The sequence below is a fragment of the Phodopus roborovskii genome, unplaced genomic scaffold (assembly GCF_943737965.1).
Source record: "Phodopus roborovskii unplaced genomic scaffold, PHOROB, whole genome shotgun sequence".
NCBI lineage: Eukaryota > Metazoa > Chordata > Mammalia > Rodentia > Cricetidae > Phodopus > Phodopus roborovskii.
The window spans coordinates 10,182,132-10,254,220 of NW_026126567.1; positions in this window are offsets into that span (position 1 = coordinate 10,182,132).

The window sequence follows — 72,089 nt, forward strand, 5'->3', positions numbered from 1 at the left end:
ATATTCATATCTACATGAACACAAACACATATATAATACATATATGTACAAAGAATGGAAAAACATAGGGCTTAGATGTAGGGAATTGGTTTTTAATGGGTAATCATAGAGAATCTGACAGGGAGACACTTGAACATATAACCAAATGAAACGGGAGAATGGATCCAGTACTATGTCAAGGGTAGTAATTTCCTTGAGAGATTATTGTGCTGGTCATCAGGCTGAAGAAACCCTAACCTCACAAGGTATCTTGGCGGTGCTGTATCCAGGAGCACACATGGCAGTGGAAGAGCCTTGCTTTTATTTCCTTTTATGTTATTTCTTTAAAAACATCTACGGAGCTTATTTATTATACAGCAGCCATCGGCATGCGCTGAGCAGAATTGCTTTTCATAATAAGCCGATTCATCTTCTGGCACATCAGAAACTTCTCAAATTGATACTTGTAATAAATATGATTAATACCATATTGTATTATAGTTGTTGCCATAAAATAATTGAGAACAAATATCATATTGTGATGTTGACAGTGTTGGGTAGGTTGGTGCCAAATGGTGGGAGCAGTTAACTGTATTTCATCAGCAGTCACAGTGCTACAGTGCTGTTAAGGTTCTCATAATCCCTTTAGTGAGGGTTGATCATTCATGCCATTAAACAAATCCCTGCAACAATCCCACTGGAAGTAAATTTGCCCGTGAAAATACCAGTATGATAGGCTCTAAGAGGACACTAGGTTCTCTGCCCGTGAAACACTCAAGGCAGCTGTTGCAATGAGACGGGGGAAGAGCTGGGGATAATCCATGTAAAGGGTGAGTGTGACTTTGGAATGAGGGGAGACACAGGAAAGGCATGCCTCTGAGAAGACTCATACACCTTGCTACTGTTAGTGTTCTTTCAACTTCACCAGCCATTTGCTTTTTCACATGTACTTCTGCTGATGCATGGTTACCATGTTTCTCCAAACACTCGGAGTTATTCCCAGGGTCCACACTTCCCCTCCTTTCAATAGAAGTCCACTGTGGTTCTTTAAAAAATATGCCATGGACTCTTACTCAACCCTACACACCTGCTTCAAGCTACAGTTGGTACTAAGCTCGCATGCTCCTTCTGTCTGGTGACTGTAATACCACAGGTATTTGTTGAGATTCATCTGACACAGTATCACAATTTCATGTACGTTGTCCTATACATACCAAGTTCTCTTCAAAGTCTGGCCTCAGACTGAGTCCCAAGTCTAAGATGCCCTGACTCAGGGAAAGTACTCAGCAAATTCTTGTGGATTAAGCTAGACAGAGAGAACACAGAAACACCCAGTGTATATCAGGGATCAGGTTACTAACTTCTTCAGATCTGAGGGCCTGACACCATTCTAGATAATGAAGAGTTGTTTTGGTTTTGGCTTTTAGTGGATGAACTCACAAAAGTGTATATATGACACATATAAGAATAAAACATTTACATGAAATCATGAGTTCTCAGATTTGAATGAAACTTGTAGATTTCCCCACTTAAAGTTCTAAAAATTAAGGTTGTTGAGCTCAAAGTTAGAATCTCTTAAATGCATGCACAGAATGCCTACTATTTGTGGAAACATTGATTGGATTGAGATATAGGGCTAGACTACTGAAGAAATTTACGAACATAGAGTTTAGGGACTTAGAGTTCAGTAGAAGATGGGCAGTATGCATCCACCAAGGGACTTCACAGTTCATGATATAGTTATGAACTGTGCTGAACACATATTTGAAGCATGGAATAAGATTATCAGTAGCAGAGTCTAACCTTGCCAAGCTGAGTAACAAAGGATGAAAAGAAGCCACATTGGTGACTATAGGTAAGAGAACAGAAAGCATTCCAGAAGGATGAGCAGCCTCTGCCAGGCCCTGCAGCCAGAAGCAGAATGTGGAATTTGAAAAGGAAAAGCCTTACACCTGAGTAACCAGAGCACAGAGGCTGGAACCTAGAGAGACAAGCAGGAATCAGGAAAAGATAAACCTTTATACCACATTATAGGGCTTACGTTTCCATCCTCACTCTGTGTGCTATAGGAACCTCTTAAAATATTTCATCAAGAAGTGGATACTGAGTATATTCCTGTCTTTTACAAACTACTACTGTCTATCAGGGAGAGTGAGCATAGAAGAATCAATCTGCAGAGTAAGGGATCTTGGGCTGGGGTCCATGGGAATATAGTGACAGGAGGTATGAACAAAAGATGACTATTACAGAAAACACGGAGGAGAATATGGTCACAGAGGTGGGCAACAAATAGACACATGAGAGACAGAATTAGTGAAAAGAAATCTGGGGAGCATTTGGCACTTCTGCTCTGTGGAAGCCACCAGGCCCTGAACTTTCAACACATATTGTAGTGACTCTTACCATTCATCCTGGAATAGATACAGACAGCAGCCATTTGGGAATATCTGTTGTGGTGTTACTCAATTGAAGAGCATAAGTTGAAGGGACACAGACTATCAAGCATCCTCACTACTTGCTGTATACAAATCTCTGTGCCTGTTTCTGAGCATTTCCTACTACTTGCATTTTATAGCACTGCCTGACTCTCCAACTCAGCTTTGGAAAGATTCTAGGAGGCCATTAATCCATGCAGAAAGCATTTACAATGTCCCTACTGTGTTAGGTACCATCAGGCCAGAACAAATGTGGCACACACCCTTGAGCAACTAAGAGTCCTTAGGGGAAGACAGATGCAGTATGGAATGTTCTCTTTCTATGCAGTTAAACACCACATGAAATGCAAGAGGAGTCAGTCATGACTTACCAGATGTGAAGATGTGAGCTATAAGTCTTCACGGTGAGCAAGGTTTAACTAGACAATGCTAGAGAGCTGGGGACATATGAGTCAAAGGACAGCATGGGACATGTTCCATAGTGATTAATAGCAGGGAACTGAATATCCCTCTCATCCTGCCTTTTGTCTTTTTTTTTCATGTCCAAATTCCAACCCCATTGTATATCATTCATTAGTGACCATCTTTACCTTTTGCCTCCCTGAAAAGGAACTATTTAGCTCGAGCTCCAATCACTGTCTGCTCATTTATATTAAAACGTATTATATACCTTGGTTTCTGTCTTTGTAAAATTCCCTGATCTACTATGTTCTTCTTAACATTGCTCCTTCTTTTGAGGGTATATATGGTACCATTGTAATTCACTATGTTGATGTGCAGGTCATAGTGTTGCTTTACTTGTTACCAGAAATGGTCTCATGTATCAGCAGCCTCCTGTCTTTGGAAGAGTCGGGGATATGAACCCTAATTTCATCATTTTTCATTATACTAAGAGTGGTTGAGTAAATGGTCCAAGTTCACACAAGCAGGGAAAGGCAGATCCAGTACTATAGTCCAGATCTTGGCTTTTTCAAGTTTGGTTCACTTCTTACTACATCATAATATCATGAATTGTTGTTTACCATATATAAGCAATGTTGAAGCATCTCCAAGAACATTCCTCCCACCACAAAGACCTACACTGGAGCTGAATTGGGGCATGGGATGTTTAGACATGGTTTTAAACCTCGAACTTTGTATCACTTTACATTCTGTTATTTTTATTTTCTGAAGTGGAAACAGCTGGCTTCACTAAACCCTTGGGTCATTTCACTTTCCTGTACTGTCTTCACCAAGTGTGGCTAGTCTCTCTTGAATAAGTGTTGCAAGAATGAGTTATGTGCCTCTGGATGATGTCACCCAGGAGAGAAAATCTTGTGCCTTCATTCAGTTTGCTCTCTTACCAAGTAATTGCATGAAACTCGTAGTCAAATGCATGCCTGGGTCCAAAGGTATCTCCTGAGCACAGGGCTTATTGGCTGCCATTCCTCCATCTGGGTGGCTGTCCTAACCTCTGCATAGAGGGTGGGCTCCACCCCCAGCTGTGTGGGGTAAGGTGTAACTTCTATTTGCAGTGCCTAGGAATTCAGGATTTGCTCCAGCATGCTGGTGTTTACCTGTAGATTCTTCAGGGTGGCTGGGTACACAGAAGACCCTCATAACTGGGCTTCGTCAGAACCTGCAGACATCATGGCTTCAATGTGAGCCCTTTCCACTGGCTCTCTGCCTTTTTCAAAATGATAGCTCATCCTTTTAGTGGTGAAATAGCCTCTCTTACAATATTTCATAGCATTTTGTCTACTCACAGGGCTGTAAAATGGTGGAGATTTGTTTCAAATCAATTCTCATGTCTTATCTCAAAGGCAAGAACAATGGCTAGTGTGAGACAATGCCTCTTCATCTAATGGGGCTCAGAGAAGCCAAACAGTTGGATGACTCTACAGCACATGCTATACTTGCCACTTGATTTTAAGTTGTTATAATAATTGTATATATTTAATGTACTATGCTATGTAGACATACATGAATGCTGAGATACACTTGTATAAAGTCTTATTATCATACCTACCATATCTTATTGCATTTGATAATGAAAGTATTTCAAATCAACTCCTTTAGTAGTTGTGTAATTAATATTATTATCGATTCTGGTGACCATTCTATAAATTATATTATAAGGATAATTTCTCCTGTCCAAATGAAACTTAGTACCCTTCAATTGGCATTTCTACCTTCTTCTTGCACTTCTAACCTCCAATCCTCTGGCAGCCACTGCTGTAATCTCCACATCTCTCTACTGAATTTGCTTTGATTCCATATCTGAAATCACATAGTGTTTGGTACCTGACATAATTTGCTTAGTATGAATCATCCTGGTTCATCTATATTGTTATTAATGTCAAGAGTTTTTACTTAAATGGGGCTAAATACTCTTTCTCACTCTGTGTATGCGAGTGTGTGTGTGTTTATGTTTACGTGTGTGCATAGTGTGTGCTGTATATTCTTCGTCTCTTTTTGAAGAAGTGCTAGCAAATGCCTTGTTGCTCGAAGGAATGGTGTGAAAATCAGAATGACAGGCTGTGGTGTGCAGTCTAGAGTTAATCATCTTCAGCAGCTCTTTCTACTCTTGCTCAGCTACCTCTGCTCTGCTTAGAGGCGACATAAGAATCAAAGAGGAGACAGTCATGCTCAACCTGACCTAATAGCACACAATTAGCATGAGTATCAGTGACCACATGGCAACCTCATAACATGAAGACTTTTCTATTTCCTTACATCAATTTAAAATGCTCAAAGGGACAACAATAGCAGAGAATGAATAGGGAAAAAAATTCCCTGACTTTTGCTTTAGAGATACACTGTCAGGAATCTATCATTCCAGACCAGTAGCTCCACAAACCTATTCTACCTTATATCTTTCTCCATGGAAAACTTGCTACCTGGCCAAGAGTGCTGATTAACACTACTGAATTGGTGTCTTGGGAGATCCTTTTATCTTTTGAAAAGGCAATTTGATGTAGCTGCTGTATCCCACCCATCTTAACCCAAGCTCATATGGTTATACTGGATAAAGCCGACCCTCCTTCCTCTCAAATGTTTGTGAAATATTGGAAGTCAGTGACCTTCTCTCCCTTAGTTCCCTTCTTTCAAAGGCTGCCAATGTAATTGTGTATTTATTTCTAAGGTCTACAGTATTCTAGAAGAAAGTTAGCTGCATCCAACAGTGGGTTTACTGAAGTGGGAACTGGAAAAATTCACTCTAAAAAGAATCAACAGTTTCCAGGGCATGGTATAAGGAGGAATTAGAGGATTTCCAAGGCTACACCTGTTGTTCGAATTTGTGGTGTGTTCTTCTTGGTTTCGACATGTAAGTAGAATCATTGTCCCTTATGTGGCTGCTAGTCTTGGGGCGGGACAGCCTGGAGAGATGGTATTTGTGCTTCATTTCTTCTCCCGATTGCCATTTGAAAGCAAGTTCATTTGTTGCTCCTATTTTGTAGGTGACGATTTAGAAGTAGAAGGCCCCAGAGCTGACTACAATGACTCCAAGAGCTGACTACAATGACTCCACCTTTGCCTCCACCACGCTAAAAGGGCTACATTCATATCTCATTCAGTGATCACAACGCTGTCAGGGTCTGCTTCCTCTGGGGAGTGAGAGATTGGGGTGACTTCATTTCTAATTCACAATTTTCCCTCTTCTCTCTCCTTCCTCCTCCATCTCACCCTTTAGAATAATGTTCTCAATCACATTTCCTCCTCAAATTTCCTCTTGGCTCAGGCACAGCTTCCTCTTCTGTGATGGCTACAAACAACCCTCATCCTACCCGAGGGATGGCAAGAATAAATGGTACTTCACAGGATAACTGTTCATTTTATATTTAGACAAGAATGGGAAGAAGTCCTGGGTTAGCCTATACAGGAATTGCAGCAGTTCCCTTAATTTATCACCTGGCATGTCCCCCAGTTCATGGATGTGTTAAGAGACTTGTCCAAAGTAGTTAGAAGATCCTAATTCTTTGAAATTTAAAAATGTGATATTAAAAACAGTTCCAAGAACTCATTGTAACAGAAATAATAGGTGTCATTTGTGACATACACACACCTTATTTATAGTGTTTATTAGTTATCACTGTATTAAGTTCACATTTGATCGTGTATCTTTTTAAAGTCCCAGGGATGACACCCAACTAAGAATCTAAGCAATAGTGGAGAGTCTGTCTTAAATCTTAAATGTCCTTCCCCTATAATGAGATTGATGACTACCTTAAATGCCATCCTAGATCCTTCATCTGGTAGATGATGAAAGCAGAAGCAGAGATCCACAACTAAGCACTGAGCTGAACTCCTGGAATCCAGTTGTAGAGAGGGAGGAATGATGAGCAAAGGAGTCAAGACCACGGTGTGGGAAAATGCACAGAAACAGCTGAGCTCAGCAAGTGGGAGCCCACAGGCCCCAGCAGACAGCTTGGGAACCAGCATAGGACTGAACCAAGCTCCTTGAACATGGGTGTCAGTTTGGAGGTCTGGGCAGTCTATGGGGCCTCTGGCAGTGGATCAGTATTTATCCCTAGTGCATGAATGGGCTTTGGGAGCCCATTCCCCATAGAGTGATACTCTCTTAGCCTAGACACATAGGGTAGAGCCTAGGCCCTGCCCCAAACGATGTGGCAGACTTTGATGATGCCCCATGGAAGGTCTCACCCTCCCTGGGGAGTGGATGGGGGACTGGGATGGAAGGGTTGGTGAGGGGCATGGGATGATAGGAGGCAGAGGGAATTGATATGTAAAGTAAGATTGTTTCTAAATACATACATACATACATAGGCATTTAAGGCACCAGGCAATCTTCTCTGCTTCAGTTATTGACATGGTTGACTTTTGCGTGTAAATACTGCAGTGACAAAGTCAGTAAGTTCCACTTCCGTGGCACACACACATACTGTGGTATTAAGAGAGAGACCATAATGAAAATACAATTAGTAAAGATAAAATGAAATTTTCACAATGACAGGTAAGATCTATGCAGGAAATGAAAATCGAGCCTGTTGGGAGTGTGGGGACGTGTCCCTTTAGCTTGGTCAATTAGAGAATACCAAATGACATTGAGATTGAAACTGTAAGCACACAGAGGGGCCAATGTCTCAGGACAGAAGTAAACCACATCCATTCATCTTGAAGGAGATGTGTCCAGTTTACAGGTGAACCCAGAGGCGGGGACTGAGGGTGGCTCTGTCTCAATCACAGCACAGCAGCTGCACAGGGGAGATTAGAACAGTCAGAAATCTGCTTCCTGCCTTTGAGGGCTGTGACTCCTCTTGTCAGCCTGTTTCCTGTTTTCTCCATTTTACCATTTTTTTGCTTCTCTCTTTCTCTTGTAGTCATGTCCAGGGTCAAGCTCAATTTTTCCTTTTCCCAACTCTGGACAATATCATCTGAATAAACAGACTGAACACAGCAGCCTTAGACATGTTTATAGGGTGAGCTGGCAAACGTCAAAAGCAAAGCATGAAGGGGGCCCAGGGAGCCTCAGCAGACAGACTTCATATTGTTTCTGGGCAAGAAGGCGGGCCCTGCATCCTCTGGCTTGTGCCTGGTCCTCTAATAATGGAGTGTTATCTAATTGGCGTTTCCTTTACATCAACGGGAATAGGAGTACAAGACATGAAGACAAAGCAACACACCAGGAGTTAAGAATAAGTGGGGGTTCAGACCCGTCATTCCAATGGCTTGGCAGTAATATGTAGAACACATCCTAATGATAAGGCATGATATAAGGCATATATTTCTGGGTGGGACAGCTTCATATGAGAGACATCTGGCATGCATTTTCTGTTCTAAAATTGTAACACTACCCCCTCAAGCAATTTATATTTTTAAGAAGATTGGAGAGCACGGTGATGAGGTACCATCTGACAATTTATTTGTCACTTAAATCTAAAATAAAAATGAAAAGTCCAGAACTGTTATATTGTGTGTGTGTATGTGTGTGTGTGTGTGTGTGTGTGTTTTGGGGGTGGGGGTCTTAACACACACAAGTGAAGGAAGTTTGCCAAAATATTAACTACAAGTGTGTTTTGTTTTTCATACATTCCTGTGAACCTTAGGGGTCATAAGTACACCACTGAAGCTCTGTTTTGGTGAAGTGAGTCTGGAGCCACAGGATGTCATCTGCTACTTGAAAAGCTTGACACTCTTATTCCTCATTAGCCATGTAAACAGCGATCAAGTCAGATATCTCTAAGTCATACATCTCTAAATTCTTAACCGAAACATAACAGAGCCAAAGACAAAGATGACAAGCCAAACAGAGCTTCCTCCAAAAATGTTCTAAGGTTCCCAGAAACTTCCAGTCAAATATGGGCTGTGAACAATTGCCAGAAAGGGATATCACATGATAAATGTCACGAGTGGAAACAGGGTATACCAAACCTCACAGCTGAAGACAAGGAAATGGGTAGATTGTAGTGAGCTTTCTTTGTAAATGTCATAGGAGACACTATTTACCATGGTGGGCCTCATATGTTTCCAGCTGCTGATTAAGGGGAATACTCCTGAGGGGACACTGTCCTTCCCCAAACATGGGTTATCTGTAGTTAGGCTGCTTCAGGGACATCTCCCAGGGAATCCTGTCTTTCTGTATTTTTAGTTTCTATGTATCTGGCCTTAAACCCTTAACCAGAGGGTCTGCACTCCCCTGGGTAAAGCAATGGTTTAATGGTTTTCAAGACACTTTCCCCATCAGAATCCTTCATCCACATATGTCCTGGTGCCTTCCCATCATACAGAACAAAGAGGGAAGGGTTCTGGAGGAACTGTTCAGAGTTCTATCCTACTGGGTTTCCGTCCTTCAGAGGCCCCTGAGACTCACTAGACTACTTGGTGACCTTAAACCAACTGTCTCGCCTCTCTTTGTGGCTAGTTTAATCCAATAAATACTTCCAGCTCATCGTATACCTGTACCATTGAATGAAAATCTTAAGGGCACCGCAGCATACTAAAAACATCTCAAGCCCATTCTTCCCGATTCCATTCTCTTTCCTTTTCTTTCAAGCCAGGCCACTTCATGGATACCATTTGCCCATGGGTGTGCATAGAAACAGGAGGCATTCTCTTGCCTCCCAAATCTCATTTCTAGACATCTACCATGACACCACTGCCCGTATCAGCCTGCTCTGCTTTCCCAGTTCAGTGACATGGGCTTGGGTTCCTGGAAACCTTTGTCCTCATCCTCTCTGGCTGCTTTCTTAGACTCTGCAGACTTTGTACCATTGCTGTCCCTCTCAAGACTTGGTTGTCAGCTTTTCTTTACAGCTGGCCCAGACATCAACAGTAACTGTTTCCATGCACAGTGCTGCCCTCCTCCGCACACACTTCATCCTGAGTTACATTTTTAATCTGTATTCTTGTATTGGAGTGTGGGATAAGATGCCTATTTATATTATTTTTGGTCTGGGTCTCTCAAAACTGTGCTCTTGAACCCAGCATAAACACAGACCGAATCTGTGCATTTTTTTTTTCAGAGAAAAATCACAATATGCAATGGGCAACCTGCCAGTCAAAATTCATAGCCATATTCTTCTGGTACAACAGATGGAGGGAAGGCAGAAAACAGGAATGGAGGGAGGGATGGAAAAGGAGAGGGAAGCATGGGTCAATAAACACCTAGGGCATTAGGGAAGTACTTCTTTGGATATGTCCTTATGGGTGTTTCTGAAGAGGTTTAACTGGGGAGTACTGTCTTGCTCAGAAAGGAATGGCAACATCCCATGGACTTGGGGGTCTGTGGGGGAAAGGATGAATGGGAGGAGCACTGCCATTCACCTCTCTCTTCTTTTGACCTACCTAATTTTAAGCAACCAGTCTCACTTTTCTGCCCCATGCCATCACTACCAGGATGGACTGTAGTCTCTCAAACTCTAAGACAGAGTAAATGTTCCCTCCCTTAGCCTGCCTTCTCTCTGGCATTGCATCATAGCAAGAAGAAAAGTGATAATATGCATATATAAAAATTAGATTAAAAAACAACTAGCAAAGACTCACAGAAGACATTGAGTATCCTATGTAAATTTCAAGATATCACTGAGTGAAGCATAATTATAACCGAAGGACTTGCAGAATGGTCTCTGGAGACAGACTGTCTAAGTTGAAATCTGTTTTACACTTGACAACTGTCCATATTTCAGTGGATTCTCTGGTCTCTTGACACAACTTTCTTTATCTGTAAAATGAGATGATTTTACACAGGTCACCACGGTTAATTCCTTGGCATGGTTTCCGATGACAATACATATAAAGCCTTCGCCCTTGGCCCCCAGGGCCTCCCGGTCAAGGAGGCTCTATTTGTGGTTTTATTAGATGCTGTCCTCCACTGTGTATGAAACTCTGACTCTGCACCTCAGTGTGTCCTTCAAGCTTTGTAAGTGAAAGTCCTCTGAGGGCCAACTGGTTGACCTTACTGTTCCAATCTAGTTTGTATCCTCATTGTGCTGTAGGTACTATGCTTGCTACAAGATGTTTAGAAAACTAAAGGCATGCTTAGTCCCTGCTATCAGTGGGCTTTCGACATTTTTGTGTTTTGGAGTCCTGCCGTATTGCCTTTCAAAGCCCCGCTGAAACTTGTGCAAAATTTCTCTGTGTTCTTAGGATAAACATGAGGTGCAATTAAGCTAAAAAGAAATATTTAACAAGGGAAGCATAAGAAACTGGAAAACAACAAGTTTAAGCAGAGATCAATTTGATCTACCATCATGGAGCAGTTTGCTATATACAAATTTTGAGTCTTTCAATGCCTAAATCATTGGTCTCCTTCCAGGTCTTAATTACCAGTTCATTTCTCAAAGGCTGCCACTCCCAGACACCCTTTAAGACCACTGACCTCCATGTAACCAACAGACTTCCCTACCTTCCAAGGGGTTTTCCCAGAGATGGAGAATGGCGCTTCAGGATGTGCTTTGAGGCCCAGTGCATCTCTGTCTAAATTACTAGTTTCTTCTGCCTTCATAAGCAAGCCATAGTGACCACTTTCTCCATTTACATGCTTCCTACTCATCGATGACATGCACAGACCACTGCTCAGAGGAAACATGGCAGAAGATACACAAGTAAACCATAGATGGACCTTAAACTTTCTAGTCACAAAATTGATATTTTTACCTAAAAGTAAAACTTGAATACACAAATAAATTTAGTTTTCACAACCTTGCATTTAAATTCAATTCATGACTGCTGATAGTAATCTGATACATACGCAGGTGAAAGCCATTGACATAATTTTCATTCTTTGCTTTGCAGCAAGCCTCTGAAAGAAAGTTTGCATTTTGCATTTGTAATCCAGACTAATAATATTTCCAGTACTTGATGAGCGGATGTGACTAGCAGCAACCATGTTGGACTCTTCAGACCCAGGAAGTCCCAAGCCCTTCACCACACAGCAAAGCTAACATACATTTGCAGGAATTCTCCCACCCACCGTAATAGGAGGGTCACTCTCTCATAACCTCTCACTTCCTGTCTCCCATACACCCTTCCAGGACTAATAAATCATTTCTTCATATAAGCACCATGCCCATGGGATGTTTCCCACAATGCTTCAGTGAACTTCGTCTACACTCTGCAACAATCCTACTCTCCCCCCTTACACTACTTTTTCATGTTTCTGCAGTTAATGTCTCAGTTCATCATCTTCAGCGAACAAAACTGGGAGTTTTGCTGTCTGTCATTCTGGGCTAAACGAAATAAGTAAAATGGCGTTATCCCATTTGTGTTAGCCTTGACTGTGTCTCTCATCTCCACTGCATTAACAGCATTGACTGTATCTTTACTGATAGCGTTGTCCTCCTGACTGAGAGCTGGTTTTGTGGAGTCAGAGAGATAGTAAAGCTGAATAAAAGCACAGAATAGTTTTCTTACTTGTTGTGGGAATTGATTCCACCATAGACTTGAGTATAAGCCTTAGGGTGTGGCCTCATGGTTGTGGACTTGACCTCTTATACAGAAGAGGTGAGCAGGCAGTCTCTCTCTCTCTCTCTCTCTCTCTCTCTCTCTCTCTCTCTCTCTCTCTTTCTCTGGAGTTGGAGTAGAAGCAGGCTTTGTGGTTGTTCACATCTCCCATGGCCAGCACGGCAGGACATGGTAGCTGGATTTATGGTAGCTTTCACTTTTCCTATACTCGTTGAGTTTTGAATTCCCATTGAATACCCGTAATAAAGGTGTTTGTAAATCGTTACTTAGTGGAACTAACTGTTCCATAAGTCCAAGAGCTGAGACAAAAAGATCTAGTGAGACCTGAGCTATATGGTAGATTTCAACAGCAGTAGCTATAGATTTTCTCTTGTTCCACCTTATTTTTCTATGGGAAATGCACTAAGCGAGGTCATCTCAATACTTGAAAGGAATTCACTAACTTCTTCGTCAAGCCTCACTTTTTTTTTTTTTTTTTGGTAAGTATGACTTTGAATGCCTAGGACATCACAGATACCGCAAGGGCTCCTGATGTGTGTGAGGAGCTGTGCGTCCCATCCAGTTTACCTTCAACCATAACATAAAGACCAAGAGTGTGGACTCTGCAACCAGACAATTGGATTAAAATTTTCACTCATTCGATGATTAGGAGTAGGTCCTTGTAATATTTTTTTAAACTTATTGGTGACTCAGTTTCTCTATTAGTAGTATCTACTTTTTAATGATGTAATATGAAGAAGGTACTGTGAACAAGTATGGGAAGTACTAAGCATTATCTATTATTACCCTATAATTGCTTTTGGATTTGATTTTCTTGATGGTGACTGTCACCTTCAAATATAATCTTGAAATGTTAGCGAATGCCAAGTATTCAAGCTGTCTCCTATATTCCCCATTTCTTTCAATGTTGTCATTATTATTCTACCGCTACAACCCACTGCATGTAGGAGGATGTCTTGTACGCTCTCACTGCTGTCTTGTTCAGTTGTCAAGATGTGCTGTGCTATCATCGTAATTTCTCCAGGAAGATGGTGAGATTAGGAATCCACTGAAAGATTGCAGCTCTGAAGTTCAAAGTGTTGTAATTAAGAAAAGTGGGACTCGAGAGAAAGATGCCATGCAATAGGGTTCAAAGCAATTAGGGAAAGGGATCATAAATATGGGAAAGAGAAGGGTGGAGATCTGCCTCTGGAGACAGGAGCAGCAGGGGAGAGAAGAAAGGAAAGAGGGAGAGAGAGCAAAGAAAGGAAGAGAGAGGGGCGGGAGAGGCATAATCTCAGGGCAAATTATGTCACTCTGCTGATACCATCTTTCTTTCCACTTAAAACCTAAAATGTTAGTATTTGAAATAATACCCTTACTGTATATAATAGTATTCTTGTCAAATGCATTCCTGTAAGAAAAATCTCCCAATTGATTTGCCCACTGTCTGACTAGCAAGGTCTGTCTAGACTTTGAAGACTGTCCATGGATGGGGAGCTCCCTGTGGAGCAAAAAGGGGATGGGATGAGGGCTGGTGGGAGGGATAGGGGAGGATGGGAGGGAGAGGGAACTGGGATTGACATGTAAAACAAGCTTGTTTCATATTTAAATAAAAAAGAATATCACAAAAGTGAAAAGTCTTTCTAGTTCATTCAGTACCAGTACCACTATTGAAAAGTTGTTTTCAATGAAAATTGTTTTTCTTTTTTTCAATGAAAACTTTTTCAAGAAATCTGTTGCTCATTTATCAGCTGAGCCACATGCCATCAGATGCTTTCCATAGGCTATCTTATGGCCACCTGATGCGCCTTTAAAATTTTTAGACATTTGTCTTTATTTATGTGTATGAGCGTTTTTCTTACACACACACACACACACACACACACACACACACACACACACACACACGTTCATCACTTATGTTGCAGTGCCCTCTGAGGCTGCTAGAGGGTGTTGGATCTCCTGAGATTGAAGTTAACAGGTGGTTGTGAGCTACAATATGGGTAGTGGGAACCGAGCTTCCGCCCATCCTTTGCAAGCACACTATGAGCTCTTAACTGATGAGCCATCTCTTCAGTCCCCATCTTCTGTCATCCTAAGACAGCATGAGGCCAGTGCTCTGTGTGAAGTAAGCATTATGTGCACTGAGTGATGTGAGCCATGTTGCTCAGCATGAGGTGCCCGGAGATCAGCATTTGGGGACAAAAACACGAACACTGAGCAGTCATATGGAAGTGAAGTGGCTAATGTATTAGACTGCAATTTCTTTGGTGCCCAATCAAGATATTTGTTCTTGTGAATTTATGAAAATATTTTACCAAATGTAGCATAGCTGAGTGAGCATTAGAAGTGTTGATGAGTTATTTCTACTGCCTGGAGAGCATTAAAATACAGAAATTTCTTTCACCCAAATCTCATTAAGCTGTCAGACATTTTTCTGCTTTTTCTAGTAACTTATCAAGATTTTTATGTGCATGGGCATGGGTCTATATATCTTGATAATCAACTCTGATGGAGAGGAAATACAGGAAAAGTGTTTGGCAGTTTAATGGGAGTTTTTGACATCTGTTTCCAAGGCTTTTCATGTGTTACAGTAGCAGACTCAAAGTTCTGTTCACATGGGGCATAATCCTTAGGTGTCCTTGGTGTTTTGTACCTTCTAGTCCTAGTAATATGATTCTCAGATTCCCAAATATTCAAGACATTATTAGACCCTTCAACAGAGGCATTTATGTTTTGATGTGAATGTTATCTTTTAACTATGATCTCCATTCTCAAGCTAAAGTACAGAACTGAGATAGTAGAATCTCAGGCATGTGGGCTCATCATGTTTTCTTGTGATTCTGCCATGGTTCCATTCAGTTCCCTGGCCCTGGCTACTTATTCAGCTTCTTGGGATCTCCCTCAAGCCCACGGCTTTCTGGGAATTTTCTACACCTCCTAAAATTACTTGATTTGAGTTTCTGGAAATGAGGACTTCAAGATAATTTTTTGGGGGTTTGGTATGGAACGGGAGGACCAGAGAGAATGCTGCTGGGGGAGGGGGGGTGTGTGATGGTAGACAACCAGGAAGCACAGAAACAAGCAGGAAGAGACTTGATTTTTCAGGGTCCCTTGTAGACACAACAGGTGCTTAATTGCTTGTTGTGTCACTCAATTGCTCTGCATTCTTGGCAGGTGAGCTTTATCACTTCCCCATCCCATAAAGGAGAAGAATTAAATGCTTGTCTGAGTGTGAGAACTGTAATTTGGGAGTGAGCTTTTACGTCTCTGTCTTACTGAGCTTTTGCCTGTTACTCAACTTTGTCTTCTTTGCAAAGGCTCATGGGACTCTTGGTAGGCTCTCCCAGGGCCTTTGTTCCATGACCAGCCCTGCAACCCACAGCGGCCTGCAGCTCAGAAGGAGGAAGACGGTTTCATTTCACCTTCTGTTTGAACTCTCAACTGCACTGGGGCTGCTCCAGGATTTCATATCTGTGAAAACTTTTCTGGGCACTCCTACCCAGAATGTGAGAGGCACCATTTCATGTGCTTGGGTCTGAGACTGAAGAGAATGAAAAGGCAGACAGAGCAGAAGCGTTTGTCTCTTGCCTTGAAACAGATGCCGTGTGATCAACTGCTTCAAACTCCTGTATCCTAAGTTCCCCATCATAATAAACTCTACACTCTAATTATGCACCAAAATAAACCATCCCTTCCTTAAGCTGCTTTTATTGAGTATTTTCTTAATAAGAAAAATAAAGTAATGGATACAAAAAAAAAAATCAAATTAGTTTGGAGGTACCAATAAATGAAAAATGCCATACACCATGTTGCATTGAGTCCAGAACCATTTTCTGTAGTTGTAAACGTACTAATAGCTACAACAGGGATGTAGGGAGGTCTAAAGAAAATATTATGAGTGACATATAGTGAGGGCTCAGTACTCATTGTTGGTGACATGGTTATGGTAAAGCTGACAGTACTTAATAAATATTAAGCCACCAGCCTCTTAAATATCTTATGGGATGATTATTATCATCCTTTTATGGTTGCAGAAACAGCATTCACACTGATCATTTGGATTAAGGATTTATAAACATTGTAAGAGTTATACATACCATGGATTTACTACTGGTCATTATGCAATTGGTGATTAGCACTGATTATACATTATTTGATACCGCACGTGGGTATAAAAATACTCTTCCTCCTCTACCCCACATGATCTTAATTAAAATTAACATGACAGAAAGTGGCTACTCTCTACCTTACTGCCCATATGGAGACTCTGCAACTTCTTGGCAACTGACTGTCTGAACCTCACGGAATGACCTTTGCTCTTTTCCACCACAGCATCTTGAATGTTACTGATCCATTCAGAAAGACCCTTTCCATTTGGCAGCACCAGAAAGTTCTTTCTTCTGCCCATCTAACTAATGAAAGCCATCTCTTTTTCATTTCTAACTCTAGTCTCCTAGGGTTCACTCTCCTCTGAAGCCACATTACTGCTGTTTAATATGTTCTGCCTTTGCTGCCACATTAGCTATTTTAAGGGAAGGATCACATCACTCCAGATCTTTTTCTCCCCAAGCCATGTGCTGTCCGTCTCATCAGCTGTTTGTCATATGATGTGGTTGTTGAACCACTTGTCTTTTAAACCACACTATTCTGGATGCCTTCCAGTTAGGCTTGCCCTTTCCAGGACATAAACAGGACCGAGTAAATATGGATGGGCAGGTGTGGATTTAGAATTGGAAGGGGGCTTTGCCACTCACCAGCTGCATGGCACATGGAAAAAAAAATGGTTAGACTTCTCTGAGGAAGAAGTTGCAGCTAATAGATTTTTGGTGAAAATGCATTGAGATAAAGAGCCATGTAGGATTAGTTAGGCTTAGCATTCATCATGCAGCCATTTATTTTGTAACAACCAAAAGTAACTATATATAGTCTAATAAACTAATCCTATAAGCCATTGGAAACACAAACTGTGAAAAGGTAATCTATGAGCCAGTAGAACGTGAGTTCTTACATACATATAGTAGATTAATTTGTCATATCAATAAAGCATTCTTTATGTATAATTATCTTTATAATATTGATATAATCTATTTATTCCATAAGCCTTGAAAATGGATATTAAACTTTCTGCTTTCCCTACTTTGTAGAAATTGACCTCTGTGAACAGATCATTTGGATTACATGTCAAAATACTAGCTATATGATCTGGGATAAGTTGTTTTACTCTCCTCTATACTAATACTATTGTGTAAATTAAACAAGAAAATGTATCCAGATTATTTTCATCAATGTCTGCTATGGAATAAACACACTCATTTGTTCAAGCATTAGCTACTATATAATTGCCTTTATTGTTACTATTATTTATAGTTATGATTATTTTGGATAGTTAATTCATACTGTTGGCTCACTGTCTTTTAATCTATTGGGTAGGCATTGATAAAACATCTTTTTGCAATACTGTTCTCATTCTTGTCAGACAGTTGCTTTGTTCCTGCCTTAACTTATGTTCTTTTGTAGGAAGTACACATAAACATTACACCAATGCTCTTCCATGTATGAAGACAGTGAAAAAGAAAAAAATTAAGGACAGGGATAATTAACTTACTGGGTAATAAAAATCTAAATGGAGAATATAATACTTGATATGGGTTTTGAGGGATAAATTGGAATTAGTTCAATTGGGCTTTTTGGCAAAATACGTCTTAAAATCTAAATATTTCTAAGTAAGTATTTTCAAAACACTGTCTTAGGAGTCTCATTTTCTCTTGAGAGTGGTTGATGCCTCACTGTGAAAATGCCACTTTTACCTTGTCGGGACAGATCAAGTGAGTTTATATTGACATCTGTAGGCACTGGCTACTACTGGCAGTCACTTCCCATTTATAGAGGAGGTCAGCAAATTTGGAACACCGATGGTGTTATAGAAAAGAAAATCTGAAACACAAATTCTCACACACACATTAAACCCATAAAAACAGAAACAGTAATAGTAATATGTAAACAAAAGTGTTTATTGGTTTGCTTTGTCCTATTCTGTTTGTTTTTATTGTATTGTATTATTGTTTTAGATACCTGCCTACATTCTAATGAGGAAAATAAAGAAAGGGTGTAGATTTGGGTGGATGAGTAAGTGAGGAGTATCTGGAAGCAGTTAGAGGAAGGGAAACCAAAATCTAAACACATTGTATGAAAAAAATCTATTTTCAATAATAAATAAGTAAAAAGTCTCAAAAATAAGGAGAAAAAAGCCATGTGATGTTTCTCTTTAATGTTCTAAGGTTCTTAAAACCAGTACCATAGTATCACCTGCATAAACTGCCTTATAAAAAAACTTCCATGCTCATTACCCAGCTCATGGAAAATACTGCAAATTTTAGTTTGTCTTCCTTATTTTATGTACGCTACAACTGAATGAAATTTATGTAGCAATTTGAATGCTTTCAATTTCTACTTTAGTACAACATCAATAAAAAATTTTCAAGTCTGACACTATAAACTTCGCCCACTTTTTCCTTTAATTCTAAAGAGAAAACCTGCTATAATAGTTATAATTACTCATTTCTTGCATAATATGTTGTGTTTGTTGTTAGCTACTGCTTTCTGGTGTATCATTGGCTTGTAAGCCCATGTCATTAATTGCTCTGCATTTAATCTTATGGCAAATGAAATTGTAAAAAACTTCTAAGACAGATGTGTGTTACATTTATGCTCCCTTAAAATACAAAGATACTTTATAACTAAGTAGTTGTTAAAGCATTTATGTATTTATACATTTTTAGCAATCTTGTCCATGTAAGTAACAATGCAGTCTATGATGATGGAGTAAATATATTTTGGCTTGATGTCGTGTTCTCTAGCCACACAGTTAGCCTTGTACCTGAAATGTACATTGTAGTATATGAGTTTTAGTTGGCTGTGAGTTATAAAACTTAAACATAAGTTTTAAAGGATCATTAAGCTTACTGAAATATAAGGTTTTAGAGTACAAAATACATGATTTTACACATTCTTGAAATAAGACTGGAAAACTCTGTTCCACCTGTGTTCTTCAACCTCCCTCACAAATGGGTTTGCTGACTGCAACAGCTTTGACAGACTGTCCCAGCAATTAGATGCACTCAACTTGAATTCAATAGCTAATGTCAGTGAGTGCAGACCCACACCACAAGAGGAGCTCCTGAGCACTGCAATCTTTGGGGCTAGCTGCTGTCAGGTCTCATCAGATCAACCCCTAACAAAACAAAACAAAACAAACCTTGATGCAATACTCAAGGCACCTGCTTCTTCACTTTTAGAACTTTCTTTGTTCACTGTATTATTGGTGTTTTGTAGTTTCTTTCAGAAATATGTTTTAGCCACTGGTCTGCTTTGTATGGGCTATTTTAGTTAAAAGTTCCCTTAGTAGAGCCCACACAGACTTGGAAAGAACATGGGTTGGGAGGAAGCCCAGCACAAAAGGGCAGGAAAGATACCACAGTGTAGAGTAAAGCATCACCCTACTAGGATGTTTCCTAATGGAAATTTGATTATATGCAAATTATTTTTGTACATGTTTAAGGCAAGAGTGGAAAATTTGGTTCTGCTAAACTCAAGTTTTGAGATGTCGACAATACCTAATTAGGAAAAAGACACCTAGTGTAGGAAACAGGGATAAAATAGTACAAAGAATAGTCAAGGGAATTTTGTTGGAAGCCTTGAAAAAGATGATGAGGAAAAATAGAATCTAATTTTAGATTACCTTCCATGTGGCCTTGAACTTTGTAGGAAGTGTTGTGCAGTAGGTCTTTGAAAGATGGTAGATTTGTTATTTCATATATAGTATAGATTAGTGTCTTCAATTACATTGTCTTATTTATGTAATACAGTTGTTATTGTATATTAGTTAGTTCAGTATTTACCTACGTCTCTCATTTTCTAAAAGCTACTTGAATCCCTTGATTGCTTGGCCTTTGACCCTCTTTCATCTGCTGAGCCAGCATCATCCAACCCTTCATTCTGACACTGTTTTACTGTTTTTCACTCTTAAATTTTTAAGGTCAAGGTTTTAGAGACTTTCACTACACAGCTGTAACTGACCTGGAAGGCAGTACATAGACAGTTAGCCTTGAATGTAGGGCCATCTTCCCTCTTTGTCTCTCAAGTGCCAACACTACAGTTGTGACATTACTTTCAGTTATAATGACTCCTATCACAACATTGAATAATTCTGGACACTTTCTCCAACTTCATTCAAATCTGTATCCTTTTTTTTTTGTCACACACAAATGAAAGGCTTAGGATGTAAACATTTTCTGGGTCATTAAAGAAACCTAGTGGTACTTACCAAACTTCTACTTTACATCAATTCATTCATTCAATATAGTTTACTTAAATCTACTACTTGCAACTCTATATTATAAGCCTTGTAGATATATATCACTGAGAAGACAAATCATAATCTCAATCATTTAAGTATTTACTAGAGTAGCCATAGTTCCCCATATACCAACCTCTCTTCTCATCACTGCTAAGATGAATAAATATATAACGCATCAAGTCTGTTAAGTGAACAACTCATGTGGGTAGAAAATGAAAAAAAAATTAATTAAATATGTGGTGTCAAAGGTTTTAACAATATTGGAAGAGAAATCTACATGGAAGTAGCTACAGGCAAACAGTTGATACAAACTTGTCTTGGGAGAGAATTGCCTTTGCGTTAAAAGAGAAAAAGACAAAATCCTGAAAGTATGATGCAGAGGTAAAGATGGAGTTGCAGCCAGAAACAAAAAGGATCGGAAAGGAAGAACCAAAAAACGTGATTATGCAGTTGCTGAAGAGAAACAAAGACAAAACAAGGGGATGTTGAGAGGTGATAAGGGGACAAAGAAGACAAAAATATGTGGAGAATATTGAAAATCATTATTGTACATTCCTGACAGGGCGAGATAATGATGGACTTCTTTTGTTTTGCTTTCTGTTGTTTTGTTATTTTTGGTATAAGGTCTCATGTATCCCAGACTGGCTTCCAACTCAATATGTATTTGAGTATACCAGATATACATCTACTTCCTGAGTGCTAGGATTATAGGCAAGTGCCACCATGCCGTAGGCTTGAGATCTAACCCAGGACTTAGAATTTTATAGTCAAACATCCAACAAATCTAGCTACTTCTCCAGACCTATTTTGATTTGTCTTAAGAATAAGAATATTTAGATGAAGAAAAATGATGTATATGCTCCAACTTACATTCTCACTTTATGATGTTGCAGGTCCTGAGGCTAGTTCCCTTATTTTGGATTAGTTCTAGTCCTCTGTAACAGTCATTCCTTGCCAACCTCTGTGTTAGAAATTACATCTTGCGATTAATAGATAAAAAATATTTGGAATCTCTATTAACAGAGAACTAGCTTCCACCAGTCCACAACCAAGAATGTCATAAGACAGCATCTTGGACCTCTAGGAATTTTTCCCATCTCAGTGTACCTGCCTCTTGGGTGTTCCCACCAATTATATTAAACTTTTTTGATTTCTGACTTTCTTGGTTCGGTAAAACTATATAAAAAAAAAACTTTATAAAACTACTTCTGCATTCAAACAGGGAATTGGGAGTAAACTAAATCTGTGATCCTAGGTTGTGATCACTCAAACTGGAATCAGAAAAAAACTATCTTTTTACTCCCTTAAAAAAAAAAAGAATTCATCTATTGCCCAGCAATTGATGCCCAACAGAAAATTAACTCAATGGCATAACTGGAGATTCTGTGTCTCATTATGTTGTCTCAGGGATTTTTTCTTCTTTAGATTGTTTCTTGTTTTTATATTTTATCTTACTGTATTCATATTTTCTGTCTTTTTTTAAGCTTACAACTCATTTTGGAATATATCATGGCTTCCAAGTTTAGCATTGCTTTAGGATTCCTGAGTATGGGCATGGCTAGGTCTCTCCATCTCTATCTGGGTTTCTTGTGTCTTTTCTTGGGCTCCTTTCCTTCAGTCTGTGTGTTTTGTCCTATTCTGGTATGTTAGTTTTTATTTTTTTTTTATTGTCCCTTAGAAGCATGCTTGTTTGTTTTATAATGAGAGACAGAAATGAAACGGAGGAACTGAAAAAAGTAGAAGGATATATACTGGAAGGAGTAGAGTAATATGTATTTCTGAGAAAAAACTACCTTTATGACAGGAGACATAAACAAGAATTCTTGGTTGAAACAGAGCTTAATAAGATTGAGAACATACTAGAGTTTTACTTTCACATCAAGGAATTTCAATACAGTTGTGATAGTAGGAGAAAATGCGATTGTGCTATACAATATCCAAAACTAGCAAACATCTTAAGAAAAGATTGTTTCTAAATGGATGGAAACAGCTGGTTTTCTTTTAACCCAGACTATGAGGACAAGGCTGACACCAAGATGACAAGAATGCAATAGAAGAGTATAGACTTTCATTGCCTGTATGTAGACTTCCATGGCTGGTAGGTAACCTGAAACTAAGGGCCACAAAAGTAACATCTAATGTCTCAAGATACACATGGCTGGAAATCCAATAAGAAAGCAAAAGGAGAGCCACGTTAAGAACCGTACCCTCTACTAGGTGACCTATCCAGGATCCTCTGCAGAGTCTCATTATGGCACACTGATGTAGAAACACCATCCTCTATCACTAGGTCATCAATGTATCTATTCATTTGGCACACATTTCCTGACCACAGTGAAGGTCAGTTTTATTAGTCAGTGCAGTTGTTTTATATGTAGCTTCTCCATATTTATCAAACACCATACTCCTGCAGTGAATACATTTTTGTGGACATATTACAGTACATTAGCACATTGTAAGTAGGGACATTGTTTTAGATAATGTGGGCAGGCCTGACTCACACTGTTGGAAGCCATTCAGAGGAGAGCAGAGCTTTCCCAGAGAAACAGGAACTTCCTGTGCATTAGTTTTGGCCATATTCATTTTGTAATTAATCTACTGAGCTATTTATTTGAATAATTATATTTTATGACCAAAAAGGGAAATCTTTTCTCTTAACATCTCATTCTTGTTTTGTGTCAAATTTTCTTTTGTCCTTCGAGGACATTTATTGTGATTATTACAGTATTTAGACATTGTTTTATTGACTTTCATCATCACTGGGATGAATTATTTGCCAAAGATGACTTAAAGGAGTAAAGGCAGCTCTTAGTTTTAGCAGAATTTCAGGGAATTTTTCATGGAATTATGTGAGGATATGGCAGCAATAGAGTACAATAGAGGCTCATTTAACATGGCTGACCAGGAACCAAAGGAGGCAGGTGGGAACAAGATCTGGGGAATGCCTTCAACAGCCCACTCCGTGAGTCACTTCCCCCACTAGGTTTCCATGGCTCATAATATAGGAAACAAAATGAAGACCATATATCTCAACCATGAGCTTATTGGAGACATTTCAGAATCAAAACATATTAAACATTCTATTTTAAGGTATTGGAGGTTGTATTTCCAATGTTTACACATAAACTTTTATAAATCAATACTTTTATAAGCCAATATAATGTTCGATACACAACCAGTACTTTAAAATAATGTATAAGATAGTGGAGTGTTCATTTCTGGGTGAAATTATTTTCTCTCTAGCAAAACCATTAATTATTTGACATATCTATGCCATGCACCTCTGTGTGTACTTCATGATCTCACATGGTTGCAGAACATGTATGGCTGGACAGAAAATCCCTCATGTTCAGTGACAGCAGGTACACCCAGATGTGGGAGCTACACCTGTCTAAATTCTGACTTTGATCTAGAATGACTCAGAGGCTGGTGTGAGAGCTGTATCTATATTTGCGAGTCTAGAGACCAAGTATGAAGAACAAGAAGGGAAAATATGATGAAGTAAAGATAGCTTCTTTAGAGATAATGTCAGCAACTCTCAAGTATGAGATATATAAGCTGGAGAATATCTTAAGCATCAAAATCATCTATTTTTAACACAATTAGTGCTTAAAATAATGATGATGTACATTTATGGAGATTTATCTATCAGTAATACATGTCATGATTGTAGGATGGACTTGTTTTCTCTTAGCAACTATATGGGAACTTTGATAACAGATGGATAAGGGAGAAATTTGATAAAAATGTCATTGGGAGGGACTGCAACACCCAAAATGAAGCACTCCTGCCTGCCAGATTTAATCCATAATAAATCTGAAGATCTGGTAGAATTCCAAATAAATATACCCATGCTGCCAAGTGGGGTTCCCAGCCCACTCCTGGCTGCAGGCAAGAGTGTGTATATATTTCTCTCCCCACATATCCAGGAGCTTCCAGAACTTAATGATAGGCTTGACAACTGACATGCAGGTGGAGAGGAAAGACAACTTTATCAAACCAGCTGTTTAGAATATACAACGCTGAGCATCCAGATGTTTGTGAACACCTGGTTTTGAGGTGAAACATTTTCCACTTCTACTGGCTGCCTGAAAATGAGTGACCTAGCAGTGGGACACCAATCTCCTATCAGGAATCTGCATCTGGAATCTGGGCATGTACATGGGTGACACGCAGAAGGGTGCTGAGCCTTGGCCTTTGCAAAGGATGCTCTTACACACAGACACTTTTTCATAGCATTGTGGCTCAATCTTACATGTGCTCTTAAATCTCTGATGCCTCCTTGAAGAAAGGCTTCTAGTGTGACCTCTGCACTTAACCATAGACTGTCATAGGTCACTTTTGGATATCTGCCATGACTTCTATAGTGGTACTCTCTCCATATATACATGATTTCCATTAGTAAATGCTTTCATTTATATTTTTCTAGTGTCATTATATTCTGATATTATATCTTGAAAAAAAAACCTGATCCTACAACTCATGTGTATGTGTGAGTACCACAATTCTTGAGGGATATATATTTGTTGGCCTCATATAACATTTTTATAATTTAATTTTGTTCTGAATGTATATGTTCCTGTTTAAAAACCAGTACAAATCTCAATAGAAAGGAAAATTTTCATGGTCATTTCCCCAATACAGATGCTTAATCATTATTCAATCAATTACTAGAATGTCTTTATTTTCTCTGAAACACAAATCTATACTAATTTTATTGATTATTGCAACTTGGCAATACCTATTGCCTTAGCATGTTTGAGCTGCTATGACATATATTTGGCAATTTTGAAATTTATTTTCCTAGTGCTGGAAAGTCCAGATACCTAATGAAGATTGTTTATTGTTCCCAAATGATACCCTATTAATTGTTGTTTCTTCCAGAGAGAAGGCCAACACCATCCTCTGAGGAAGATAGGAAGGACACAGTGGAATGTTAAGTAAGGGATCTGTCATAAGAGCCTTTAAACAACCCTTCACAGTGGAGCTTTCATGGCCTACACATACCTTGAAAGACCAAATTACAACAAACTCTGGAAGGGACAAACTGGAGCTATATCACCAACTTTAAGCTTCAGAGAGGTAAGCCATCATCCGTGCAAGTTATACATTAAGCTCATAACCATTTTGAAGTATGCATCAGCTTACTTGCTCAGTTTACCCAGAATGTCATCAATAGTTTTATTTCTATACTAATTTCTTTCTCCAACTAGCATTTAAGTTATTGGTAAGCCCTTTCTTCTATGTTTTATCACTTGTCATGACTGTTTGAGCATTAACTTATTAAAATGAAAACCTCTGACATTTGTTCTAGAGTGTCTGTTTCAGTAGTTTTAATTATGACCACAAACCAACAGTAATAACAATCTAAATATTGCCAAAGTGGTCAAAGAGAAGAACTTGCATACAGGCCATAATATCCAGGCCTGCTGGAACAGGTCTTCTTGTTTTGTTTTGTTATTTGTCATTTAGTACAAAAGCACTTTTTTTTTTCAAAAAAGTAACTCATGTATTCTCACAGTGAGGCATATGAACATGTGTTAAAAATTTGGTGCAATTTATTAATGACTAAACTGGTAAATTTTATTAATGAGTAAACTGGAAAAATGTTACAATGAATTCAAGAAGAGAAAGCACACTGAACTGAATTGGTAGTTGGCTTCTAGAGACTAAGGGAGAGAAGTTACAAAATCTCCACTGGAGAAAGAATTTTGTGCTTTGACAATAGTGTTTCGAGCATTTTCCTGACGTTTTCCTGGTCCCCCTGCCGTGTCAGCTCCAAATAACACACAGAGACACTGTATTAATTATAATGCTGTTGGCTAATGTCTAGAGCTTATTATTGTATAGCTCTGTCTTAATTATTAACCCATAATTACTAATTGGTCTTATCTTACCAAGAACACTAGATTCAGCCATCCTCTTCTCCTGAGATCATATCGTGACTCCATCCTATGTTTCCCAGACTCCTCTACCTCTCCTAATCCCACCTATCTTGTTTCCCTATTAGCCAACAGTGCTTTATTCATTAACCAATAAGAGAAATATATTTGCGGAGTGACATCTCCCATCACATTAGTTTACAGAGCTTTACATTGACTCAAAGACCATGAAAGTCTACAGCCATAGAGCTTGGAAAGGTATGCTTCAAACAAGAGACAGTTTTCTAATATGCATGTTGTGAAATATTTTTTAACTCTATAAAGATGTGTTGCATTTGCTTAAATATGTAAAGATGTGTTGCTGTTTTACCTTGCCTGCCCAAGGCACCTAATGGTCGAATGAAAAGAGGAACAGCCAGTAGTGAGGGAGGGATATGGGTGGGACTTCCCAGCTGGGAGAGTAAGTAGGAGGAGGAATTTAGATTCACAGAAGAAAAGAGAGGTCAGGGAGAAACTGGGGCCAGGCAGCCAGACACAGAGGAAGCATGAAAGTATGATATAAATAAAGAAGGGAAGGAGGGAAGAAGAAAGGAAGGAAAGAAGGAAGGAAGGGTAAAAAGCCCTGAGGCAAAACATAGATGAATAGAAACAGTTAAATTAACTTAAATGAGATAGTGGTACAAGCCTAGCTAGGGACAAGCATTCAAAATTAATAAATCTCTGTGTCTTTATTTGAAAGATGCTTAGCAGCCCAAAGAAAATTCCAACTACAAATGTATAGTATTTTCTCAACATATTGAAAAGTAATGGGAGAAGATACAGTCTGGATTAAATAACATGGAAGCTAGAGTGACATGGATATAGGAATAAAAGCAAGTAGCCATCAGTGTTAGGAATTTAAGGTGGGACCTCAGTAGTTAAGTCAAGAGGGGACAGAACATTAGGCATGTAGCTCTTCCTATAATCCTAGTGTTCAACAGTTTGAGCAAATTTGTCACCAGGTTGGGTTATAGAGTTACATCTTATATAGAATAAGCAAACAGGTTAGTGAGAGGCCTCAATGTGGCTCCTAGCACCCCCAGAGCAGCTGACATCCATCTGTAACTCCAGTTATTGGGGACCTGTTGACATCTTCTGGACTCTGAAGACACCTGTACTCATAAAAATAATATACATCTTGGGGCAGGAGAGATTTCTCAGTCCTTAAGAGCACTTATTGTTTGCAGAATACCCAGATTCAGTTTACAGCATCCACTTAATGGCTTACAATTATTGGTAACTTCACTTCCAGGAGATCAGGTGCCCTCAACTTACATTCACAGGGACTAAAAGGGTATATGTATACACGTGTAGGCAAACACTCATCGATACAAAACTAAATAAACCTGAAAACATTTTTAAAGTAAGTATTTAAAAATATTAAAACCACCCCAAGAGAACAAACGTGAAAGCAGAGGAGAAAGGAGAAAGCAAATACATGGAATTAAAGTTCATCAACCCAGGAGAGGGTGGCATGAAGACCTGGCCCATTTAGGAACAGGCTTTTGTGAGGCACTGTTGACTCATCTCTCGGGTATGAATGGCACATGATACTCCAGGAGTATCATGCAGGCATTGTCGGAGTGCCACGGCTTTCTATTTCCAGAAAGTTTGTACTTTGAGTGACCTCTGTTTTGAAATCTCCCCCAGGAGACAAAAGTGGGACATAGCGTTGGCTTCTAGAGGGCATCATTTTGGTTACAAAGTTCATGTTTGGCATTTCAATCATTTTCTTGTGTCTATAGCCCTAGGTGTGTCTGTATCTTAGCAAGGACAAGGAATTACGAAGTGACTTGTGTCCCCAGAATGCAGAAATAAAACTGATGGAAATAGTTAAAGAAGATGACGCCTTTTTTCTTTTTCGGTTGTTATATCCCTAATGTCAGGGTGTACCACCATGCCAACCAGTTTAGAGAGCCAGCTGCCATGTCACATGGGGCAGGGCATTCCTTAAACAGGTGCTTTCTTTTCCAGGACCCAAGTGAGAGTTTGAGATAGTTGCCACTATGTCAGAAAGCATACCATTAGAATAGCACTCTGGAACTGCCAAACAGGGCACTATGTCTCAGGGCCTATGTCTATTTTTAGTTAGTTATCTATCAGAAATCATGACAATATTTGGAAAATATAGATTTGAAATGACCAGAAAAGAGACTTCATAAAGTTAAAAGATAGAAGGGCTATGACATTTGTTATTGCATGCTATTATTGGACAATGAAGACCAATGATTTCCCTTCTCTTCTCCAAGCACCTGGTATAAAGTCGTTGCAGGTGGGTCATACTTTCAGCTCCTTGATGAGCCTTGATTTCAGGGGTGCTCCATGCCCCAGCTTATCACTCATCCTTCGGTGGCTGAATTGTGTTACTGTTCTTTCTCACAGGCAGTTTCCTCCTCTCTGCCTGAAACACTCCTGCTGCCGATTTCTGGACACAATTTCTCCTACTGGTCTTTTGTTTGGAATGCAATCATTTCTACCAGGACACTTCCTATTTTCCCACCCTGTATTCACGTATCAACCTGAACTTCTCACCTCATTGAAAATGTGCTTGTCTTATCACATTCTACATGTGAGAATATGAGATTGAGATTTGTAGATTTTATGTTGAACATTGTTTGAGCATTGCATATTGTTTTAGGAATGGGCATTAGTACATAAATTATGAGAAAAAAGACTGAAGTTCCTTTGAAGACTAAATTGGAACCACAAAGTATCTACTTATTCTACTTCTGAGTATATATGTGAAAGATATGAAATTAATATGTCTCTAAGACATCCGCACTCCCACGATCGCTTCTGCTCCACTATTCACAATAGCCAAGATATGGAAATGATCTAAGTCTCCAACAAGGAGTGATTAAATAAAGAATATGTGTTATATATACACACAATGGAATACTACCCAGCCTTTAAAAAGAAGGAAATCCTGTCATTGGTAACACCAAAGAGTTATGTTGTAGCCCTAACACAGAAAGAACAACACCAAATCAGCTCACTTAATATTAGAAATCTTAACAAGTCAGATGCATTAAAGTGGAGATTAGAATGGTTGTTTCTAGAAGCCAGATGAGGGATATTTGGGGAAATATCAGATGTTGACCAAAGGGTCAAATGACATCGATAAGTTCTGCTGGTTCAGTGTGACTAGATAAACAATGTACTGTGTAATTCAAAATTGCTAAGACAGAATTTTGAGTGTTCTCAAAATACAATGAAGATTAGCACGAGATGACAGATGTATTTATTCATCAGTCTATGATAATTATTCCATGATGTAGACATATTCATAACATCACATTATATCCCATAAATACATAGTGCTATTATTTTGTCACTAGAAATACTTTTTCTTGTAAAGAAAAGAATAGATTTGTTTTGTTCCAGATGGCAGAATTAATCCCGGAAGCTGGAAGATGCTTGGAGTGAAGCTTTTGCTTAAAGATTTTCTAAAAATAGAGCAACTTAACAATGAAACAGATGGTCTCAAAGGTGAGGTATGTGTGAAGGAAAAAAAATGCTGCAAAAGATGTGTGGAGAGCTGTGTGTGAGAATAATCACAGGGTAAAAGGGGAAATTAAAGGACGGTGGGGGCACTGTTATATGCAGGAAAATGAAAAAGAATGTATTTAGCCATCATTCATTCATTCATTCAGTCAGTCAGTGTTTCTAAGAACTAGGATGCCAGATGTTTTGATCAGCTCTAATGATTCAGTGTTACACATGTAGGCACTAGGCCTTGATGTAAAAATATACACAAATTCTTGTGGAAGCTAAAGACACATTCCTATAAATGTACAGAAAGTGATACAATATGGGTGTGTGCTAGATAGGATGGAGATGGAAGAGGGGGGCCAGACTCATCCAACGGGGACAGAGAAAGCTAATTATAGAAAAGGCTATCTAAAGAGGGAATCATCCAAATGATCTAAAACTCCAAATGCCATGGGTACCAGAATATAACACAGAAGGAAAGATGGGGTGTGGATGGAGCAGAAGACATGGTTCTAAATAGACAGCCTTAGATACAGTTTATCTTTATTATACAATGGTGAAGACAAGAACCAAGTGTCACAACCTTCTGCTCTGTGTCATGATCTGTGTGTCACCAGACAGGAGAGTCTAATGCCACTGTGGAAATAAATCTTCTTGGACAAAAATCAAAACAGATCCATGTGGCACTCTGCAATCTATGCAACCTCAAAGGCGGGATATGATCACAGATCCACGTTCCTTCCAGATGTCCACCATGGCTTCTGAAAGTTGAGTTAGCCTCCAGCTGTGTCTAGTAGGAATGATAATCTAATGGCTACAGAAGGGACTCTGTAACACTGAAGTCTGAATGAAGCAAATCCTTCACCAATGTTTAGTATCAGCAAAACACTTCTTTTAAAAATATTTTCTTAGTTTTTCAAGGTTTTGTTTTAACCATACTCAACCTCCCCTACCTCTTTCCATATCCAATTCTCCTTCCTTACCCCAACAGTTCTGTGTCCTCTTTTTCATGTGGAATACTTAGTCTAAATGGGGCATCTTCATCACACCCCTTCTCCCAAAGATCAGGAAGGAGTCTTTGCTGACAAGGAAGTAGAAAGAATACACGAGTTAGAAGTGGTAGACAACTACAAAGAAACCATGTCTTCCAGACACAGGACATTTGCACATATGGACTCAAAGAAGTTATCACAGCAGTAATAAGACCTGTGCAAGATCAAGCCAGATCAAATCCCAACATGGAGAAAAGGGTGGGCTCCAAAGTCTCATGCTTAGACAGAGAGCAATTGGCAGTTCATAGCTGCTGGCAAGGACAAAGAGTTAGTTTTCAATAAAAGTACAGCCTGTGCTACATTAACCATGTTCCAAAGGAAGGCTTTATGAACAGCACAAATTGGGCTTGGTAGGTGCCAGGCATAGTTCCAACACCTTCTCCTACCTGATGCCTGAGAAGTCACTTTCAACACCCCTAGTTTTGCATATGTGGTAGCTCAGGTACAGTGCATGGCCAGGTTGAACACAGCTTATTCACACCCACAGGGTCATGTTTCAGAGCTGAACTATTCAGTCACTCCTTCCTCTGCTTTTCAGAAGAAGAGCAGAAGTTTCAGGAAAGCAGATTCCAATGAACACAGAACCTTAGATGTAGCAAGCAAGGCTCCATGTGTTAGTAGCCCTTCGTTCCAATACCACCCCACTTATATAAATCTAATTTTCACCCCACTTCATTCATCCTTTTCCATAGCCCAATCTTAATTTGTTGTCATTCATAAGTTCACTACAGTGGAGTCTCCAGACACTGGCACATTCATTTACATTAGTATTCAGTATTTATCTCTCAAGCTACCACTCATTCATTGCTTGCTTTCTTCTCCATCTCAGGTTCTCATAAACTACAAGTCCCCTCTATAAAGCAGATGCCTTTGTTCTTCAGCTTTTATCCAAATGTCAAATCACATGCCAGCAGCTAATTACCTCTGCAACAAATCTCACCTGCACTGATTTTAGTCAGTAGTTTTATTGAGACATGGACATGCTCATCCATCATTTGTTTATCTGGTTTTCTGATTTTATGCTACAGTTAAAGAGTTAAGAAAGTATAACAGAGGATGTGCAGCTCTCAAAACTGGAAACATCTACTGTCTACCTTTTGTAGCATCACTGTCACAAATTATCAAGATTTTAAAATTTTACTGTAAAAATAGCTCTTTGCTATATATACTAATCTCTTTTAAAAAACTAACAATGACTGTATTAACTGTAAAAATATCTTCCTGCCATTAATATAGAACATGCTTATATTATATAGGCTAAATGTGTCTTCTCCCACCTCATTGCATGCCATTTGGAGACTGAAGGCATATATCACACCGTGGGGCACGCATTAAAGCTGGAAATTCTGGGTAGTGAGGTTTGAGTAGGTGATGGAGATAGCTGTGATAGAGTTAGGGAGTTTATTAGCAGAGAGAGGAAGAGGTATCTTTGTTTTTCTCAAGAACATTTTCCTTAAGGGAAAATGCTGTAAATACCCAACAGAAAGATGTGGTGCTAGGAAGGACTCTCACCATTATACCAAATCTTCCAGCCTCTTGACCTTGGCTTTCCAGTGAGAAAAACCTCTGTTGTTTACGCCACTGAGCTCATGATCTTCAGTAAAACAGTTTAGACTGGACATGAAGCAAAACAGACTGTGAGAAACTAAGAACTCAAGAACTCTACATACAGACCAAAAAAACCATCAAGTGAAAAGACCAGGAAGTCTACAGGTAGGTTTAGGAGAAAAACATCCTCCTCAAGCGTGTGCCCAGCATCCAGGCTCTCGCCCATTCTCCTCCCCTCACAGAATCTGGTATGATAAGCATGTAAAACACAGCTTTCAAGAAGCTTTAAAACCTGACACTGTGTTGTTGATTCACAGATTTTGAGCAAATGTTATTAATTTAAGAAACTTGATTACAAAAATATACAATGCTGTTATGGAATTCTGGGTATGAGTTCTTAGTCTTCAAAACATCCAACATTTCTAAACTACGGTTGTACATTGCAGCATGAAATATTTAATCTATCATATGCTTAATAATTGAAATATTGCAATCAATTCTCCCTCTCTGTCCCCCCTCTTTTCACATGTATTGAGTAAACATATTGCATTTTTATAACCACACTCTCATGCTCATTGGTATATTGTAGCATCTTTGGAAGTAATTTTAAGATATGTGTCATCCTATCTTTGTAAGAATCAGTTTATTCCATTTTCATTCTCCTTACTACATAAAATTTACTAAAGGTCAATTATTTTTGGATTAAAAACATCATCAGAATCACATTGTCTACCATAGCTTCTGCACCAAGCTTTTCTTCAGGATCTGAATGGATGATTGTGCTTCCGCTGCACTTACTTTCAAGAACATTTGAAGGATGAGTGGCAAATATTTTTGGGTTTATGACTATGAGCTAGTGACCTGGTGTTTGGAGTGAAGTATTTTATGCACAGTGAAGTAAATCAAGGCCTGATAGTTTCCCACTTTATCTTCCAGCCTCTGTCATCGCTTCATCTGAGAGGGTGCAAAGTGTCTAGTTAGAGAAAATCAGAGGTAGCTGCTGATAAAATAATTTGCCCTTGGATTAAGGTGCTCAATGAAATTACTTATTGAAAAGAACAGCCTTTTTTCATATAAGTCAGATAAAACTCAAGGAGATCACCATCATCTCCCAGGGAAAGACCAAATGCTCTCCCCTTTCCCATTCTCAACTACATAGATGATGAGCTGGGCTATTGGTGTCTCGTCATATGACCATCACTTGATTTGATCATGTTTTAGTTAAGTATTTTCTTTTTTTCTTTTTCAGATCCCTGAATTCTTCTGTGTCTTATCTGAAATATCATATAGCCTCTCCACATTGGTCTCTCCCAGAAAGTCAGAAGATAAAATAACTTAAAATACCAGTCACACCATATACATCCGGTCAAGTCACTGCCCTACACCTATTTTTCCTTAATATTTGCTTCCACCTATAAAAGAGCATCCCCTTCCTGTGTAAGTCACTGTATTTAGAAAGACTTTCTTCTTGGAATACTTCCTTTTGTTCTCTTTCTATACACTTTAAAATAAAGGCTAAGTCTAAGTTTACTTTAAATCTTTATTTTATGATTTATCAGTGGACCACCATTGAAAGTAATTTTATGCTTAAACAAAGTTGGACAGAAAATGGCAGAGTTACCAAGTCTTTCCATAGCACTTACACATCCACAGCCTCCCCATTGCTGTTAAGAGGGACATGAGTCTCTCTGAGACTCATGAATACAATAAATTTAAAACAGACTCAGAAAGAAGATCAAGGATTATCTTAGAAGAAATTAAAGGAAAAACAACAGAGCAGGCAGTGTAGATCTCAATACCTGCCTTGTGTAGGGACTCAGAGAAAAGGTATAGAGAAAGACATATGTCCTGAGTTATGGTTCAAAAAAGGCTGGTGTTATCAGCAATGGACATCATCAAGTAAATGGAGGAAGAGGGTGGGCCTTCAGAAAAAAGCCTGAGAAAACACAGTATATCAAGAAAGGTATGTTTAGAGAGCAAGATCATGGCTAGACGTTTGGGAAAAGATAAAAGAAAGAGAAGGAAAAATTATACATTTGTGTTTAGGTAGGGTTAACAGTGAAGATCTGAAGGCTATTGAATTCAGAGAGGGGCTTTGAGAAGTACAAGTACATTAACTCATTCAGGGAATAATTATTTCTCCCACTGAAGAAATGTCTTCAAGTTAATAGCTTTATTGGAGAAAAGACTCTTGGGCAGGTGATTGAAAGACAAAGCTATGGGAACTCTTAGAAGAAAGTTATAGGTAATGTTATAATCTTTGCAGTAGATTATAATGTCATGTCTCTTTCCAGGGCCAAAAATTCCATGTTTTTTTTTTGCCTTGTTTTTAAATTAGGAGCTCCAAGGAGGAGCAGTTGTGATATTTTCCTTTTTGGTATCACAAGAGAATTGGAGGAACAAAACTGACCATGAGGCAGGGAATCCATCCTCAGCAGTGCCCAGCATCCCTAGCACTATCAACACCCTGCACCACAGTATGATATTTGTTTCAATAAATATGTTGTACAGACACATAACTGTCTATATAAACCCATTATATAACATTTTGGTAAAAGGACTACTTTGAACAGAAGATAGTGGAGATTCAAGAAGAGTCCTCTGATCCTTGTTATCCATCTAAAAGCAGAGGATGCATTTCTTTTTGTAACAATGCAGAAGAAGAGGAGAGCAACTATTACACTAGTCATGAGCAGATTTTTAATTAGACAATTAGAACACTACTCCCAGGTCATGTATTCTGCAGTGCTACATTTCTCTTCCTAAAAGATGCACTGTGTGTGAAGAGGAAATTAAATGTTTGCAATGAGACTAGAAGAGATATGCAGCATTGGAAAAGATGGAGTGAATTTTCTCTTGGGGTAGTAATGGACTTGTTTTTTAGTATTAATAAACCAACCTTATCATCTCTTGGTCTCCCCATGTATTTCCTAGACATCACCAATAACTTATCTTCCCTTGAAGCCCAAATACCTTCCTTTGTCAAAATGGCATTTGATCACCTCCACAAATCTAATTACTTGAGCCTTGATTTCTTTGCTGTGAATATCGATGCATGTGAATAATAATGGTTGTTGTATTAGTTAGGGTTACTATTGGTGTAAGGAAACACCATGACCAAAGCAACTTGGGGAGGAAGGGACTTGTTCAGCTTACTCTTCCACATCACAGTTCATCGTGAACGGAAGCCTGGGCAGGAAATAGAGGCAGGAGCTTATGGATAGGACATGGAGGGGCGCTGCTTGCTAGTTTTCTTCTCAGGACTTGCTCAGACTGCTTTTTTACAGAACACAGGATCACCGGCATCTGCCACCAGGAGCTGGACCTATCCCTATCAGTCACTAAGAAAATTCTCTACAGGCTTGCCTGTAGCCCAATCTTATGGAGGCATTTTGTTTATTGGGGGTCTCTCCTGTCAGAAAATTTTAGCTTGTGTCAAGTTGACAGAAAATTAGCCAGCACAGCTGTACACTTCTTTGTTTAGTAATTGTTTCCTTTTTATTCACGATGCCTCATGCACTCAATTCAGAATACTAGGGAAGAATTTTCCTCTAATATCATTCAAAATCCATACATTATGTATGATGTTGCTTCTAGTGTTATATTCTAGTTGTTGTATTTATTTCCATCTTTCTTCATGTCCAGTGATTTTGGTCCAGTCATTTTGTGTTCTTACAAAATTCATGCCTCATAAAACCCAATATAAATGCAATGGTTTAAATGGATGGAACTTTTTGGGGGTGACAAAATTATGAAAGTAAAGCCTTCAGGAATGAGATTGGAGTTCCTATAGCCAGCTCCAGAGAGCTGCTTTGCTGTTTTGCCTGGGTTACAGAGTGGTCTTAACCACATACTTCCAACTCTGCTTACACCTTGATCTGTGGCCTCCTGTCCTTCATAAGAGTGGGACATACATTTTTATTGGGCACACATTACCTAGTGTAGAATACTTCATTACAAACTATCTATGTTTTGACAAATGCATAATGACACACTCCTTCCATTACAGAATCACTCAGAGCAGTTTAACTGCCCTGCAGTTTTTCTGTGGAAGATTAAGCTGCCTTTCCCTGAACCCCTGGCAAACATTGGCCCTTTCATTGAGCTAACTCTTGCTTTTCAATGATGTTCTACATTTTGGAATTCTATAGTTTATAGCCTTTCCTGATTGGAGGTTCCTTTCATTTAGTAATACAGCAGATTTTTAATTAGACAATTAAAACCTACTCCCAGGTCATGTATTCTGCAGTGCTACTTTTCTCTTCCTAAATGATACACTGTGTGTGAAGAGGACATGCAATGCTTGCAATGAGACTAAAAGGGATTTGCAACATTGGAAAAGATGGGGTGAATTTTCTCTTGGGGTAGTAATGGTACTTGCCTCCTATTCAATATTTCCATTAGAAATTAGAGAGGGGCTGGCCCTACTTCTTGCGTAAATGAAAGATGGCAGTTGTCTTTAGAGTTTGCTTTGTGGTCTTTATATCCATCTCCTGGAAGGAATAAAGTAATTACTTAGATGGAAGCACACACCTTGGCTATGGGAAGAGCATTACTATGAAGCTAATAAAGCTCAAGTTAGGTGGCCTGTCATTTTCTCCTTATATGTTTATTCTTTATCGTTAGAGGAATTCCCAATTTCTGGATGTCTTGTTTCCAGAACCCTCAGGCTCTCTTTTTGCTGTATGAACTTTCAACAAAATCCTAATGGCTTATCTGGTTTTCTCATTCAACTTGGCCCAGGACTTCTCAATCAACAGAAGTCCAATGTCAGTATTAAAAACAGAAAATCATAGAAATGTTACATGTACCATCTTTAATAGAAAATTAGGAGACAGAAGAAAACATCCTGAGTAGCCTAAATGTTCTATCTCAATGGATTTAGAAGTACCAGTGAAAGACCCCACATTCCAGAAAGTACACATTGATACAGCTCTGGTATTGTTTCCAAACTAGGTCCCAGTTAGCATCTCAGAGGTAGTTATTGAAATAATTACAGCCATAGACAACCCATGAGCAACAGACTAAGGAAAGAACAGTTGCAGTGCCCTAAGTAGATCCCAAATCTCAAGAGAGACAGTTACATTCCAGAATAAAGACGTAGGAAAGATGCTGTTTGTCTAAGTTACCATTCTCATTGTTGAAGCCAAACTGACAGGAAGCAGCTTCCAGGTGTAATGAATATTTATCCTGGCTCACAGTTTGAAGGGAAATATAGTCTATTGTGACAGAAAAGCCATGGGGTCAGGAGTATGAGGTGACAGATTGTATCTGTGAAGCAGAAGACACACAGAAAATAGGATCAGGCTATCAAACATCAAGTTCAGTGTTCCACTTCCTCTAGCAAGGCTTCATCTTCCTGAATGTTCATAACCTTTTGAAACAGTGGTACCAGCTGGAGATCAAGTGAGCAGCCACATAAGCTGTGGGATACATTTCACACTGATACAGCTATGCCATTTAGATACAGAAGTGTAACCAAAATATCAGTGCTATTCTTAGTAAATAGCTGTATTGGCTTTCAGAATAGCTATTCTCAGTACATACTTTAGTGAATAACTAAGAATGGTTGTCCTTGGGGCCAAGACAGTTTGCAAAGCACACGTTGCCCAGCCTTGCAGCCTTCCTACACTGTATTCACGCTGACTATTCTGCAAAACCTCTGTCATTGTCATTCATTTCAGGGCTCACATAGACATCTTTCTGATAACCATTAATTTATTGGCTACCCTATGGATACTTTTCATATATGAACTCATTTAATTTCTTTATGCTGGGAAAGGGGGCAATAAACTCTCATATCCTGATTTGAAATAGAATGAATCAGACAGGAAAAAAGACTTTCTTACTATTAGCATTATTTGGTGCCTGCATCTTGACTTCTAATCTCCAGAACCATAACAGTGCATTTCTGTTACCTAAGTACCAGGTCTTGAGTTCTTTGGTATATCATCCTTAACAACTGAGTAAGGGAAGTAAAATGAATCAATGTGCATGCTGTTTAGAAAACCAGAAGCAGTAAACTCTCTTTTCTTGGTTCTGTTCGGCTAACTCTCTCAGGTAACTGAGAAAGTCTCTCACAAACTGTTACCCATCTTGGTCCACCTTCCCTTCCATCCAGTATTAAAATCAGCAGGGACATTCTGGTTTTGTGTATTGGGAATGAGGTGAATGTCCCAGGACAATGTAAGAAGATTCTTCATGTGTTCTAGGATACTCATTTCTGCCAATGATGGTCTCAAGCATGTTCTAGAGTAACGTGGTATTACCATGAACATTGTACTTCACCACGAATCTCACCATCAGGGGATCTGGTGCTTTGGATGCACAGTAAACTATCATCACCCAAATGATCCCCAGCTTCTCCCATGGCATTGATGTTACACTCTCACTAGTGATGGATCTTCCCAGCTCACCCAGGGACACCTCACTGTCCCGCATTGTCTCATATTTGGGGCCCCTATGCCAAGTAAGCCAACATTCTCTAAGTCTGTATTGCTTCGTTTCTGTGTGTATAAATCCAAGGCTTTAAAATTAGAAACTATAGATAGACTTAGATATGATAAACAGCAGACTAACGAGTTTGTGTAAGTATGCAGCCTATGAATAGAATCGTATAAAAAATGAACTGTTAGTCAGAAGGTACTGTGTTTTGCCAAAATGCCATTCCTGTAAGGGCATTGCCTTCCATTATCAACCCAGCAGCATCAATCATGTGGACACCATTGTCAAAAGTGTCCTTGGACTGACTTTATATTCTGATAAGCTGTACAAGCTGATTTTGTGAAGTCTTGATTCTTAGCTTCCCTCTGGATTTTGAGAACTAATCTTACAATAGCAACTTTCTCACATGATGCAGAGCTTACATTGGTTTCCCTCTCCTGCACACCTCATCTATACTCAGCAAAGGCCCTGTCATTCTAGAGAGATGCTTGCCTTGCTCAGGTAGGACATTACTGTTAGCTCTAGCTGTTATTAACCACATCTCCAAAGAGATGAAGATTAATCTAGTTATCCTAGTCATGATGCTTGCCTAGAGCCAGGAGCTAGGGTGTTCTAAGAATTTCAGACTCAAGACCTATGTCTTTTGGAGAAAACCTCGGGAATGGAAACCTTGGTATATGGTCTCGGTGTTGTCATATTATGACCTTACATAAATGGAAAATCATTTTTGTATTGAGATATTTCACCCTTTATGAATTCAGTTTAATGGATTTCAATGAATACCTACATAATGTAAACCACATATCCGTCAAAGAATAGAACATTTTCTCTATATTAGGATGTTTCTGGTGGCCCTTTTCAATCATCCCTCCTGAACCCGCAATAAGACAATTGCTTTTTTGGAAAAAAATTCACATCGTCATCAAGGACCTTAAAAACACTTTGTCTTTGTTGTAGAACTCATGGAATAGGCTGCTGTGTGTGGCTTCTTTCATTCAATCTAACATCTGTGTAATTAATGTTGCACTATCATTCATTTTTCTCTTTTTGTCACTGAACAAAAACATTTGACATAGCCGAATATTGTGAACATCTTAGATTAAGAAAATGAGCTGGGAATCTAGTTTTAACTAATGGATTAACAAGTGACTTCTGACAAGGTGTATGAGGCTCCTGTGTGCATGCTCTTGCATGTTGTCTCCTCAATAGGTTTAACTTTCTTTTTCTTAAGTTAACATTGTTCTTTCATAAAATTGTGTAACAGATATCTACAAAATACACAATACTGTAGGCTAGAGAGCTACTCATCTACAATTTCTTTTTCACCCATTACTCTCAGCAAGAGAGAATTATGTTTGTCTTAAACCAACATGTTCACATTGTACCCACTTTATAAATCAATAAGCATCAAGTAAAAATAGCTGTTTTGTGGACACCAGGCTGGACATTTTTGAAAAACTGAATAAAGATGAATTATCTTTAGTTTTACTATTCTATTGAGATAAGTGTTGACATGAATTAACTAAGCAGGCCTTAACTGAGCCCACAGAGACTGAAACAGCCAGCAAGGATCATGCCTGGGTCTGCTCCAGATCCTCTGTGTATACCTTATGGCTTCTAATCTGGTGTGTTTTTGTGGGACTCCTAACAGTGGGAGCAGGTGTGTCTCTGACTCTTTCACCTGCTCTTGGGGCTCTTTTCCTCCTATTTGGTGGCCTCATCCAGCCTCAATATGAGGGCTTTCACCTTGTCTTATTGTACCTGTTTTGTCCCATTTGGCTGGCATCTCTTGGAGATGTGTTCTTTTCTGATAAAAAAAAAGAAACAGAGTAGGGATGGGTCTGCAGGAGAAGGAAAGTGGAGAAAGCTAGGAGGAGTGGAGGGAGGGGAAATTATGGTTGGAATGTATTTTATGAGAGAAGAATCTAATTTCAATTAAAAATTAAAATTGAAAGTATGTAAGTGGGGCTGGAGAGATTGCTCTGTTTAAGAGCATGAGCAACCTTCCAGCAGACCTGAGTTTGGTTCCCAGAACCCATGTCAAGTGGCTCACAAATACTTGTAACTCCAGTTTCAGGGAATCTCATGCACCCAGGCATATATCCTGCAACACAAACACACAATTAAAGAATAAACAAACAAGTAAATAAATAAATTTTATAAAGAAGTGTGGAAAGAACGCTTCAGAAAATTTGGAATAAGGCTTTAAAATTTTATTTTTATTCTGAACTAGGATGTAGGTATCTGTAAACCCTACTATTTACAGAAACTGAAATTCAAATATTTATTTTCAGATAAGTTGTTTTATGCAGAGAAAAACCAGGATTTACATACAAGATGAGCAAAGAACAACTCTTCTCAAAATGAACCAACTGAAGTTTCTGGCTCTTGTGAGAACCAAAGGGCTTCCAGTTGGTTGGACACATCCTTCCCTGCTTCTCTTGCAAGTAGGGCCTGTCTTGAGAATACAGAGGTCAAGTTAGAAAGATTCGGGAAAGCAAATTGGCTCCTGTGAGGTACCAACACTGACTTCCTCCTCTTGTATTTGAACCTTTGCTTTCCAGTGGTTGATTTCTCTGTCTCTATCCTCTTTGAAATGTTTTAACCTTTTTTATCCAGGAGCCCCTTCTTCATTCCTGTCCCACCTGGATGGGCTCTCTTTCCAAACCTCTTGCTTTACTTTCTCATCTGCTCTACTCTACAGGTCTAATTTCACACACCATCTCTTCTCTATCTATACCAACTCCCCATGTAATTGCATTTCTTCATCTGTACATTGACCACATCTACGTTCAAATCTTGAGTCTAAGGTTGTCACCTGAACTGCCTATTGATATTTCCTTTAATTTACTTCCCATCACCATTTGAGTGTTAATAGATACTACAACCCAGCATATCAAAATCTTATTTCCTCCAAACATCTGTTTTCCAAGGTCTTCATCATGGTAAATATGAACTTCATTCTTCCATTTTTTAGTATAAGAACCCTGGAGTTATCTTTTAACCCCCGCCTATGATTCACAGATCACTTCTGGTCTATTGGAAACACATATAACCTGTCTTTGAAAACAATCTAAAATTTTCCCTTTTCTCAACATTTCCCTCACTCAGCTCACTGTTATCTATCTGACTGTTCTTCTCAGGTAGTGAGTTCCCAACAGTCTATGCCAAAACATACTTTCTCCCTATAAATTTGTGAAGAAGAAATATGAAAAATTTAGGCAATAATTTGTGAACAGCAGACTACTGATGCTCTCTGCTGTTGCCGTTGTTGGCTGTCCTTAAGGAATTAAGCTATAATTCTTTCCCCCTGTTTCTCCACTTACTATTAAAGCCTAAGTGGTCCCCTTAAGTTTAAAATTACTCACATCTCTGACATGTGCTCTTGAATTGGCATAATCTTAAATAAACAACTTCCATCCTCCCTTTAAAAAGAAAACTTCACTTTAATATTAACATGTTGTCCCTGTGCAGTTACGTTATAGTATATTTCTTCATTAGTTAATTTCTTCCTGTTCTCTTGAGTGAGGATTCATTGAGCTGATATTGTTACTTATAGCAAACAAATCTATCCCAATGTATCCTGCTTTTGAAAGTACAGGTTTGGGCTTTATAAAGGTCTATGGTAGTGACTCCTGGATACTGTCGACTGATTTTCCCTTTTTCCCTCATTTTTTTTTTTTATTTAACATACCAGTCACAGTGCCCTTCTATCTTCTCCTCCCATTCCCTTCCCACTTCCTTCTACTCTCACTCCATCCATTCCTCCTCTGTCTCCACTCAGATGGAGGGAGGCCTCCCATCAGCTGATTCATCCTTTTATCTCTCCAAGAACTCTTTTAACACACAGCTTCTTATCTCAGTGGTTAGTGACTGAGAGAATTCTGATCTCAGGTCTGCTTCTCTTCTGTATGTTCAGATTAAATCATCTCAGTTGAGCTTGTGGTAATTGAAAATCACATGTTCATCAAAGGTTCCCAGTGGTAAATTCTAGATCATGTGTGTCCCTTTAACTTTAGAACTCCAGGACCTGTCAGTAGAAGACAAAAGTATGGAAACCAAGAGGCAGATGCAACAATGCATAGAGCAGCTTTAAAATCAACACGTCCCTGAAAACAAGTCCATGCTACTTGAGTGAGTATTTTTCAGGAAGTAAGCTAGGCTAGTGTGTATAGCCTTAGTTACATTTTCCAATTGATGTCATTAAAGTATAATGCCTTGTGCAAGCTCACACAAGAAGCTACTGCTTAGAAGTCAAGTTAGGACATATCCTCCTTCCTTAACAAGAAATCCTCAAATAATAGTGAAGGTTTCCTTCCTATAGAGTCCGAATTTCTCATGTGGTTAATGAGAGCTTCTTACCCATTCCTTATGTTGGTATCTGGTTTCTCAAATGCTGTCACACACCGCTATCATCCTGCACTGCCAAACTTCATCATGTCCTCACTCAACTCCAATAAGGCTGGAGATCTTAACATATTTTGTTTTTTGAAGGAAGGAATAAATATCTGGGAGATGGCAATCCTGGTTACCATTATCTTAATATAATTCCAGTTAAGGTAGGGAGAAACACAGAATAGGCACATATACAGATTTTTTTTTTAAGTACCTAAATGATTGAGATCAATAGAAGGAAAAACGGAAATGAAGTGGGGAGTAACAGGAGACTTAGCAGGACTTAGAAGCTATGTTTCGCTCTTTGTTATGAAAGTGTTGTACAATTTATTGTGGTGATGGCTACACAACTCTGTGAACCTAGTATAGTCTGCAGGTCAATACACTCAAAAGAGGCAGGCTATATGCTACACGAGTAGCTGTTAAAAAGCAAGATGGAAATGTCTTTAGGGTACATCAAAGCTCTATCACACTAGCTGTCTTTATATTTTGCTTCATTTAAAGCTAGGGTGCTTGCATTTTCATAGAGACACCTCAGATATGGTGTGCAGAATCTCTAGACCCATACTTTTTGATCTCCAAGCACAGAAAGTCAGCATCACCAGGGAAACATGGGCAATGGGGCATTTGCAGTAAGCTCTTCAGTTGTGAGCTTTGCTGCTAGGTGACTGTACGTGTAGGAGACTGTGCTCCAGGGCTGAAATTTCAGACCTCTTTCCCGCTCGTGCTGATGTTCCTTGCTGTTTCCTTCCTCGGGCATCTTCAGTGCCAAGTGTCACATGTGCTTTCTTTGCAAACCTCTTCTGAAGCAGAGCGAGTACATAGCCCAATTTTCTTCAGGTATTTGGGGGGTTACAGAACTTACTGAATAATGCATTTTATTCCTAGGCTGCTTGAAAGGGACTCAGCTTAAAGCAGTAGACATTTCCACATTATTTGTTTCAGAGCCACTGATCAAAAGTGCGGCTAATGGGGACAGGTGAGCTCAGGTGACTGATATCTTTCAAGGAACAGTGAACAAAATTCCCGTTACTAGAAGAGAAGGGGAGAATTGCAATAAAGTTCCAGACAGGCAGAGTAACCTTTTCCTCCATTTAGGCTTTAAAATAAATTGAATCATAGTCCCCTGCAAGCCGCAGCCCAGACGTCACCGTGTGTTTAAATGGATTCTGGGACATTGGCATCATGTTTCTTGGTCCGATAGAGCCAAGTGGTGTTGCTGAATGAAGTAGACAAGGAGTGAAATTGACAGGGCCAGGGAAACACTACAGATCTCTCAGAAACACAGCAATGGGGACGAAAGGCAGATCTCATCAGACAGAGAGAAAGTGATTCTCACAGAGCTGTGGCATACATGTCCCTTGGAGTAAGCGCCTCGTTTCACTTGGCTTCCGTGCCAGTCATGATGCCCCCTTGGCAGTGGATAAAATAAAATAAAGAAGGCAGAAATAAATGCCAAAACAAATTCATGCAGAGAATGACCTTCCAAGTACTTCAAGGCCCAGCTATGCTGCCCTCTACCAAATGAATTGAAAGGGCAAAGAAAAAAAAATGTGTATAATTTAACTTCAGCTAGAAAGATCTTTAAATTAGCCGAGGTGATGAAATATCTGCCAATTTCATCTTTCTGGTGGTGACCCACCATTTAATGATGACTAGCTCATAGTGAACAAAGCACATCATATGGCTTTTTCTCGTACTGCTTCGCAGGGCTGTTTTGAAATGCATGCCATTGTCTTCAGTTCATTCTCAAAGAAATGAGTCGAGGTTAAGTGAACCGGCAAGGTGAACTGGGAAGAAGCGAACCTGATATTTGTGCTTCATTTTGATCAATGTTTATTTCACTTTTCATAACTAAGGTAACACCTTGTGTTTATACTAGAGTATGAAAACTCCATTTGATACTTCTAAAATTTCAGGGTCTCCTCTCCCTCCCTACCCAGTTTGATGTAAAAATATTCCTTGCTCTGAATGGTTTGCTTGATGCAACATAGGTGCAATAAATTGTTTTAAGAACATACATAGACACTTTCTGCTGCTTTCATTTAATTGAGGTCAAAAAGACTTGGTCTACAAAACTATATTCCAAGTGTAGAGACAGGAAAACTCAGGGAGTTACGCAGAATAATTGGTTCTTCATTTCATTCCACTTGAGTGTTTAACCCAAGAATCATGCGTTTAAGTTCCCAGGGCCACCCGCCAAGGAATACAAGGAGTTTTACATAACCCCAAGAGGCACAACCTTGTCCAAGGACAACTGGAGAAAGGAAAGCCTCTTGTCAGCAGACCTATTGCATCATGTCAGCCTTGGATAGGGAATGCAATCGTGCTGTCTTCATTCCAGCGTGAGACTTTGGCAGAAGGCCACTCTGGGAAGGTTGGGGGGGGTGCCCATGTGGACGTCCCAGGTGCCCAAAGTTCAAATAGTACTAGCAAACATCCAGAGTATTGCCTGTGGAAAAAATGGAACAGGCAAAGGGTCTTTCCATAACACTACAGATCCCCGCATTTTGCTGTTTATTAAAGAAGGCATCACTCTCCTACCCTGACCTGACCTATTAAATAAGAAAAAAAATACTGAATATCACATGGCTGTTGTAAAAGCAAATTTATGTCAAGTTCTGAAAGGGGCTCAATACAGTATAGTGGTCCATAATACAACTTCAGACCACTTTACCCCGGGCACCAGCTCTGCAACTCACCTACTGTTCAGTACTTTGCTCAGTAATCTACCCTACTTTCTAGGCCTTAGTTTCTCACCTGTGAAATTAGGTGCATAGAAATACATCATGGTCAGAGATACAGAAACATTAGTGCATAGAAATACAGCATGGTCAAAGATACAGGAACATCAGTGCCTAGACACACTCCAGTGTCAGAGATACAGGAACATCCGTGGATCTTAAATGCAGATGAACGTGCAGAAACAAAACATAGCTGCAGCTCTCTCTCATTAACAACTGGCCTGTGGTTCTTACAGCACAACCAGATGAGATACAGGGTGGGATTCCAGTTCTGGTTGGATGTGAGAAGGAACCAGAGTAGGGAATGAGGATAAAAAGAAACAGGTAAACACATCAGATGAGGGGGGTTTGAACAGAAAAGTAATGAAAAGACTCTTACTTATTAAGAAGTGTGATCAGAAGCCTAATCAAGTGGACAATAAAAATAAGGGTGACAAGTGAGAATGTCTCAGATTTGAATTGGTTTAGCAGTGTCTACCCCACATGAAAAATGAAGGTAGTATATTAGTCAAACTCTTAGGTAAAGCCTGCATTGTTCCCTTTAATCCCGTGCAGCTGAGGAATCGACCCAGTGCCTTCTGCATACTAGGCAAGCTTTCTTATAGTTGTTTGCCTGCCATGTGGCTTTGTTATGCAGCCCAAGCTGGCCTGGAACTTGTGGTCCTCCTGCCCCCACCTCCAGATTGGAAGAGAAGAGCTATGCTTCACCAGACCAAAAACCTGCGTTTATTTATTTACTTATTTATGCCTTTCTTTCACTTTAACTATTTTTCTAGGAAGCATTGCCAGACCCTTTTTAATGGTTATTTGTTGCTTTAAGGAAGCTGGCTAGGTTTCTAGTACCAAGTATGATTTCCCTCCTGTTGAATGGTTGTTGAAGTCAATACAACAGAAGAAAGATGAGGGGCACATAAAACCAAGGTTTTTGGATAAATACTGAAGGGATCACATTGTTTTAGATTTACAAATAATTATATGTAAGTGCCTATGTATATGCATACACAACATGGATATATACATGTTCACACATATATATGTATATTATGTACATACATACACATTATATATACATACATATACATACATACATATATGAGGAAATTAAGCCGCTTTGGCTGACAAGCACATAAGAAGCACAGACTAGTTTAAAAAAAAAAATAACCCAAATACCAAGCATGTGTACGCCTCCCTCTGAATGGTTGGTTCAGGGAGTTCAAGTGACTCTTTAGCAATATAGATTTATCACTGTAGCACTTGGTGCCTCTCAGGGGCTGAAGGTGGGTTCCTGTTGTTGCAGACACTGCACACGCAGGACCAAGGACTCAGAAATTCCAGCTGGTTCTGACCTGAAAGCCTCTTTTCTGCAGTCTAGTTTCCATGTTTCCAGAATGAACTATGGAAGCTGCCAAGGGAGAAAAGCCGGGAAAACTCCTACGTGGCCGCAGCACCTATAAACCATGACAGTTAATCATGGGGAGATTTGCACAAAGGCACAATAAGTGACACGCAACATGTCAGCGACAACCATCAGCTCTCTAATATGCTTAAGAAACAAAGCCTTTTCATTTTAAAAGACGAAAATAGAGAGAGGAATTCTAGCTTTCTTTAAAATTCACTTTTTCATTTTTTTTCCTAAAATTCAGAGTTCCAGAAGTAGGAAGGCTATCTCCAAGAATCCTATATGCCCTTTACTTAAGACATGGGGTAGTAACTATCTGGTATAATAGAAGGGCAGATTTGTTGCCAGTAGAAAAATTTGGAAATAATGTCAGCCAAAATGAACTGTTTTAAGCTTAGCACTTCTCATCTTTGATATTCAATATGGTTGAGCCAGGTTACATTTCTTTATGTATCAGACCACGGAGAGGCCACAGTGGTCTTGTCCTATCCAGTCCTTTATTAAACCAAATTAAAAATAATTTCTCAGTTCCATTATTAATATCCTTCCTCTATGAAAAGCATTTCCCTGGACAGACCCTATTGACATTCAGTCTAGACAGTGTTGGAGAAGCTCATCTCATGAATATCAATAAATGTGGTTCACTGAGATGGGAAGGTACTAAATTATTTCCAAGCATTTGACAGTTGACAAAATATTAGTATAGTAATTAAAAATGCAGGTTGTTTAATGCCTAGTTGGGGCTCCTGGGCACAGTAGTGTGCATTGGTCATTTGAAAATAGTGCCTTATTATATGACAGCTTAAGACAGAAATCTAACATCTAGTTCACTCTGGCTTCAGTTTTCACAAATCCAACACAGAAAAAGAGTAGTTATTCTTTTAAAATCTCACATAGACTTTATGTTATATGCTCTTGGTTGAAAAAAATTCAATCATAAATCTTCGTAATTTTCTAGTTTAATTTTCCTTCTCTTCACAGTTGATTATTTTAAATGTAATGGATATATTCAAGGGAAAGGATGTATTATTGGTAGATATTCCTCTCTTGCCTCCCATCTATCCTAACCCTCATTTGCTCCCCACCCACCTTTGATATTCTTATTTAATTTTTCAGAAAGGATCTTCGGTTTCCATATTTTTAAAGGGTTTCCCTGCTTTCTTCCACATATAGCTAAGGCTGATGTCTAATGAATACAATTTTCAAACAAGAGATTATAGGGCCGCATGAATACAGATTCCATTATAGATGTCTAAGATATCTCAAGGGTTTCTGAGTAATTTGGTTGGTAAGGACCAGAAATCTTCATTTTAACCACACTCTCAATCCTGATTTAGGATGTCTAAGGTGCATATCTTGAAAATATTTGACTGAAGCCACTCCTCAATTTCAGTTTGAACAATCCTGTGTGCTCCCCCCCCCCAAGATATTGACAGAATACAGGGCAAAGGGAAGGCCTCTTCTTTTCCCCTCAATCCAGATGTTTCTGGTGGGGGCAGCCAAGTACATTTTGATAATAATACTTGCATGAATCAATCCAAAAGGAGATGGGGAAATAGATTTGATAGTTACCAAGTACTTCCTGTGCTCCAGGCAGATTATACCTTCTCTCCAATTAAAGTCAAAGCATACACAAGTAAAGTTGGCTACATGCCCTTGCCTAGAGTGTGCTACCTGGGAGATTTCATCCCACATTCTTTCTAAATCCAGAGACCTGGTATCAAGAAAGGGTCAAGGATGGAGACATTTAAATTCTCTGTCACCTCTTTCACACAAGCATGGCAGAAGCACCAAAGCTCTCCCAGCTCAGTGTCAATCTCTGTAGATATTTGGGGTAGAAAATGGATTTCCTGCCTCCGTCCTCCTTCAAAACCAAAAGTGTACAATTTCACCCTTGAAGAAAATACTTAAGACCCACTGGAAGAAAAATACTATGTAGACAAAATAAGACTTTGTCTGTAAAATAAATAAAACACCTGACACGTTTAAGACCCTCTGTAGTCAGCCCATTTAATCCTTTATCCAGTATTACTTGAACATGTTGTTTACAGAACTCCAAAGACTGGAAAGAATGCAGTTCCATGAGGATGGAAGAGAGAGTCATACAAGTACAGGAGCTACATAGAGCTGGACTGGGAAGAGGTGGAGAGAAAAGCAAAACAGCCTGGGAAAAGCACTAGGGAACGGACGTGTTTTATATGTGTATAAACATATTATAGTTCTCAAATTTATTTTAAGGCTTTGCATTATTTAATTTTGTTTGTTCCCCTGACATCTTGTCCTGAAAAAAAAAGTCACCTGGAAGAATATTGTTAAAACAGATTCTTGATCTCCCTGGAATTTGGACTCAGAAGGTCTGGGGCAGATGTTCTCAACCTGTGGGTTATTACCCCTTTGGCAAACCTCTTTATCTTCAAAAATATTTGCATTACAATTCATAACAGTGGCAAATTACAGTTAGGAAGTAGCAACTATGGTTGGGGGTCACCATGACATAAGGACTGTATTAAAGAAATGCAGCATTGGGAAGGCTGAGAACCCCTGGGCTACTGATTGGTTATGAGTTATGCCATATCTTATGAACAGATTCACATCTCAAGAAAGCCCTATAGGGCAGGTAAGGGTGGGATTATGAACATAGGTACTTGAAAATATTCTTCAGCCTCATTAAACTTTCATCAAGTGAAGCCATACGTATTTATGTTTATCATGTTTTATATGTTTCCACATTGACAGCGTGGCTGACCATGGAGAAAATAATGCAGAATGATAGAAGCCAGTCCGCTAAACTCATAGACCCAAAGACAGAATAATGTTTACCAGGGAGTGGATGTGGCTGGAATCCAAAGATGTTTGTTCAACATTTCTGTTTTTATTCTTGCTTCTGGAGAAAGCTAGAGTCGTAATACCCAAGGGAGTTCAAGGTCTCAGAGCCATCAGGCATTTGACTACAAACCCTGTAGTCTTCTCTCTAATAATGATTTGAATGGACTATTCTTTGCAGTTATGAAGAGGAGAATCAGAACAACTGCCACTATTTTCCAAGTACCATGGATGCAAATAGGATTTTAATAGAGTATAAGACAATCTTTCATTTAGTTATAAATTCTCCAATATGATCTCAGTAAAATATAACCTATTGAAGTTTCCCTTAGAAGATTTATTTATTCATATGTACATGTATGTGAATTGCCTGAGTGAGTTGACATGTATGATTTGCATGCAGTGCCCACAGAGAGGGTGTGGAGGATTTTTTGGAGTTAGAGGTAGCTTCAGGAAGCCTAATGTGGATGCTGGGAATCGAACAGGTCCTCTTCTAGAGCAGTAAGCTCTCTCACTTGTTGATCCAGCTCTCCATCCCTCATTTCTCTTTAGTAAAGGACCAACATTGTTAAAGTAGAAGAAATGGATTCTAGTATTCCCTGTTGGAAAAAAAATAGCAAAATGTAATCACCTTGAAGTTAAGTTTTAACCAGCTCTTGGGGAAAAAAATGAAGATTTATTTGATTTTCATGGCTATTTGGATATACTGTAGGTTTCTAATACAGGCTAATACTTTTTCATTCTTCTTTCTTAATCTAGGTAACAACTGAGCACTGGGGGAAAGATTGAATTAAGCCAATATTTGTCAAGGTGTGCCAAGCACACAACTTTTTAGTTTTGCATGTGGCGCTTGCCATAACCTCAGAGTTAGTACAGTTCATACCCTCCGTTTGCAGATGAGAATGCAATGCCTAAGAGGCGAAGGCCTTTGTCCTATACCCAGTCTATATAAGAAGTAGAACTACCGGTTGAGCCCAGGATCTATCCCAGAGATTCCACCCCGAGCATGTTCTGAGATGGCCTTCCTGGTGTGTCAGATTTGCTTCACTCGTTTAAGAGGTAAACATGAAGGCATGCCATGAGAATGGGAAGCAGAGGTTGACTGCCAGCTGTGACCTTTCCACCGGAACTAGTGCATGGTTCACACGGCACTGCACAATAATGCTATTTAGACTGCTGAATGTCACCTTGGTCTGTTGCCTTTATTCCCATGGGAAAAGGACCAAGTGGTACGGCTTTCTCTCACCTCCAGCTTCTTGTTCTTTTGGTCCTGGATCTTTTAGTGAGTGCCTATTTTTGCTCCTTAATCCTTTTAACTCCTTGTTTCCCTGGTTGTCAATGGTTGTATTTTGATAGGATACCTCTCTCTGACAGTTGTTCATTTTCCTAATAGATTTTTAAATGTGAAGAGTTATTGTGCACTCTCTCAGGCAATTTCTGTCAATACAGGAAGGATAGGATAGACATGTACACTCCTTCTGCCCTATGCACACAGGGGGTTCTGTGTGGCAGAGGCAGGCTGACAATTTCTAACCATTTTAAGGATGGTTTATAAGCACAACTTTGCTTGGGAATCCGGCTTATCCCATGTTCAAACAACCCAATTTAGGCTCCCACTGGAACAAGTAAAATTCAAGACGCAAGACTACTCCAAGGTTAGAGGACAAGGGACACAATAGATACACTAAAGAAACAACTACAGGTTTTTAAAATGTAGAATTTTAAACTTATATGAAGAAGGTTCCTTCTCACCATAGTAAGCAAAAATTAAGAGTATTTCAGGGTTAGTATTTGGTCATGTTTCTTCTTCCTCCTACATCTTGAGGAATCCCAGTAAATGAACTCTCATTCTTAAGTAGGGACTCAGAGAGCGTGTATCAAGATTACATAAGCCCCTGTGTCCCTGGTCCCACAAAAGAGAACTGCAAAGACACCTCAGAGAGGCACACAAGTCACATACTCTTTAGGAATTTCTCCTAATGTAAAGTCAAGGTGATTTCCTCCTTACAATCGTCTCCTTTTTACCGCAATGAAAATGAATCTTGGCCTTGACAATAATATTCAAAAGCTGAGTGTTCCTAAATCAACCCAAATCCCTGCTGGTGACCTTAGTTTCTTCCTCTTGATCATTAGCCACAGCAGCTGACTTTGTCTTTGTAGTTCCATTAGTTAACAACAGTTAAGTGCTTCAAGAACTCATCAAGTTGGCATTAAAGGGAAGTCTCCCATCTTCTATGGATCCTGGGCCACTTGATGAGGCTGAGTCATGTCTGTCCCTGAGTGTGGGGAATTAGGCAAAGGTAGAGAGTATTTGGCTGACTCTCTTGCAAAAGCACCCCTGTGTCTGCCCAGCCACTGCAGCTGCTACAGCTGATGGCGAGGGATACAGAGGGAAGGATTGAATGAACTTGAAGGGCAGAAACTGCTTCCTAACTAAGCCTTGCGTGAGCCACGTGAGCTCTTATAATACCTTGGCCCTGCTCCAGCTTTGTTTGGCTTCGTTTATCTGACAGGAAATTCGTCCTTTTTCAAAGGGAGATAGATGCTAAGCTCGGCAGTGCCCGCAGCAAGGCCACGTGATGCCCTGACTTCAGGGTGTGGATCCCATAAATCTGAAATGTTCTGGTTTCGATGGGAATACTGAAACCTTTCTCTGCTGACTCATCTAGGAATAAAAGAAGCATAAACTCTTTGAACCACTGTCAAAAAGTGCAGAGTCTCAGCTGTAGAGGAGTGGTGCTGTTTTCTGTGCTTTTAGCTGGGAATCGTTTTCGCCATAGACTTTCTTGGCCCCTTCCTCTTTCCATCATCCCCCCAGCTTCTTTTCCATCCTTCCATGGACTCTGCCAAGAAAGGTTTGCCGATTAGGTGTATGGAGACCAAAAATAATCTGGAGACTCTGACTGTCATTGCGTGTTGTTTTTGCAAGATATGAAATTTCAATTCAGGAGCTTTTTTAAAAAAATTGTATATATCCTGTTAATGTAAAACTCACATACATGATTGTATTGTTCTTTAGTTGAAACTAAAGGATCCGTAGGCATTTGGAAAAAGTGTGTCACTGCAAGTGACTAGAGAGTCTCCGAACTGGTATTCTGAGTTCCAAGTTGTATACTGTAGAAGGAAAATACAGGCATTCATAAACCCGGTAGAATGAGTTTCTCACTTGTGCTGGTATCATTGAGGAAATTACCTGTTGCTTTACAATATTTTGCATGGGGACATGCATTTGGAAATTTTTCATTTTATACCTAGCATGTAGCTAGTGTCTGGAGCTTTACAAACAGAATATGAAAATTAAAGTTACAGTTGGCTGAGGCAAAATAAGATAGCTGTGAACTGAGGATCAATCTGGGCTACACAGTAAGACGCTTGACAAAAGATCCAAGGCAATGATAATGTTAATAATAAATAATATCCTTTTAGTTTTTTTTGAGGCAGGTTTTCTGCGTAGCTTTCACTGTAGACCAGACTGGCCTCAAACTTATGGATCTACCTGACTCTGCCTCTACCTCTGGAGTGCTAGTGTAGAAGGTGTGTGTTACCATGTTTAGCTCTAGTAATTGCAATCCCTTAAGTTTGTAAAGAAATACAAACTTTATAAATGTGTTTGGAGGAAGACTCTTCAGACATTTTATAAAAATACTGAGGAATGCTTTTAGAATGAATGAGAGTAAAGAACAAGGCCAAGAACAATTGATATGGAATCTAGAAGGAGTGGCCCAAAGATTAATGAAAATCTTGCATTTATAAGATTATGGCAAAAGTCATATCTCCAATTAGCACCTAATTTGCCAAGTAGCCAAGGATACAGGAAGACCCTCAGGGCCATAGGAAAGGTTTTTTTTTGGTAAAAAAAGGTAAATTCTACAGCACAGTTAGAATAAGAGTAGGTGAGGAGGTAGGAAACTCATAGAGTTGTACCAAGTAAGGATGTCTGGTCCAATGGCCTGACTTAGTGGTTCAGAGAAAGTTCAGTTATGGACAGCATGAACTGTGAAGATAGCATTATGTGAATAATAGCTTCTATGGCATGGATAGGAAAGCCTTGGAGAGGGGATGATCCTGTACAGGAGGGGGTAACAGACAGTGCTCTCATCCAAGTCCTACCAGTTTGCTGGGTTGGCGGTATGCACAAATGCTTTAGGGCTTTTTAAATACCAGCTGAGTACGCTACTTCTTCCCACCTTCAGCTGCCTCCTGAGTCACTGCCTGGTCCTCTGCCCTACAGCAACTGCCCGAGATCTGTTTGAGATAGATTCTCATGCTTGCTCATTTCTGTATTGCCTGAATCCAGCACAATGCCTTGCGAACAACTGGTTCCCAATAAATCTTCATTAAGTGAGTGAATAAAAGGGCAGGGTTCTACTCTTCAAAGATTCATTGCAATGAGAGTATTACAATGTGATGAGTAATCTTTGGTTCATATTCACAATCTGGGTGAACTGTTTCCAAGAAAACGGATCCAAACCAGCCCAGTAATTGATGGGAGGCCAAGAAAGGCATTTAGTGCCCATCCTCACCGATTCTGACTCAGGAAACTTTGGTTAAGACTGAAGTGTTTACACCCATCAAGTCTTCTTTATTGGTTTTATGAGTCTATAGACTACTGGTTTTGACTTCAAGAAAAACAGAATTGTATAAAAATGGCCAGAAAGCAATTCATTAAAGTGCTGGGATAGAAATTTACCCTGCAAGCACAAGCAGGTTTAGAGAGATGCGTGGAGGAAGAGCATCCAAGTCAAAGATGAAGAGGAGAAGACATCACAAGAAGCAGTACTCTACACCATTTGTCTTCCCCATTCAAACACCACTCCTAAAGTGTGCCACTGATTTCTGATGATCAGTCATGATTAATTTGACTTAGAGCACTGATTCTCAACCTTCCTAATGCTGTGGCCCTTTAATACATTTCCTCATGTTGTGGCAACCCCCACCATAAAAGTATTTTTGTTGCTACTTCATACCAGTAATTTTGCTAGTGTTGTGAATTGTAATGGATATATATGCAGAATATCTGATAGGTAAACCCTGGGAAAGGATCGTTCAACAACCAAAGGGGCCAGTTAACTGGAAGCTACTGGCTTAAGGCCTCCTTAGACTAACTGTCCCATCTATTACCTATCATAATTTTAGGGTCAAGAATTTGGTAGCAGTCTAGTTGAGCTATCTCAACTTGGAGTATCTTAGGAAGGTATAGTCGGATGGGGCTGAGACTATGGCCATAGGAAAATAATTTGTAGTTGGGTGACTGGTTTTATAAGACTCAAAAGGATGAGGCTTAGGGCACTTGGGATTACCAAGTATTTCTCATTGTCCCTCCTTGTGGCCTCCACAGAAAGGTCAATTTAGAGTGGTCAGATTTCTTACATGCATGGTGTTTTAGAGTAGGCAATGGTCAGAAGAAAAAATAAAGAAAAGGCATGGGAGAAACTGAGTTGTAGTATGGGCATGGAATGCAAAAGGTTTTAAGCAGCTAGGTAAACCACCAATAAAAAAGGAGCTCTGAACAAAAAAATTACCTAATCTAAGTTTATAGTCAAACATTACAAGATGATTCGAAGTTTTCTAATCTATCAAAAAAGATATGGATTACCCACTCCCCAAAATCCCGAGAAGTCCCACTCATTAGCTTCACGGGGTGACTTGACAGGACTTTATCAGACAATGGAGCAAATCTTTCAGTTCCTTCTAAGGTTTCCAGCCTTTTGAAGATCAAGAATGTCATTTGTCAAACAATTTCGTACAGATGTGTCTCTAGCATCTGGGCCAAAGTTTACACCTTCCACATAAAATACTTCATGGTCCTGTCAAGCCTTAACTATTTCTTCAAACACAGTTATTGATTACTCAACACTTTCAATCTCAAACTTCATATCTTTCTGTCTCCTCTTCAAAGCCCATAGTAAACACCTGTTTTCCTTATTCGCTTTTTCCGGAAAGTCCAGGGTTCTCACGTGTCTCTTTGCCTTGATACCCGCTGGGCTCCTGCTGAGATGTTGCTTTCCCTGGTCCCTTCTCTCCTGCCCTCTTTCCAACAACTGCAGCTCCTTGTCTTTGGCCCTAGAGCAGTGTCCGCCTTGCCGAAGAACTGGATCTTTGCCTCCGAACCATCCCATCCTCTGAGCTCTGCCAGTGTTTCTTCTGTGTCTGTATCCATGTGTTTGCTCCGGCCTTGCTGGTCTCATTGCTGAACTGAGTTTATAAGATTCCATGTACTTCTTCCTTGTCTCTGTCACAGCTTCAATGACCATAATGTAGGTCTATTGATAGACACTTTTCTGTGCAAGTAAGTAAATGAGTGTGTAAATCCAAAAAGAAGATAATCACTTTAAATGTAGGCTGTCCAGGTAGAGCGCATTGATCAAAAAAAAAAAAAAAAAAAAAAAAAAAAAGGACACGAACTGGATAATCATTTACAGTCATTGCTTGGGATGTCAACATTAAGAGAAACAGATAGCTCAGTTGGTAAAAATTCTTTCTGTACAATCGTAAGAATCTGAGTTTGCTCCTCATCATATACAAAAATAATAAATAAATACAGACATAAAAAGCGAATCATGGAAGCATGTCCTTGCAGTGCTAGCAACAGTGAGGCAGAAACAGAAGCATCCCTGGAATTTTCCAGCTAGGCACTCTAACTAAAGAGTGAAACCATGTTGTAACACACAAGCAAGAGTGATTAACGAACATCCCTGATGGCTTGTCCCCATATGCACATAGCTTGCACTCTCACACACATGAACATGCACACACACGTGAACACCTACACACGAATATACATACACAGACATCAAAAGATAATCAACCAGAAAATGTGTAGTTTCTGGATAGCAAAGACTAGAACTTTCTACTTTTAATTTTTTTTAAATTGTTTACATAAACCCAATTAGCTGAAGAGAACTTTCCCTTTTGCCTCAATTTTCCCTTCTCGAGAGGCTGTGAAAGATGAAAACAAGATTGATTTAATCTCCTGTTCCGTTTGTGTCAGATGCATAGTCTCCTCCATTTTATTTGGATGCAAAGAATGGTACTTACCTGTTTCTGACCCTAAAACACAAAGGAAAAGGGGATTCGGTCCCGGTGGGCTGTGAACTCCTATCAAGGGAAGATGGATGGTAACTTGACCCCCATCTCATACTAGGTCCCTGGGATAGGGCCAAGTACAGGAAGAGAAGCCCAGCTATGTTTTCTACCCCTCTTCTGCTGTCAGAAAGATCTGAGCTGGAATGTGAACCTCCACCCCACCCCACTGATCTCAGTGGTGAACCTCGTGCCTCTCATTCGCAGTTTGACTTCAGTTTTTCTGAGCTGCAGTTTCTTCATATGGGATTCAAGAATTGCTGCTTCATCATGATCAGTCCCAAGCAATGCATACTCCAAAGACAGGCGCGACATCAGCATACCCACTCAGCCTGTTCTCTAGCAGGTGGGACCTATCTCACAAATGCCAAGCTCCTCTTTTTTTCCCTGATGTGACCACCTCCAGAGAATGTTCTAGCACTCGTAAAAATAAATAAATAAATAAACAAATAAACAAACAGATTATTTCTGGTTTCATTTTTCTGCTTACTAAGTGTAAGGCAGGGCCCGGGTATGTTCTGTGTGTCTTTCTGGCTTGCATCTATGGGCACACCCTGTCACAAGGCTTTGTTTCTTTAACCTCAAGTTATGTAATGTAATAATGTTGGGCCCTAGATTCATTTCCACAAGGACGTATTTCAAAATCTCTGTGGATTGCTCTAGGGCTTTGCATGTGTTCATAAGATAGATAGGTCCATACATGTTTCCCACTTGAAGTATCAGCCCAGGTCTTCTGAATTAGGTCATCCAACCTTCCTTCTCCCCTCCCATCCCCATTTCATGGAGAGAGTCACGAAGAACAAACTAAAAGCAAGTAGTTGCTTCTCCTTTTCTCCTTGCATTCTGAACATGCATACAGGTTGGCTGAGAAGTGAGTCACGATTTCTGGAATAAAGCAAATGATGACCTTATTCAAAGACTGCTTCCCTACCTTTGTGTAGATCTTCGACGGCTGGATTTAATCTCTGGACATAAAAGACATGTTAGAAAGGGTATTAGCCTGTTCTGAGCTCTAGGGTACCATTGTGTAACAGGTAGTATACAGGCAGTATCTAAGGAACCCTCCCCAAATCTGTGGGAAGTAAATTAAACAATAGTCAGTGACTCAAAGATTGTTCTGTGATAGCACTTAGTGCAAGCCACTACCTACTATGTGCCAGCCATTAAGTTTATGTTTTCTCCAATCATCCTATCAGTTGAGCTTATTTTGCAACCAATGCAGAGGTTGGTTATGGAATTTATGCAATGTACCAATGTTACATAAAAGCAGGGTTAAGGTTTAGAGCCCCATGTGTGCAGGGTCAACATCCATGTATCTACTGTATAATACTGCTGCTCAGCATGGCCACTCCCCTTGCTGGGCAGTGCTGGGAGGGACGGACTTGCCTTGACTGACAGGGACAATGTCAGTTCTCTCTGCCTCCTGCTAGTAACCATATTGTGGCATCCAGGGACCAGTAAAGTCACACTTGCTTGGAAAGTCACTAGAGCAACAGCAATTCTGGCATACTCATGAGAGGTTTTATTTCTTTGGTTAGTCCTCCTGGGGTCATCTTGTTTCCATGTTTTCTCCATTGTGAAAACACCTAGAGATAAATTTCTACCACGTTGGGTTGACTCCTCCTTTCTTCTATTTTTCCCTGCCCTCCCTCCTCTCCTGCTGCACCCACTCCTACCTTCCTTCCCTTCTTCCCTGCACTGCCTTTCCGTCTCCTCTTCCTTTCTTTTCTGTTTACGTGCATTTCTTTTTATTTCCTATTTTCTTTTTGTGTTTTTTCCTTCTTTTCATTTTGTAAAACATGTGTCAGTGTGGAAAGTTTTTCTATTATACATAGAAATCTGCCTCCTTCTGGTTTACCCTCCTTCTTTTGTTTACCCTCTGCATGGCGGCATCAGGCAGGTTTAGCACCATTTATTGAAGACTCAGCATTGCTATTTTATAGCATTTCAGCCCTTTATTAGAGATGACTTGATTATATTCATGTAGATCTATTTGTGTGCTTTCCATTCTCTTCTATTTATTTTTCTAGTCTTTGGCCAATGTGATATTGCCTTTATAGTACATCTTAAAATGAAGCAATTTGTCCTCTAACCGGAATTTTCTTCAGTATGGAGCTGACAATTTTTCCCCTCTACATAAAGTTTAGAATCTGTTTATTCATCCAGACAAATCTATTCACTGTGATCTTAATTAGAGTTGCAATAACTCTTCACATCATTTTTGAAAAACAAAAACAAGAATACCGAGTCTTTTGTATTCACATGTAGCAATAATCTCTCAATTTATTTAGTATCTCTTTGATAGCATTCACCAAAATTGTGTGTGTGTGTGTATTTGTCTGTGTGTTTGTCTGTGTGTGTGTGTCTGTGTGTGTGTGACTGTTTGTGTCTCTGTGTGTCTATCATTATCAGAAAGATAGCTGATTAGGGAAGATACTTTAGTCCATCAATAACCTTAATTTCCTTGCCATAACTGAACATATTCTTTACTATTTACAATAATAATGTAAAATGCATTTGTTCTACCTACCAAACAACCTCTGCACAAATTCAAGCAATCAGTGAATTATACTAATTGGAAGTATTTGTGAGCATTATATGATGAGAGCAAACCTGAATATATACATAAGGCATTTTATTGGAAATGCAACAGTCAATGAAACTTCATGATCAGTATAGACAAGTAAAAGATACTGTCCATTGAATACACAGTTTAAATTCGGTGAGGTAACCTCTTCAAAGACAAAATCACCATGACAAAATATGAGATAAAAGCCCAGTCTATCCAGCACAGCTGTTCAGTAGAGCATTTTAAAAAGTGAAAAATATCCCACTCCTCCCCCTAAAAGATAACCAGATTGGCAAAAGGGTGATAAATAAAACCACATTTGGCTGGAAGAGAAAATGAAGGAAAATTTGAGCTGATTATTAGCAAAACAGTTTGGGAGCAGTGACGGCAAATTAAGTTAACAATAAGAACAGCATTGAAGATACATTCACTACATTAACTTTATTCTGTACTCAACAGGAAACACTTGCATAGGCTTTCCCCCTGAAGAAACCCAAGCAAATTATGTTTTCAGAGTTATCACTTTAGCTATAAATTAAGGAAACTTTTCAAGATTCTGTTCAACAGATATTAATTAAACATATATAAGAATTTCTCAATATGTATAACTCGTAACATAGAAACCAAGAACAGATGAGAATTAATTAGACGATTATTTATATTATGAAGAAATAGAAGGTCTTTGCTATAATTCCTGGGAGTTTTTGATTTTCAGGATGCAACCAGCACCACCTTCCAGAATCATATAAAGGGGGTATACTTTGCCCAACATCATGTTCTTTGTTGGGGCAAATATGTCAAGTGACTAACCAAAGACCATCAATGTTGGCCTAATTCTTGACAAATGCAATGGGCTGCGTCAGCTCCAGAGCTTATGTGAAGTTGCACAAGTACACAAACCTATGCTTCTCCCCAGGAAAATTTAGAAAGTAAATATTGTCTCAAGATTCAACAAAGGAAACAATAATTCACAAAACAGAAAGCAAATAGAAAGCATTCCATGTCTACCAAAATTTATTAAAAGTGAAAAGAACATGAGCAGTAATTGAAGAATTTAAAAATTAGTATATTAAGAGCAACTTTATACCATTAATAGAGAAGCCCTTTTAAAAATGGAAAAAAATTACATGTGTATATGTATATTCAGTCTGTGTAACATTTCTTGTATTAGGTTTTCAAGGTTAAACATTTGGTATTGGGAGATCAATTGGTGTGCTCTTCTCTGGGGTAGACTATGTCTCCTGCCCTCAGCATTAATTGTCAGTAGAGACTATGAATATGAAAGACAGTGTGTGGGGGGTAATATGAGAAGGTATGAAAGGAGGTAGTAGAAAAAGGATGATGTAATTATCAAAAGTTATCTCAAAAATAAGAGAAACAAATTTAAAAATAAAATGGAAAAATGTGTAAAATTTATCAAATTTGAGTCAATAAGAGAGACAGCTTACAATTCTTATAAATATTAAAGAAATTGAATTGTTAGTTTATCTTATTTATCAAATTTGAGACAATAAGAGAAAATAGTTCACAATTCTTATAAACATTAAAGAAATTGAATTGGTAGTTTAAAATCACTTTATTAAGAAAGCATTGGTTTAGATGGCTACCTGAGTAGGTTATAATAAATATTAAGGGAACAAATAATTACCACTAATTATCCCAGAAACCAGAAAGAAATGGAAAACTACCAGTGAATTTATGAGGCTAGACTAGTAATCTTATTTTTGTTTTGACAATTGTTTGTGCATGTGCTTGCAAACCTGTTCAGACACATTCATTTATATGTGTAAATGTGGGCACATGCATGCTAAGACAAAGGTACTGAGGTCAGATGATAATGTTAATGTCAACCCCCATCTTCCACCTTGATTATCACTGTATGTGTCACATTAGCTGGCTCATGAGGATTCTTTCATCTCTGCCACCTATCTTCATGCCATACATTGTTGTATTTTATGTATCTTGTATTCCTTGGCAACTTTATTGAAGGCAGAAACCTACCATACATCCTTTAAGGAGCACTTGAAGTAAGAAACTTTTCATTTCAGGCAGATGTGTGTGTGTGTGTGTGTGTGTGTGTGTGTGTGTGTGTGTGTGTGTGTGTGTGTAATAGTGTTGTAATTTTAACAAAATACCAGATAAAATAGCTTTCAAACTGAAAGGTTAATTTTGGCTCATGATTTTTAGGAATAGCGGCCTGAATTCTGCTGAATCCACTGCCTGTGAAACATGGAAGAGGAAAAATCAGTGAGGGAGCACGAGACAGAAGATGGAGCTCATCTCATGATTGCAGAGAGAGAGAGAAAGAGACAGAGAGAGAAAGAGAAAGAGAAGGAGGAAAGGAGCGAGGGAAGGAGGGAGAGAAGAAGGGAGGGAGGGAGGGAGGGAGGGGGAGAGAGAGATTATAAAAGGGACCAGGAAAAGGGCCATACCTTTCAAAAGCAAGCACCCCATAGCCACTTAACTTTCTCCAACTACATCTCAACTTCTGGTAGCCCAATTCAGCTATAGAATCATCAGTAGATTAATTCATTGATAAAATTTGTTCACTCATGACCCAAACACCACTATCTGAGAATCAAGTCATTGACACTCAAACCTGGGGTGAAGGTGGGTGTGGCATTTCCCACACAAGATGAGTAATGAGCAGCCTCTGCTTTAATAATCAATCCTATTCTTCAGTTACTGATTGATACATAAAACACAATTTATACCTTGTAGCACAGATGTGAGCATTAAAATTTTATCATACCCGGTTTTATTAAGAGGGATGATTTATTTGTGATGGTCTAGAGTAGGGTAACAGAGCAATGAAGCTGTGAAACAGTGTGTTTGCACATAAATCCTGTGTCCTGGGATATGGGAGTTGAGTTACAAATCTGCCTTGTTTCTGTAGGTTCCTTTAAGTAGAAACCAAGAGAAAAATATCATGGGAACTTGATGAAAAAAAGGCTGAGTAGAAGAGGTTGGGTTCATCACAAATGTTTATTTAACTCGGGGACTTCAGAGGAATTTCGTAGTATCAGAATCATAGTTTAGGATACTAAGTTGAGTTGCAGGCATTTCTTAAGGATTCATATGTCTGTCCTCAACTGGAGAAGCTTTGTCAAGGCAGGATTAAGCTATACAAATACCTTTTCCACCCTGGAGTAGGAGGGTTAGTCAAAGGAGGGAATGGAGGTTTGCGGTTCTTAAATTTGTATATTCAACAGATTTAACTGGAGAACTTTGGACAATGTAGTGGTTTGAATGAGAATGTGCCTCATAGGCTTGGATGTTTGAACACTTGGTCTGCTGTTGGTAGCATTGCATGGAAGGCTGAGGAGGTCCTGCTGTGTGGACATAGCAGGTCACTGGGGAGGTCTGCGAGGGTTTATAGTCTTGCCCCACTTCAAGGCTCAGCTTACTGCTGCAGCCACAAGACCTTCCTGCTGCCATGACGGAGTCTTATCCCTCTAGACCTATAAACATGAGCTCAAATAAACACTTCCTTCTATGAGTTCCTTTGACTTTGGTACTTTATCACAGCAATGCAAAATAATTAATAGAGAAAACAAAGATATCTATGTCTTGCATGTGAGCTTCTGATTAGATAGGTCAAGAAGATGGCCTAAGAATAGGTACTGCACACACTTTTCCAAACAGTACTGATTCTAAACAACAATGATGTGACAACTAAAGTTTTTAAAAGACCTAGGAGAAAAATGTTCAATTCTCTATTTACTTATGTCTAATATTACTAAATGTCTACAGTTCTCTGCTATTGGAAAAATACATGTCTATGTGGAGAGAACATAACTGATTTGGAACTATCAGAAAAATATGTGTCTATGTGGAAAGAACTGGAAAGCAAAGCCAAATTGTGAAAGAGTAGCTTTTTTAAAGTCTAACTGGTTATTATGAACACTGCTTCTAACTCCAGATTTGAGGTGAACCCAGAACCTCCTGTTATAGTATTGTAAAAACAAATAATATCTCTATTCTTACATCTTATACTCTTACTGCCCTGAGGTGAGACTCTTTTATTCAAGTAGAACATGGTGTATTATAAGTTTTCTGGGAATACTACTTCTGAAGAAAGAAATCCCTCAATACAGAATTCTCAAAATGCCAGGGAGGGAGAATTATCCCAGGATGATAGATGTGGGACCACAAAGTTGACCAAAGCAGAAGTCTTTGAAATAATCAGGCTTTCTGGATGGGGATAAAACAGAGCCTAGCAGAATTCCAATCTGTAGAACTACTTATAGGAGTTGAAGCTTGTCAAGCAATATTAAGATGACTGGCACTTTTCTAATTGTGAAAATTCTGCAAGGATGCTTTCACATGTTTCCACTTAAACAATGATAACCAGCATTAAATGTGTTAAGTTCAACATGGTGATGCACAGAGTTCCTAGAGCAATGCATGAGTAGGAAGTCAAACAGGAGAGCATTTACTAGAAGGCAGGGATGGTCCCCAATGGCTAAATTTTCTAGATATGTGGTGGTCTTTCTCAGGCAATGTGACACTACTTTGGTAATGTTAAAACTGAATCTTGACAAACATTTAGATGTTATCTCACAGGAAAATAAACAATGCAGCTGGCCAAGTTCTTTCCACCTGCAAGTGTAGACAGGATGGTTGACGCACAGGAATCTGGACCTTGACAAGCATCATGTGGAGGATCTGTCGAGACCATGTGAGGCACTGAAGTCACTCAGCACCACTGGCATCACATTTAAGATAGACAATAGCTGTGAGTCCAGCACTGCCCCAATTCTGAGAGAAGGCTAGATTGCAGCAAGTAAAGCTGTGCCTGAACTCACAGGTGGACTGAACTATCACTCATGCCTCTTTTCAGGATCTGGTAGATTTCCTTAGTACACAGCACAGCACCACCAAATCAGACAACTGTATTCAAATGTTTTTGTTCCTGGCCTGTGCCAAAAAGGAAGTTCAGAAGGGGTGGGGAAGAAGGAAGGGATTAGAAATAGCGTGTGTTTGAAATGCATTTGCATAGCAAGAGAACTAACTCAACTGTAACCTTCATGCATGTAAAGTGGGACATCAGCTGTATTAAAATTGCAGTCTGAGGACCTGGGAGGTCTGGTTTTACTGGGCTAAGGTTTACTTCTGGATCCACATTGCTCATGAACGTTCTCTTAGAAGATCATATTGTTCACTGGTAGAAGGCGGTATTAGAGAAGTGTCTTTAACCCCTGCACGGGAACAATTCTCTGAACACTGAAAATCCAGTCCTACATGACAGGGATTGCCATTTGAACTTTGTCTCACCTGCCCTGAAAACATTTCAAAAGATAGCTGCTTTGTCTCCTGATATTCGCATTTCTCTCCCTCCCTGTCCTCTATCCCCCTCTTCCTGTCCCTCTCCCTGTTCCTCTGTCTGTCCCTCTCCCTCTCCCTCCCCCCTCTGTGTGTGTGTGTGTGTGTGTGTGTGTGTGTGTGTGTGTAAGTGTGCACCTGTTCATGTACATGTCTAGAAAAAAGCAGAGAAGAAAGCATTCTGGACAAATTTTGTTTGTTTGTTAGTGCTTATTTTATTGGAATGAACAGAATCATGTTTTGCCCATGTCTTTGTTTCTTCCTTAAGCTGAAAGCCAAGGGTCCCAGTCAAGTTCTACAGACCTTGCTTAATCCTACCTCGATTCCCAAACATTGCTCTAAGTGTGTAAATGACAGATACCAAAAGTTGTAGAGCAAAGGCTCCAACCCCAGGACCAGTGAGAGAAGGAAGGGAACAGCCACACTCCATGACAGGCATTGAGGCACACATGCGTGGATGCCTGCTTGTGTGTCCAGCTAATTATGTCAACTAGGAGAAAGTAGTCCAGATCCCAGGCCCTCAGCTTCTTTACTAACAAAATAATACCTACATCATGGGATATTGTGAGACAGAACTGAGATAAGGCATGGAAAATATTGTGTCCAACTGTCAACATCTAAGCATTCTATAAACACTGACTAGTGTTGACACAGAGTGAGCAGTCATGCCCAGGACAAATATGAATAAAATATAGTCTCTGAACTCTACATGCTTTTCAGTATAAGTGAGAAATTAGCCTGTGTTAAAAGGCTAAGCAATCCATTCTTGAATGTCATTGGGACATGCACACATATGCAGTCATATATAATGTAAACCTTAACTTTCAGCCATTTGTAATAGTTTATTAAAGCAATCTGTTACCAAATCAACATATTAAAATAATTCTCCCATGAATTCACAGAGAGGAAAATAATGAATGGATAATAAATGTGGAAAAATGTCCAATGGAGAACATATATTAAAACAATGGTTCCAAAATACAACAATTTTTGTGTGACAATGTTTTGCTATGTTGCTCTGAGAGGCCTTGAACTCCTGATCCTCCTGTCTCTGACTCCTGGTTTCTGGGACTGTAAGTATGCACCCCCCCACCCAGGCCACAGCACTATTTATTTTTTAAGAGTAAGTCCTGGTGATACTAAGCTTACTAAAATAAAGTTGAGTACTTATTATTGATGGTGTGGAAGGTAGTGGACCCTTTGAACACTCACCTGGTGCTGTATACTAAGAGAATTAAATGATCCAAAACCGCAGTCAATGATTAACATATAGAGAAAATTATTTGAGTGTGCTTCTGTTCACTATTTCCCCCCTAAAAATAATAGAAAATAAACCCAGTAGTTAATAGAAGTGGAATAACGACATCTGTATCTACTCTGGAGAAACTGCCACGAAACAGTACATAGCTATTAAAAACAATGGCAATAGTTTTAAACAACAAATTAAAACCTTAAGTTGAAAGATTAAAAAGCCAGTGTAAAATGATATGCAATTGTTTAAACAGTAAGTTTATAGTATATAATGCAATTTGTTAAAAATTAAAAGAAAACTGATGTAATGGTGAATATTTGAGGACGCCTCATTCTTTCCTGTGCTATAAACTTTCTTTTGTAAAAGTGTGGTTTTTCAGAATACTGATAAAAGCCCTGTCAAATTTTTATTTCATTCAGCAAAATTGATAACCTAGAGGTATAATCCTGGGTGCCATCTGTTTTAAAAGCTAGAGAAGTGTTTATTTCCAGCTAACAGCAACTATTCCTGGCTTTGTCTTTTAAGTAAGTCTGGTGATGCTAATTATTTGTTAAAATAAACTCGATTGCTCATTAGATGGTGGGGATTGCAGCAGGTCCTTCGGAAAGTCACTTGGTGATATATACTAAGAGCATTAAATGTCCCCAATAACCTTATTGAGTATTTCATTTTTAGGAATGGTGCACAAAAATGTTAACACATACAGAATAACATATGAATGTGCTTCACCTTGCCACTTTCCCAGTAACAAATAACAGAAGAAAACCTCAGGAGTTAATAGAGGTGAAATAGTTTATTAGTTTATTCCCATGCTGCTAGGAGCTCCTTTCCCACCACTTAAGAAACTTATAAAAAAAAAAAAAAGGAAGAATGTATTTCAGTTCACTCTCCAACATGAAGTCAACTATGGCAGAGATGTTCTGGCAACAGGAGCTTGAGGCAGCCTGCCACATTATATCCAGACAGGAAGCAAGAGAGTGGTAAATGCTGGGGTATATACAGTTCAGCATCCCAGCCAGAGGACAGTATCACTCTTAATGGGTGAACCCACACACACACATACACACACACACACACACACACACACACACACACACACACTGTGTCAGAGTCTAGGAGATGTAGCAAAGGCCATATTAACTCTAAATGTAAACACTTCACTGTTTGATCCTTAAAGGAAAAAATTCTACCTTCTGATTTAAAATTTCACATTCTGAAAAGTGAGCATAAGAAAATTAACACCATTCAAATCATGGAAAGATTTCAACATCCCCCATAAAACTCCCATCAAATAACAAAATTCCTGTGATTTTGAGGATTCCTAATCTTACAACTTCTACACAAATGACTCTAGAGATCTTCATTTGTAACTAGCAATATGCTGTTAAATATAGCCTGACTTTCTGTAGCACTCAAATGAAGAATGTACTGTTGAAGGGCCATTTTCACAGCAAGACAAGACTGATATGAGAGGATCTTGTTGAGCATCTGGATCCCTCTGGAATGGCAGTAAACCTGATAAAGGACAAACACTGGACAAGCTATCAGAATCAGCCACTGGGTTTGTGCAGGCACCAAGTCTCTTTCAACTGAAGCCTAGGCTGGGTGAGTGAAAAGCTAGACTTTGGTGCAAGGTAGTAGTAATATGTGGTGGTACACACGTTGTTAATGTAGGCCATATCCCTACCACTTTATTCTACATTCTGTTTACCAAAGAATAGGAACAGATAATTCATTATGCTCCAACTCTGTTTATTCCTTAGATTAAAGAGTACAAGAGCACACACACACACACACACACACACACACACACTCACACACTCACACACTTTCTTTGGAATAGTTTCTGACATATCTATAGTGATTTAGTCCATGTTAAGTTCTGTCATTTCTTTCCTCCTTATACCTTAGCCTGTGGGACTCAGGTGAGTGGGGACAGGATGAAAAGGTTCTTCCTCTGCTGATGTTTCTGCTTCTTGGACAGCAGCAACTGGTCTTCCAGCCCTACTTAGGTCAGTCTGATGGTGGCTGTTATGGGCTGTTATGGGGGGGGAGTGGAAGCTGGATTTTGAGAAAATTTTTCCAGTCCTTTGCTTCTACAAGTAGTCGGTGTATGATATAAAAGTTGCTTTCTTTAATTTATTTGAGCAGCTTTGTATGCTTGACTTCCAACTCTAGATGTTGTGGTCCTCTAAGTCATTATCACAGGTAGATAGGTGTGTTCAAGCTCCTCTTAGGTTTCTCTTCAGTACCTTCCTCTTCTCTGTCTTCCTCCCCCTGCTTTCCCTCCTCTCTCTCTCTCTCTCTCTCTCTCTCTCTCTCTCTCTCTCTCTCTCTCTCTCTCTCACCTCTCTCTGTGTGTATGGTCCATGTGTTTATGTTTGTGTTTGTATGCCTATGTATGTGTCAGTGCAGGTGACTCATGTACACAGACCCCAAAAGAGTATCCAGCTCCATCACACACGTTGCCTTCAGTCTTCCACTGAATAGGAAGCTTGCTGTTTTCAACTAATCTGGCTGGCCAACATACCCCTGGGATCCTCTTATCTTCATACACCACCTCTCACCACCAGCAGTGGGGTTATCAGCACCTGTGGCCATGCTCAGCTGTTTTTAAAGTGGGTACTAGAGAACTGGACTTGGGTTCTCATTCTTGCCATTCAAATACTTTTACCCATTATGTTGTCACCCCAAATGCCATTAGCTCTCCTTTTAGATGAGGGATGTGGCTTGTCTTTATCCCAACAAAGGGATTCAGTTTGTGGCTTTTTGTTATTCTGCCACTCGCCTTTTCTTTTTCCTCCTGCACAGGTGGACCCTAGTGAAAAGCAAGCCATCTAACCCAGCATCTTTTAGGGAGGTAGACCTTAGCTGCCACCTCCCTCTCTAGGATGCAGGAAACTTTACTGTCCTTACGCCAACCCTAACGACTTCTGACCCTGTATATATACACAGCACTTAGACTGGTATAGAGAGGAGTGGAAGATTTGTCTGATTAATAAATGACTGGAGACAATATGCTGATTAGTTAGGACTACCACTTTAGAATGCCATAGAATCATCTGCCACTATGTTCATAGCAGCATTATTTGTAATAGCCAGAACCTGGAAGCAACCTAAATGCCTCTCAGCTGAAGAACAGATGGGGGAAATGTGGTACATTCACACAATGGAGTACTACTCAGCAGAAAAAAACAAAACAATGGAATCTTTAAATGCCCAGGCAAATGGATGGAACCAGAAGAAACCATCCTGAGTAAGGTGACCCAGTCACAAAAAGACAAGCACAATATGTACTCACTCATATATGGTTTTTAGGCATAGGACAAAGGATCACCATCCTACATTCCACACTGCCAGAGAAGCTAGGGAACAAGGAGAACCCTAAGAGAGACATACATGGTCCCAGGAGAAGGGGAAGAGAAGGAAACCGGTGAGAAATAATCTAGATCATGCAGGTATGTGGGTCCATCTGCAGGGGAATTGTCTTGATTGCCAATGATTGAAGAAATACCCAGCCCACTTTGGGTGGTGCCATTTCCTATGTATGTGTTGTTGAGCAGTGCAAAAGAGGAAACTAGCTGATATCAATAATGCACAGGGTTATATGCAGTTAATTCTTTCTGCACCTTACTGTGGCTGTGATATGGCCTACTTCAAGCCTTGACTTCTCCTCAATGATGGTTGTAACTAGAATTCAAAGCCAAGTGAGTCCCTTTCTCCCCTAAGCTTTTTTTTTTTCAGGGTATTTTAATCATGGCAACAGAAATAAAATTAGAGCATGTGATTTTTAGGATTATGTGTGGCCTTTATAGATAGGAAGGTACTAATTATGTCTTGACCTTTGGTTTTGTTGTCTACTCACAATTTTGTATCAATAAGCAAAGTCCTATTCAGTGTGCTGTGCTGCTATTGACTAGTATCAAGTGAGCTAATGTGAATGGTAATAAGTCCACTCCTGAAAGCTAGGAAGACTATCAGCTTTGACAGAACCCACAGGTACCAACATATAAAAAGCTTTTTTTTTTTTTTTTTTAACACAGTGTTCTCTCTCATTCATCCCTCCATCCCTCTGTGCAGTTACTCACTGCCCGCTCTAGATCAAATACTTCTGCTGGAAAAGTGACCTAAAGATTTGCACAATGTTATCTAATGCTGGGGCTACATTCGATTTTAAAGAGCATTTACATGTTGCAATGCCACCACTGAGTAAACAGTCCCTGAGCTTCATGTTAGGGTCCTCTTCCGCCCTTCCCCATCCCCTTTCTTTGCCTTTCTCACCTCATCTTCCTTTGTATTTCCTTCCCTTTGCTCTGTCATTTAGCTGTGTGATTCCGAATGTCACACGCAAGCTCTCCTTGAGACACTAGTTGGGCAAATAGACAACCAATGAAGAGTGGACTTGTTGTTTGGCCAAACAACAATAGACTGTCTCCAAGCAGAGGGGAGCCTACTGGGGTCAGGTTGTCCTGGCTTTATTGAGAACCCTTTGTGAAAATCTCTACTAGCCACAAGAGAATTCCAGAAACACTCTTTATTTAGAAGTGTGAGGGCTGGAACTCAGCAACAACGGTTGAGTGTGTCTGAGACTGGAAAATGAAGTTTCACCCAGATCTAAATATAACTTCCTGCTGGGCAGGTAGAGACTTGCTTGCCAAGTCTTGATGGGTGTCAGGATCCAAAGAACCATGAGGAAAGCTAATGTTTTGACAATTAAAATGGCTAGTAGGATGAGAAAATTTGACTTATTTAAGGGAAGACAGAGGCTGATAAAGTTAGCTAATTATCCCTCACCCCTAAACTTTCCAAACTTTAAAGGTAACAAATTCATCCTTTGTCTTAATCTAAATAGAAACTAAACCAAGGTAATAAAATTCCCTCCAGCACTCATAGGACACTTTCTTACAGAAAGACAACTTGGAGAATTTGCATTTGTCAAGACAACTTAAAAGAAAGCAAATAGAAGTCAAAAGAAAGCATGGCCTGCCATATAAAACATCTACTGCTTTCTGTTATGTGTGTTTCAGACAGAAACATCTCTGGGAGCAGGAGAGGATCTTTCTTCTCGCTCTGTTCCCTGAGCCTGGTGTAGAGCCTTGTAAATGAATGAAGCATTATCCAGTTCTGTGTCTGTTGGAGGCCAAAGAACACCTTGTCTAGTCTGGAAATAGCAAAGTGGGTGAGGGGTCTGAGATGTCCACACTAGGGAAGCAAATTGTAGGTAAGACACAGCACAGAGGATGATGACAAAGTCTGCTGCAGTCCTCCATCAGTAGCATTTGGTTCTCTAGATTGAAGACAGCCAGGCATATTTAGAGGTTGGGAAAGCAGAATATTGGCATCATTTTGACGTTTGACAGATCATTTTGGCTATATTGTTAAAG